Consider the following 72,089-nt stretch of genomic DNA (forward strand, 5'->3'; position numbering starts at 1 on the left):
TCTGGTCCTGCACTGTGCTCACTCAGTGTGTGTGTGAGAGGGGGAGTGGCCTCTGGTCCTGCACTGTGCTCACTCAGTGTGTGTGTGAGAGGGGGAGTGGCCTCTGGTCCTGCACTGTGCTCACTCAGTGTCAGTGTGAGAGGGGGAGTGGCCTCTGGTCCTGCGCTGTGCTCACTCAGTGTCAGTGTGAGAGGGGGAGTGGCCTCTGGTCCTGCACTATGCAAACAAATAATGATATGACCCACTTTTTCTGAATTTTACTAGCCCATTTTATTTGTCTCTCATAAGATCGTATAAATAGCCTACATGACAATAGACTTTTATCTATCATTGGGATACCAAATGTATGTACTTAACAGACATTCAGCATTATAGAAATAAAAAAATCCAATGTAGTCCTAAGTAAACTGCCAAAATAAGATTATCTATGATAATGTCTATAATAGTAAATGTATGAGAAAATAAGGAAAATTAGGCGTGCAGACGGGCAGACGTTCAGACGTTAAGATGGGCAGACGTGCAGACGTAATCCACACGTTAACTTCTAACGTGACGCCGCCTCACGTCTGTAAAGATCAACAGCTACACGTTATTGACGTGTCTACGTGACGGGATATTTGCGTGTACGTCTCCATATAAAACAAATGGAGACGTACACGCACGTATACACGTGTTTTAGGCTATCTGTCGTCCTTGTCAGTCTCGTCGCCGAATGAAACATTTCGAGCGCCATTTTGGCCCCGTTCGCCTTCCATAGTATACACAATCTACAGATAACACAACCTGGCTATTTATACGATCTTATGAGAGACAAATAAAATGGGCTAGTAAAATTCAGAAAAAGTGGGTCATATCATTATTTGTTTGCATAGTGCAGGACCAGAGGCCACTCCCCCTCTCACACACACACTGAGTGAGCACAGCGCAGAACCAGAGGCCACTCCCCCTTTCACACTGACACTGAGTGAGCACAGCGCAGGACCAGAGGCCACTCCCCCTCTCACACTGACACTGAGTGAGCACAGCGCAGGACCAGAGGCCACTCCCCCTCTCACAGTGACACTGAGTGAGCACAGTGCAAGACCAGAGGCCACTCCCCCTCTCACACACACACTGAGTGAGCACAGTGCAAGACCAGAGGCCACTCCCCCTCTCACACACACACTGAGTGAGCACAGCGCAGGACCAGAGGCCACTCCCCCTCTCACACTGACACTGAGTGAGCACAGTGGTAAATTTGGTGTGTTACAGTGAAGTTATTGAATATTTTTCCTAATATAAAATGTGCAAAAGCAGTGTAGTATGACCAGTGGGTCACCATTGATAAACTAAATTGGGTGGCACTACAGTTTGTAACATTGAAGTCAATGACTATTTTTGACTATGAGTTGATGCTGTAGTCGTTTTGGGGTTATATTGCACTTTGGAGACGGTCCCTTTGAACTTGTCTCTCAGCCGCCTGCTCATAGAGATCCATTTAGCCTATATTATAAAAGCTTGTTTTGATGATAATTGGGTTGTAGCTCGTTGTCTAGGTTACTGTGATTGTAGCTCAAGAATAGGGACGTTCGAATAGCCTATGTGAATATTGCCAGCTTCACTGAACTCCTTGAGTTAAGCACTGACCGCATCTTTATATCTGAGTCCAAGTTCAAATACTATGAAACGCTCCATTAACGTACGGAGCTCTGAAACACTGCCAGCGGGACATTAAACAGGAAGTGTCTGTCCAAGCTCAAAACAGGTTTTGCGTGGGAACGCAAATATCTTTGCGAGGGAACGCAAAAGTTTTGCGTGGGAACGCAAATAACTTTGCGAGGGAACGCAAAAGTTTTGCGAGGGAACGCAAAGTTTCTCGGGGAAACGCAAAAGTTTTGCGAGGGAACGCAAAAGATTTGAAAAAAAAAAAAAATTCTCCCAACCTAAAATTTTTTCCACCACCACGTCCCTTTAGGGGCTCCGTATCATCTTGTTTTCACCTGCAGGAAAAACACTTAAACACTTAAAACAAAAATGACATGAAATGACCACTAAAATCAGTAGGTGGCAGCAGAGGGACACTTATTTGCTCATTAGCCATGTCCACTCCTTGATATACTTGTAGGAAGTTTCAGTAAGTCTTGGGTCATTTATTCCTGTACATTAAGGGCTCAATGCATTAACAATTTCTGAAAGGAGCAATGTTCGATATAGTATACATTTGCTTTTGTAAAATATTTTAAGTGCTTTAAATATCTTACAGATTTGTATTGTATGGGGGTTCTGCATCTTTGGAAAAGTTATATTCCACTAACACAAGATAAATAATGAGTGAAATGTATGACTGAATGATTTTTAAAATTTATTTTTATGTCAAAACGAAGAGTTTGTAATGTCATTTGTAGCATCTTTTAATAACAGAATAATAGACTTAAATGGTCAGAGTATGACTGCTTTATTCTATGGTATTGCCTGCATGCTGGTCCTATTCCTGTCTACCTATTTATACATGAGATACCCATACCTTTACTCTGCTCTTAAGCACACACAATAATCATACATGCTATACTAAATCTTTAAATCCTGGGAAATAAAGTTTGTTACATAAATAAGAATTACAGTAAAAAGCATTCACTTAACAATTTCACAGTTAATGAAGTACATGTTATACAATATAACAGTGTTCAGTATTTTCAGATTTAAACTATGGCTACGATTTATATTTATATTCTTTATATCACAATGACATACTGTATATATGTGTGTGTGTGTATATATATATATATATATATATATATATATATATATATATATATATATGTGTGTGTGTGTGTGTGTGTGTATATATATATATATATATATATATATATGTACACACTCACCTAAAGGATTATTAGGAACACCTGTTTAGTTTCTCATTAATACAATTATCTAATCAACCAATCACATGGCAGTTGCTTCAATGCATTTAGGGGTGTGGTCCTGGTCAAGACAATCTCCTGAACTCCAAACTGAATGTCAGAATGGGAAAGAAAGGTGATTTAAGCAATTTTGAGCGTGGCATGGTTGTTGGTGCCAGGCGGGCCGGTCTGAGTATTTCACAATCTGCTCAGTTACTGGGATTTTCACGCACAACCATTTCTAGGGTTTACAAAGAATGGTGTGAAAAGGGAAAAACATCCAGTATGCGGCAGTCCTGTGGGCGGCGAAAATGCCTTGTTGATGCTAGAGGTCAGAGGAGAATGGGCCGACTGATTCAAGCTGATAGAAGAGCAACTTTGACTGAAATAACCACTCGTTACAACCGAGGTATGCAGCAAAGCATTTGTGAAGCCACAACACGCACAACCTTGAGGCGGATGGGCTACAACAGCAGAAGACCCCTCCGGGTACCACTCATCTCCACTACAAATATGAAAAAGAGGCTACAATTTGCACGAGCTCACCAAAATTGGACAGTTGAAGACTGGAAAAATGTTGTCTGGTCTGATGAGTCTCGATTTCTGTTGAGACATTCCGATGGTAGAGTCAGAATTTGGCGTAAACAGAATGAGAACATGGATCCATCATGCCTTCAGGGCCGTGCACAGACATTTTAAGGGGCAGTGGCCTAAACCAAAAAAAGGGGCACTATTTTGTTTTTTTGGGGGGGTTGGCACACTACAAAGTGTCACTCTTATTAACAGAAAATGTAGTTATTTGTATTAGATCTGATCGAGAGTACAATAATTTGATTAGACAAGCAGCTAATTCTAAGAATGTGGATATGTTGTACACAGGACTGGACTGGGGCAAAAAAAAAAAATCGGCCCTGGCATTTTGGCCCAGACTGGTCCACTATATGAGTGAGTATAGGAACGAGTGAGAGTTAACAGATGAAATAAGTAAAAATTTGACATTTATTAATACAGTGATGAAGCCTAAAACAAGCTATAAGCTGCATTGGCATAGCAATACCAGTGTTTCTCACAGGATTTTTGGTAAAACTGTGGTGGGTGGACCTCGGCCCTTCTAGGGGGATTTGGGGGCATGCCTCCCCTTAAGAAAATTTTGTGCATTTTAATGTTAAATTCATCAATCTGGTGCACTTTGAGAGTTAAAAATTAAAAGCTCCAACCCATATTCAGTGTGCAAATTAAACAAAGAAATATTCAAACCTCTTTTAGTAACAGTTTAAAATCTAAAGCTTTTGTAACATTAAACACTACCGTTCAAAAGTTTGGGGTCAGTAAGAATTTGAATTTTATTTTTGGGAAAAAAAAAAGAAAAAAAAAGAAAAAAAATCAATACTTTTATTCATCAAGGATGAGTTAAACTGATTAGTTACAGTAAAGACATGTTTAATGTTAGAAAAGATTCTATTTTAAATAAATGCTGTTCTTTTGAACTTTCTATTCATCAAAGAATTTTGAAAAAAAATTGTACACAACTGTTTTCAACACTGATAATAATGATAAATGTTTCTTGAGCATCAAATCATCATATTAGAGTGATTTCTGAAGGATCATGTGACACTGAAGACTGGAGTAATGATGCTGAAAATTCAGCTTTGATCACAGGAATAAATTACAATTTAAAATATATTAAAATAGAAAACATTTTAAATTGTATATATTTCACACTATTACTGTTTGTTTTTTATCAAATAAATGCAGCCTTTGTGAGCAGAAGATACTTCTTTTAAAAACATTAAAAAATCTTACTGACCCCAAACTTTTGAATGGTAGTGTATATTTTGACACATTTTACAGTGTCTGCTTTAAGGGCCTGTTTCTATTGTTTCACGCTATTTCTCTGCACATTCCTTGCGTTTCTTCTCCATCTTGCTGACTATTTTGACAGATACACACTGACACTGCTGCACGCTCGCTCACTCGTTTAAAGTTGTGATTGGCCCAGCCCAGTGTCAATCAAGAAAGGAACCAATGGGCCGCTGATCTACGTGTTTCATGACTAATTTCGCAAATTCAACCCATTCAACCACTGTCTTACATAGCCTACCTGTTAATGCGGCAGCTTTCGTGAACTGTCGTATACTGTGAGTGATGCTGCGGAGCGAGCGGGAAAACCTGGAGCGGATTAGCGGAATCAGCGGAATGCTTTGAGCGGAGCGGTGGGGGTGGGGAAGAGGGGCACCTCAGTCGATGAGGGCAGAGGGGCAGTGGCTCTAGCCACCGGGCCACCCCCCTGTGCACGGCCCTGCATGCCTTGTTACCACTGTGCAGGCTGGTGGTGGTGGTGTAATGGTGTGGGGGATGTTTTCTTGGCACACTTTAGGCCCCTTAGTGCCAATTGGGCATCGTTTAAATGCCACGGCCTACCTGAGCATTGTTTCTGACCATGTCCATCCCTTTATGACCACCATGTATCCATCCTCTGATGGCTACTTCCAGCAGGATAATGCACCATGTCACAAAGCTCGAATCATTTCAAATTGGTTTCTTGAACATGACAATGAGTTCACTGTACTAAAATGGCCCCCACAGTCACCAAATCTCAACCCAATAGAGCATCTTTGGGATGTGGTGGAACGGGAGCTTCGTCCCCTGGATGTGCATCCCACAAATCTCCATCAACTGCAAGATGCTATCCTATCAATATGGGCCAACATTTCTAAAGAATGCTTTCAGCACCTTGTTGAATCAATGCCACGTAGAATTAAGGCAGTCCTGAAGGCGAAAGGGGGTCAAACATAGTATTAGTATGGTGTTCCTAATAATCCTTTAGGTGAGTGTATATACACACACACACACACACACACACACACACACACACTGTATATGTTTGTGTGTATTTGTGTGTTACATTGTCTCTATAAATTTACTGTATTATGTAAAATGCAAGTGGAGTACGTATACAGTATTACAGTATTGAAAATAATGTCTAACACACCTGTTCTTCTGTCTACAAACGTTTGAATGATTGATGACACTGTTGTTCTCCCAACAATTGGCTTTACCTTTTGACTCATGCACCTCAGTCATTGTAAGGTCATGATTGATAACATTGTCTGCAACAGTGTCCTTATTTCATTAGAAACATGTCCACAATCTTGACCTCTTCCACTGTTTTGCCTCTGTACCCTTCCACCACACATCATTACTCCTCTTCTTCACGGTTGTTGACCCTGTTTGTTTCTGTGTTGTTCTTCCATTATCTAAATGTGTGACACTCAGTTGTGCTCTGTCAATGCTTGTCAAATGAAGCTTCATAAGATGCACCTCTGAGCTATTTTCAGAGACCTGGTTGATTTAATGCTTTACATTCCCCTTCATTAGTGAAATGCAAAATTTATAGCCAAGACAATGTCATTAAAACGTTAAAATGTAGCATGTCATGGGAACCAACAACAGCACATACATTTAGACTATGCCCATATTCCTATTTATAACGCAGCCACTCATAATGTTTCACTTCTGAGTAACAGAAATATATATATATTTTTAAATATAATGAAAATGAATTGCCAACTGAGACAAGCTGAGGAAAAATACAACAAATATTTGTTTGAATGTTTCTGCAATGAGCAGTTTTTAGAAAACCAGAATGCCTGTAAATAAACAATATATTAATGACTGGCATTTCACACAATAGTCAATGAAAATACAGTTCCAAACAGCACCACAGCAGAACAACTGCAATTGTCTAAAAGGAGTAGTTGTGTGGGTGTTAAATATATATTTGTGTTTTTGAAAGAATAGGTTGAACATCAACCAGTTATCTCAATAGAACAGGGCCTTGGCGCCATCTACTGGCAATTTTATATTGATATTTAGTAGTTTAATATTTATTTAGCCTCCTTTCATTTCGGCAACTCGGTTTAAATGAGCTTGCTAGAAGTTCATAGAACGATTTTTTATAACATAGAAATTCAGAATATAATTAAATAATGCATCCACTCTACTATAGAGCTTTTTTTATTATTATTATTGTAGCCTATAGCCTATTTCCTATTCCCATGCATGCTCATGCACAATTGATATTGCAAAAGACATTCAAAGCTTTTTTTACTGTTGAGATTAGTTTTCTTTTATGTATCCAAACCTAAATATAGCCTATTTTCTTAATATTCTTCGAGGATGTTAAAAACTAGGCTTATGTTAAATAGCTATTAATGTGATTTTCTCTGCTGAAAATTACTTCATCTAATTTAATAATGTCACAGTCTTAGGGTGTTGTTCTCCAGGTGTCCACTAGATGTCCTCCTTCCAATTCTCCATTATCATTGTCTCTCCCCTGTATATATATACCCTGTCTGTTTTAGTATGTGTCACGGAGTTCTTGTAATTATCACACCACAAGTCCTGTCTTTAGACCTGTTCGTTGTTCTTTTGTATGTTGGATTGCTACCCTGGTTTTGACCCCTGCCTGGACTGGTTACGATTTTGGATTTCCCTAATAAACATTCTTACTGCATCCTTGGATCTTTCCCTTCTTTCCCGAGTGTGGATCGTGACAGAAGAACTCCGTCATGTCAAGATCCAGCGGTAAGAATGTTCGTGGCTCCTCTCCGACCATCGAGAGGAGGAATTCAGGACCCAAGGAAACACCTCCACGAATCTTCCAGTGTTTCGCGCTATGGGCCCAGCAGACGGAGGAGATCAAGATGGCCAAATCCCTCAAGTTTCGGTCCATCAGGAGGGAACCATCTTATGAGGGAACCCGTCTGGCCAGATTTTCTGGTACCCGTGGTGGCCACAGAAGAGGAGGTTCTAGAGGCGACATCCAGCACCACTCTCCGCCTCGGTCTCTCATTGACCCTGAGCCGGTGATGATCGACCCAGAGCCCTCTTCACCATGGTTCCTGCCCGACCCGGAGCCTGCTCCTCGCCATCAGAAACGGCGGAGGAGGAGGAAGACCTCCAACTGTCCAAAGGACCCGGAGGTGGTCCCAGAGGTCCCCGTGCAGCCTGCTGTTGTCCCGGAGATCCCCGTGCAGCCCGCTGCGGTCCCGGAGGTCCCTGTACAGCCCGCTGTTGTCCCACAGGTCCCCGTACAGCTTGCTGTTGTCCCGGAGGTCCCCGTGCAACCCGCTGTGGTCCCGGAGGTTCCCGTGCAGCCCGCTGTTATCCCGGAGGTCCCCGTACAGCCCGCTGTTGTCCCGGAGGTCCCCGTGCAGTCTGAGGTAGACAGAGCAGCTGAGACTGTTGAATTACTTTGAAAGACTATTCGAGATCCTAGAGTTTCCCAGAACTGTTCACGTCACGTCTGCCGACCCAGAGAATGTTCACGTCACATCTGTCGATCCAGAGACTGTTCACGTCACGTCTGCGGATCCAGAGACTGTTCACGTCACGTCTGCGGATCCAGAAACTGTGCACGTCACGTCTGCCGATCCAGAGACTGTTCACGTCACGTCTGTCGATCCAGAGACTGTTCACGTCACGTCTGCGGATCCAGAAACTGTGCACGTCATGTCTGCCGATCCAGAAACTGCCGATCCAGAAACTGTGCACGTCACGTCTGCCGATCCAGAGACTGTTCACGTCACGTCTGCGGATCCAGAGACTGTTCACGCCACGTCTGCGGATCCAGAAACTGTGCACGTCACGTCTCCCGATCCAGAGACTGTTCACGTCACGTCTGCCGATCCAGAGACTGTCCACGTCACGTCTGTCGATCCAGAGACTCGTCACGTCACGTCTGTCGATCCAGAGACTGTTCACGTCACGTTGGTCGAGCCAGTGTCTCCGGACAAGACGGCCGAGCCAGTGTACCCGGACAAGACGGCCGAACCGGTGTCTCCGGACAAGACGGCCGAACCGGTGTCTCCGGACAAGACGGCCGAACCGGTGTCTCCGGACAAGACGGCCGAACCGGTGTCTTCGGACAAGAAGCGTCTTGTAGTGTCTGGTAGCCGCTCCGTAGAGGGGGGGTTATGTCACAGTGTTAGGGTGTTGTTCTCCGGGTGTCCACTAGATGTCCTCCTTCCTCACGGTGTCATTCACTTTGTGAACTACATTCCCCACAATCCTTGTTATTGCACTCAGCTGTTTCCTATCACTGATCATTGCACCCAGCCAATTCCCCATTATCATTGTCTCTCCCCTGTATACCCTGTCTGTTTTAGTATGTGTCACGAGTTCTTGCAATTATCACACCACAAGTCCTGTCTTTAGACCCGTTCGTTGTTCTTGTGTATGTTGGATTGCTACCCTGGTTTTGACCCCTGCCTGGACTGGTTACGATTTTGGATTTCCCTAATAAACATTCTTACTGCATCCTTGGATCTTTCCCTTCTTTCCCGAGTGTGGATCGTGACAAATAATAGCTTAAATGATCAAATCTTCTAGCCCACACTGTTCGAACAGTGTCTCAAATAAGACAAGTCCATTCAATTCAGTTAAAATTTAGTTGTATAGCGCTTTTCACAATACATATTGTTCAAAGCAGCTTTACAGAAAATGCATTTCAGAAATGTACATATAAATTTAGTTAGTCATTTATTAATCCATCATACAAGTGGCATTGCTTTATTTCGTTTTCAAATACATTTAAGAGAAAAGACTTGTCAAAAAGCTTATTATATTAATGTATTAATATACATAGGCCTAAATACATTAAATTAATCTGTAACTTAAGCTAAACTGGCAGTATAAATTGTTTAAACTTGTAGTTTGGGCAATAAGTTTGTTTTTGGACATTTGTTTTCTTTTTAAATTGATGAAGGTCATTTGACTGTTTAAAACACAATAGATATCATCAATGGCGCTTTTTGGGTAAAACTGCTGTGTATTTTGGCCATGATCAATGCATTGTCACTTTAATTCAGTGTAAGCGGCGCAGCAAAAATAGAGACCGGACTCGAGTCACTAGTATAAAAGTCTTTGCCACTGACTCACTGATAAAGACAGTATTATATTTATAACTTCCCCGATGTCGAAAGTCACACACACTAAACTAAAATATTATTTACTGAACAATAATATTGAAACTTACAAGAAGAACTTAGCCATTATAAAAGTATAATAATTTGTGTATAAGGAACTATCTCATACTGTGTTTAAAAGAAATTATGACACACCATATGAGAAAGTTTCCAATAGGCTACTGTTGTTTTTATTTGAGCTCAATAAGATGGGGCAATCTGTTGCTGTTCATGGGTTTCTAGAGGAAAATCATTTAGTGATTTATTATCAAAGTAGCATTGAAATATGTTTTTGGCTTTAATGATTGTATTGAGTGGTAACCATTTTATAAAAGTCTATGACGACCTTTCGGCCGTGACACAGCCGTTCACAACACAACACAACACAGCACAGCGTCGATCGCAACGTATTGCTTGAGAATCATCATAATGTCTATAAAAGAGCTAGTCTACGCAGCACATCTTGTCGTCGCATTAGTTAAATTTTTTAAGAGCAACGGTCAAAACCCAAAATTATTTAAACGCATTTAAAATTAAAACATTGATATTTTTACCTATCATTGAAAAAACAAACAAACAAAAAACACAGTAAATTGTGTAGTTATCTTTTTTTTTTTTTTTTTATCTTACCTGGCCGTTAATTAGCTTCTTCGGATGACGTCAAAAGTAGCCTAACATTTGAGTTTTTGTTCATGTCGAAATACTGTACGCTTTAACAACCATCCCTGTATTCACTGCTGAAACTCTTTCATCCTAATGAGGAAATAAACTGTGGAGCCTCTAGCTTAAACTGCTGTCTCTAGTGGTTTAAATATCTCAAAATCTTAAGTGTCTCAAAACCTGATCTGCTACCTAACAAAATTATCTTTTTTCCTTTTTAGCCTGTCAATGTTAATCGTTTAGTATTTTATCAAATCCATTTCACTGATCAGTTTTAAGGACATTTTACTTTTGTATACATATATTCAATTGTGTTTTGCCATAAAAATATAAAATCTGGGTCCTTAAGCAAAACCAGGTCAGAACCAGTAGTCTAAAACAAACTATAACAAAGCTGATATAATTTGTGGACCTTTCACTTTTTTAAAAACTCATGTAAAGATTCATGAATGAAACAATACATGACATGTTACAACATGACACACAGACTCTTTGGGCTTAGCAACAAATTTACTACAAAATTAAATGTTACAGTTGAGTAAGTGCAAACAAAAGAAACATCATGTTTGACATAGCACGTGCTTACCTAACAAAAGAGCAAAATAAGCAAGATATGGTCTATTGTACCTCAACCAGTAACTAAGAACCAGGGGTTAAAGCCACTGATCTATATAGAATCAGTCATTATATAGATCAGTGGTTAAAGCAAAAAAAATATATCTTTTGACAGAAAGATTTTCCTCAGCCAAACCCCATTCCACAGCCTGTCACACATCCAGTTTAAGAGCAGTTTTTCTCCTTGTAATTTGGAGGCATGGGTACATGCTTTACCTTCACAAATGAAATACTCAAAGAACATTTGCATTTAAAGAAAGGCCATTTTCAACTGCGTTTCTATTATTTACACATGAAATGTCAATGTTTTCAATCTAATGGCTAACATCAATCTAAAGACTTGACTCTTTGCGATGTAGTCATACAAATAATTAACCATTTGCATAACTTTAACACAAGTTTTTATTTCTCAAATAATAAAAGCCAACAGAGCTTTTGCCGAAAAGTGAGCTAATATCATAAACTAATATAATATCTGTTTTTTAACCTAGCCATTATAAATAAATAATATAGGCTAATGTTATTTTTTAATTGTATCTATGTTGATTAATATGAAAAGTGAACAGCATGCATGAGTATAGCGCAATATATCGGGAGACATATGGAGTGGGTCAGACATGATTTTGACCACTTCATTAAGTTTTGTTTTGTATAAAGCCTTTCTTTAAAGTGAATTTCGTTTTGTAGAAATTGCATGTAAAAAAGCATGTAAAAGTCCTGGCAGAAAGCCAGTATATCCAACTTTTTTTTTTTTTTTTTTTTTTTACGGAGTGTTGTCAACTTAGTGTTAACTAATAATTTTTAACAATTTAAATTTTGTTTACTTAGAATATATATATATTTTTAAAATCAACCCTTTCACGCTAAGTTAAAAATATTTTAACTGACCCCTTGTTTCCATGGCGACGCGTCATGATTGTCACGTGACACACCGCAGCCAACTAACAAACTAACAGATGTATCGCTATTCGTTTTATTTCGTTTTTTCTTTTTTATTAAAAATATTCACAAACTTTCTTACCATGTCATTATTTATAATATTAAATGCATACTTTCAATACATTTGCACAAGAGTAAAATGTATATATGTGAAAGGAGAATGTATGTGTGTAAGAGTACACTGTAAAAAATGTTACTGCTATTTACTTAAAAAAATTATGGTAACAATATTACACATAATATTTTTGAGTAGTTAAAGCTTGATTTCATTCATGGAATCTACCTGAATAAATCATGTAAAACGCCCTAATTTATTTAGTCTATGACACACAATTTTTTAGTGAAAATGTGCTTTTTTATTTGAAGTATTTTTTATTCTCAAAATTGTGTGAAGTTAAGTGAATGGATATGACCTGTTTATATTTAACTTTGAGATATATTGTTATATAAAAAGACCGTGTACTGCTAGAACAGCACAGAATCAAACTTGTTACTGCACTCTGTTATCATTAGCAGAGTTATTGCTACATGTATGTAACAATATGCTTCATAATATTAAATACATGCAGTTATTCACAACCTAACCATAAGCCCTACTCTTCTGCACAATGGTAACGATCAAAACTTTAACATAATAGAAGCTCTTTCAAATGTCAAACATACCTGAACATTAAACATTAACAGATGTTTCCCTTTACTCAAAAACACATGAAATAACACTTAATTTCAAGATTTACTCTCCATTTCCAGCCATGTGCAAAGCATGCTGGGAACAAACAATGGTGTCTCTAAATAAAACCGCATAAATTAGCTAATTCTCTTAAAATAAATAGGTAGCCCCTTTTCCTTAATTTTATGAGGTTTATCAGTTCCTCAATTCAAGCCTTAAAATTGTGTATGTTTCCTTAAAAAAAATAGGAAAATGCATCTCTTGGTGTTATTAGTGAAATGTTCTCAATATTTTCAATAAAACCCTAACCACAATTTTCTTAATAAAATATACATAATATTTTTAATTGTCACGATGTGGTTTTGTGTCCTGTCATGTTTAGTGGTTCCCTGTCTGTCTATTAGTCATCCCAGGTGTTTCCCATTAACCACGCCCCCTTGTTATCCTGTCTAGCTCGTTTACCCCTGTATTTAAGCCCTGTGTTTCAGCCATGTCTTTGTGAGTTCTTGTTTGACAGTCTTTGTGTCAACAGTTATGCTGTCGTTCGGTTGTTCTGTTCCTGTGTTCTTGTCCTAGTTTGTTCAAGTTAGAATCTATTTAATAAAGTGTGCTGCAACTGGATCTTGCTTCATCTGTACCTCAACCGCACTTCGTAACAGAAGAACTCACCAAACCTAGATCCAGCAGCCATGCCTACCTGGAGTCCTGATGTCCAGATCATCCGTCTTCGCCAAGAGAATCGCGCCATCAAGGATTATGTCGCAGAATTCCTCGAGCTGGCACATCTTGCACAAATGAGCACCCAGTGCTTGATGATCTTCTTCCGTGGGGGATTATCGGAACCACTCCGGTCTCTGATGCCCGAACCTGATCCGCACGGGTCTTTAGAAAGGTACGTTGACCTGGCCCTGTCGTGGAGCAGTTCCTTGTTTACTGTGGGCGAGGAGGAGAAGAAGCTCCCTGAACCCGCAATGTCCCCTCAGACCGCGCTTCACGTCTTGCCAGCAATCAAGCCAGCCAACAGATCGGTCTATGGCCGTACAGGACCGATCTCTAGCGTGGCCGATTCCCCGCTGATGTCAGCAAGTGCTGCCACGAAGGCCATCATTCCAGGGTCTCGTCCCGCCGAGCCTGAGCTTCACGTCACGCCTGCCGAGCCTGAGCTTCACGTCACGCCTGCCGAGCCTGAGCTTCACGTCACGCCTGCCGAGCCTGAGCTTCACGTCACGCCTGCCGAGCCTGAGCTTCACGTCACGCCTGCCGAGCCTGAGCTTCACGTCACGCCTGCCGAGCCTGAGCTTCACGTCACGCCTGCCGAGCCTGAGCTTCACGTCACGCCTGCCGAGCCTGAGCTTCACGTCACGCCTGCCGAGCCTGAGCTTCACGTCACGCCTGCCGAGCCTGAGCTTCACGTCACGCCTGCCGAGCCTGAGCTTCACGTCACGCCTGCCGATCCAGAGACTGTGCACGTCACGTCTGCCGATCCAGAGACTGTTCACGTCGCTTCTGCCGATCCAGAGACTGTTCACGTCGCTTCTGCTGATCCAGAGACTGTTCACGTCGCTTCTGCTGATCCAGAGACTGTTCACGTCGCTTCTGCTGATCCAGAGACTGTTCACGTCGCTTCTGCCGATTCAGAGCTTCACCCCAGTCCAGCCGAACCTGCACTTCACGCCAGCCCAGAGTCTTCTTCACCGCTGGTCCCGCCCAGCTCAGAGTCCTCTTCGCCGCTGGTTCTGTCCAGCTTAACGCCCTCTTCATCGCTGGTCCCGTCCAGCACAGAGTCCTCTTCGCCGCTGGTTCTGTCCAGCTTAACGCCCTCTTCATCGCTGGTCCCGTCCAGCACAGAGCCTTCGCCGCTGGTTCCGCCCAGTTCAGAGCCCTCTTCGCCGCTGGTCCTGCCCAGCTCAAAGCCCTCTTCGCCGCTGGTCCTGCCCAGTTCAAAGCCCTCTTCGCCGCTGGTCCTGTCCAACCCAAAGCCCTCTTCATCGCTGGTCCAGGATTCTATACCGGGGAGCCTCCCCAAGAAAATTTTTGGGGGGGGCAATAGGCCTCCAGACCAGCCCGATCCGCCCTGGCCGCCCGAGGGGTCGTCTCCGCCCTGGCCGCCCGAGGGGTCGTCTCCGCCCTGGCCGCCCGAGGGGTCTTCTCCGCCGTGGCCGCCCGGGGGGTCGTCTCCGCCGTGGCCGCCCGAGGGGTCTTCTCCGCCGTGGCCGCCCGAGGGGTCTTCTCCGCCGTGGCCGCCCGAGGGGTCTTCTCCGCCGTGGCCGCCCGAGGGGTCTTCTCCGCCGTGGCCGCCCGAGGGGTCTTCTCCGCCGTGGCCGCCCGAGGGGTCTTCTCCGCCGTGGCCGCCCGAGGGGTCTTCTCCGCCGTGGCCGCCCGAGGGGTCTTCTCCGCCGTGGCCGCCCGAGGGGTCTTCTCCGCCGTGGCCGCCCGAGGGGTCTTCTCCGCCGTGGCCGCCCGAGGGGTCTTCTCCGCCCTGGTCGCCTGCACAGCCTGATCCGCCCTGGTCGCCTGCACAGCCTGATCCGCCCTGGTCGCCTGCACAGCCTGATCCGCCCTGGTCGCCTGCACAGCCTGATCCGCCCTGGTCGCCTGCACAGCCTGATCCGCCCTGGTCGCCTGCACTGCCTGATCTGCCCTGGTCTCCAGTCCTGCTACAGTCTCCAGGCCCTCTGCTGCTCCACGGGCCTGGCCCTCCATCCCGCCCCCGAGACCGCCTCCGCTTCACCACCCTCCTGAACTTTTTGTTGTTTTTATGGGCGTCAGGAGCCGCCCATAGGGGAGGGGCTATGTCACGATGTGGTTTTGTGTCCTGTCATGTTTAGTGGTTCCCTGTCTGTCTATTAGTCATCCCAGGTGTTTCCCATTAACCACGCCCCCTTGTTATCCTGTCTAGCTCGTTTACCCCTGTATTTAAGCCCTGTGTTTCAGCCATGTCTTTGTGAGTTCTTGTTTGACAGTCTTTGTGTCAACAGTTATGCTGTCGTTCGGTTGTTCTGTTCCTGTGTTCTTGTCCTAGTTTGTTCAAGTTAGAATCTATTTAATAAAGTGTGCTGCAACTGGATCTTGCTTCATCTGTACCTCAACCGCACTTCGTAACATTAATGATCACCTCAATTTTTTTCATGAAAATTACAAGACTCATGATTCATTTTTTACAGTGTAGAAATGTATGTGAAAGGAGAGTGTGTGTGAGAGTAGAAATGTATCTATTTCAAAGGAGAATGTGTGTGTGAGAGTAGAATAATTAATTTTGACTTGTTTGGCTCTTCATATGTGAACAAATCACTAGCTTGTGAACTGGATCAAGCTATTATTTGAAAAGATCTGCCTCAAAAGAACAATCCATTTGCAAATCCCAAGTTCACAACTTCCCTAATCTGTCAAAAGTAGACATTTTACAGCCTTATACAATGCCTGCTATAGCTTTACATAAGAGCTTTATAGAACTGATTTCGATAGGATGGAGTGAGATGAAGATTTGTGCTTTTCATTTATCATCAGAACTATTGTAATAAAACAATGAACCTGATGTCTTTTATGAGCTAAATTGTTCACTGAGAACAAAGATTTTCTCTTTTTCCCTGTAATTTAAACTTGGGGGAGGAATTCATGATGTGAAGTAGTTAAATGCTTGACTTGGTTTTCTAAAAGCCTATTCATGGCCAAGTGTTAACAAAAAGCCTGCAAAAAGTTCTGACATTATTTTAATTAAAAGTCTATAGTCTAAACTAGTTCTAACGTTTTTTAACCCTAGGACATGGCCTAGGTTTTGCAGGCTGTACACCTTTGCCAAAATAAAACACCCAGAGTATTTAGGGGCCAAGCTCTGAATTTGGTGTAGCATAAGACTGCAAAAACTGGAAGAACTGGTTGGGGAACGACCACTCCTCGAGTAGACAAAGGACCTTGCTGGAAATTAACATTTGAACTCCCCCTTGTGCACTATCGAGACGAAAGTCTCACCTCCAAGTCATCCTAATCTACATTCCTCCTCCTCATCCCCCACTCCTTCTCTCTCATGCTAGATCACCTGAATTCACCCAAGAATATATAGTTTAATGTGAATGATTGTCATCGAGTATTATACATGTTTAGTGTCATTTGAAATGTCTCAGTGCGACTGGTACAAATGTCTCATTTCCAAATAAGAAAATAAGGTTTTTAAGAGTTTATAGATAACTGGCACACAAGGAAGGTGGTCTCTAGACAAATGGTCTCATACCCCCAAAAGGTGTCAACTCTGAATGTAAATTCCCATTGTTAGCAGATGTTTCCATGTGAAAGAGGTTCTGTCTATATAATGGAATGGAGCAAAGGGCTCTTGGCCATTTTGTAACTCAAGTTGGCCCATGATGTTAAGAGTGACCAAAACTCTTAGCACCATGTATTTTAATGTTAGGTTCGCATCTTTTCTCTTTATTCTAGAGCATTCAATGTTATTGTATTGATTATCTTTTAACTGATTATGAAATTGGCATGATACATTTACCTCACATAATAAATTGTTACATTTGATTATTCTAACTGACTTTGACATTATTTTCATTAAAGAGTTAAAAGGAATAGTCAAACATTCGCTAACATTTAATGACGCACAGATATCATTAAAACCTTTTCATTTATGGAGTCAGATGAAATAACAAGAGAATACATATTCAAATGTATTGCATTTAATCAAAAAATAATTTGCTTATCCTCCACCCAAGAAAGAACAAAATGTAACATTGAGTTGCACAAAACAAAAATCCTCTTATTTTACAATCTCTTATGGTTCTTCTGTGTTGCATAATGAATCCAACCTTCATAGATAAAAAAAATTAAAGTCTGACTTAAGTTTGGCTCAAATAAGTAAAGACAAATCTGTAAGTATTAACTATTGATACTAAATCAATATGAAAAGTACAAGTAATTTGATAAATAACAGCACAGCTGGTTATGACAATGGTGAGGTGCTGCTGAAGTCTATGTAAGAGTAAACTCAAGGGAACTGCTCTGAATGATTCAGTGAGTGAGTGAGTCCTACTTCAGTGGATCTCTGGTGCATAAAACAACAAAGCAAACTAAGAGAATAAAGATACATCTACTCACTTAAAAACAAATAACCCAACATTTTTTACTGTGTATACGAAAAAAAAAAATGCAAATGATATAGCATTTTATAACTATTTGACCTTTGAAGTTGGTATTTGCCTTTTATTAATACAAACATTTCTAGAGAACAGGAGAGTTGTCAAATTAACAAACTTTATCACAAGTCAAAACTTAGCTTATAAAAATAATTTATGTCCTATTTATAATTTGAAAACACACATTAAAGCTTACTTGCAATATCTTATCCTCCACCCAAGAAAGAACAAAATGTAACATTGTGTTGCACAAAACAGACATGCCAATGTTTTTTAAACATTGTTTGGGTGTGTGGTGTGGGAAAAACTAGTGTAAAATTGTTTGAAGAGAAGCATGTTGGTTTGACTCCAGGAAGAATAGCTGTACTTGTTACAGCTAATGGAGATCAAAATAAATACAAATAAATACAAATTGAACAGACACTTCTCTTTAAAAAGACTTGCATGTGGTCCAGAGAATCTTGCGATTCAGATTTGTGATTCATGAAATGAATAATTCAGATGAACCATCTGAATTTGCGAACTGCTTTGATTCAAAAGAACTGAAATGATGGAAAGATTCTATCCTGCTCTACTTTGTTACAGTACAGCACTGTATTAAAACATTCAGAGGTGTAAAGAGCAATCATTTAATGCATAGACTGTGTGCAAGTGAATTCCACTTCATATTACACTTAATTAATATCCTGATAAAATTTGATTTAAAAAGGGAAAGATACAGATTTCTATCTCCATAAGCACTCTCTAATTATTTAAAAGAGAATAAAAACCATAAAGACTACAAGTTCTTCTGCTGAGAAAGGAATCAACCACCATTTTCATTTCCGTTAAAGTGCAATACAATACACCAAATCATTTTCTTGAGAATTGACATGGTAAAACATGGTGTAGAAAAAAAGTTAATTCACTGATTAAAAACAAAATTGATTACATCAATTCCAGCAAGCTATTATGTTTCCCTTTAAAATGAACCACACACCCTGTTCTTTTGTTTACAGGCTTCCCTGAAGAGAGGAATTTGTCTTTCCACAATGCAATTGTGGGTTTTGTATTTCATTCCACATCACAAAAATCATGTTCGGCAGAAATCTGTGGACTAAAAGGATTTCTCTGTAATAGCAAGGGTGAAATTTGTCAACGTTCTCAGCTGGGACATGCAGACCAGCGGTTCTTACACCAAAGTGGGATGTAGGTTTGAGGCCAGCCTTTTCCAAACACATTCCCATGTAAACATCATCAATGGGCAGTAGAATTATAGAGTGAGACATGTTGTAGATTTTTCTGGCCGTGAAGCCTGAGAGAAGAAAGCCTCCTCCACCACAGTAAGGAGGATAGTTCTCAGACTCCTGAACCTGCACCGGGACAAAGTATTTACTTGAAGAGTGTCTAATAGGCCCTACGTTCTGGATGAGGTGCCCGGTAAAGAGATGTTTACTTCCATCATTGTCCTCTTGACCTTGAAGATACTCAACCATTTTAAACGTATTGGCAAAGATGTCATCGTCCCCGTTTAAGAGAAATCTAGCCTGTGGGCACCATCTTTCCATCCACTCTAAGAAAAGGATCTGCTTCAGTGTGAGGTTAAAGAATGAATCATTGAAGTCCCACTGTAAAATGTCCTCGTTCTCATTGTTCTCCAGCTTCAATAGCTTATCCAACCTGCGCTTCTCGAAGCCAGTTTTAGTTGTTCCGATTATGAAGACTCTACGGATCCACACACCTTTGTGCAGTCGTTCCTTAGCCCATGTTTTCCGCAGGACTTCTCGCCGCTCGTAGTTTTCTGGAGAACTCTTGATGACCAGCAGAAGGAACACATCTGCAGAGTTCAGGGGTCCGCCACACTTATTAGGCAGGTCGAGCAGCATGGGAAAATTCCTACAGTGTCTGTAAAGCAGGAAATCTTGGATATGACCTGGCAGTTTAGAAAATCCAGTCACAGTATAAGCCGACATATTCTGCTGACAACGTGAAGACAAAGGCTGGGGAGTTTTGGATCTGGGCAAATAGATTTGATGACGGAGCATCTCATATGTGTCTTTGCTATTTGATGTCATTTCGTCTTCAATGTCATTTTTCTTCATGATAATGAAGAGACACACAACACCTGTGAGAATTAATATTATTGTCTCCATGTATTTCATTTTCATCTTTGCACCTGTTCAAGAACAGAGACACAATTTACTGTATGAACACAAAAGTTCTCTCAACAAGGATTTTCATGCATGTATATATATGTATACTATACCTTTATTTCAGACCAAGTCACAAAATCTTAATTTGAGGTTGTTCGGGAAACTTCTTTTGTGATCTGCAGAAGTCATACAGATTTGAAAATCAACATGAAGATTATCAGAATTTGCATTTACAAGTGCAAAGTGCCCGTGCAAAATCAGTTTTTGTGTGTTTTTAGTAGGCTAATTGTTGATTCGGTGTGTTTGAGTGCTCATTGTTATAATTACACAGCAAAAGTTCAGTGACATTTTTATTTGTGCATGGTAGAAAGCAAATACTGATACTGACATAATGACATACAATAAATATGGAAAATTGAACTACACAATTGAGGGAGCAGGCTACACAGTGAACTCCGAGAAAACGCTATGCTTGAGCAGTTTCTGAATAGGCTACTACAAATGATGGCCGTGAAAGACTGTGAACGCATTGAATAGGATATGTTTAGTTGGTGAATAGCATAGGCTACTACACAGTAGCAATAACGTTAAGCGCACCAGAATAAAATAAAATATTCAGAAATAAACAGTGTAGCTGACTTACAGATTCAATGAACATCCTCAAATGAATAAGCGCGAGTCGCGACGATTCAGGGAGAAGGCTACACAGTGAACTCCGAGAAAACGCTGCTTTCTTCGACCCTCTCTGTCTCTGGTCCTGCACTGTGCTCACTGAGTGTCAGTGTGAGAGGGGGAGTTGCCTCTGGTCCTGCACTGTGCTCACTCAGTGTCAGTGTGAGAGGGGGAGTGGCCAGCGGCTAGAGCAGCAAAAGCCAATAGGTGTGTTCGACATCGGCTGCAGCTGGATGTAACCGATCGGCGAGAGTAGCCGCGTGCAGGCGGGGAGGAGCTGCAAACGGAGACGTGAAGTCGGACACTTTCTGGTTCCCGTAGTGACCGCTCACTTGGTGTTTGCATACTTTACCACAGCTGAAGTGAAATTAATATAATATTTGCCAAATAATACACAGGTGTTTCAGAGACATTTTCATTCAATACTTTATGCTTCATACAGCGTCTGTTTGAACAAGAATAAAGTTCAACATAAGCTACTATCAATGGAGTCTACGTTTTTTAATCAGTTTTTATTTGATACACATGACACAATATAACATCGCAACTACATGAAAAGAGTGTTTACTGTTATAAAAAACTGATTTGAGAGCTTTAGAGGAACTAAAGGTGTTCGAATAAACACGAAACACACGTGATCGTTGTCATGCAGTGAATCCGGCCAATCGTGGAACAGCTGTGTCGTCATCAGCCCTCGTGCAGCCGCTCTTGAGAAGCTGCGCTGGCTGAGTTCTCCGGCTACTCTCGAATCGCTCTCGCGGTACTTTGATGGCATACGTCACAGTCACGTGGTGTCGGCGCTGCATCAAGTCGGACAAAATTTCTAACCGGCATGCACTGCTTTAAGTCAACCTCCGATCGGTCTGCGCAGAGCTGCATGAAGTCAAGCAAACCTAATGTGTGCTTCTTTTACCAATATGCATTTCTAATCCAAACAACGCCAAACTTGGCACTGCACTTACCAGGGACGGACTGGGGCTAAAAAACAGCCCTGGACTTTCTCCCAAATAGGCCCATCATCCGGCCATTCGCCTCTAGCCGTGTGCGACAGACACTATAGCCAGGATGTCCTGATACTATATGCCACAATACTGTAGCCTATCAGACAAGGTATTCACAGCAAGTAACATCTCAAAACAAATGATGATAATTGGGGTTGTGTTTCTTAAAGGGTTACTTCAGGATTTAGCATTAAGCTTTGTATTAGTAGAAAACCTGTAGTATTTTCGAATTACCGTACTTTCCACCCTCATATCCCCCTGAGAGAAGAGATTTATGTATTTTTTGTCTGGAAAAAATCCTCCGATGACGCAAAAATCGTCATTTTGCGTCATCGGAGGATTTTCTGGCCAGAGGCTAAAGACTACAGCCAGTAGATGGCGTTGTTACGCATGTTTTCAGCCCGCCCATAGGAGGTGGGATCTCACTCACAGAATGTACACAGTGTCAGCCGTCTTTCTTTGGAAGCTAAGCTTGCAGGCTCTTGTTCTGTGGAGAAAGCTGAATAGTAGGAGAAAGCTGAGTAAGTAGGGAAAACCATCCTCCTTTTCCCGGACTTGTCCGGCGGGCGAGATCGTTCAAAATGTCCGGGATTCAGCTTTTGCGTTCTGCGGTCGCCATTCATTGTTTACATGCAGCTCACCTTTTGTTTCAATCTAACTGAATTCATTCCGATTGGTGAATCTGAATGTAGTGTTTACATGAACGCTAAACAAGTGATCGTTTGATGTGCGTTTTACCCTTGCTAAGAAAATTCCCGCACCTCCGTGAGAGATGCGAGACCCGGCGCGTCACAGTAATGACGCCACCGGTCTCGCGCCGTTCTCCCGCGGCCGTCAGCCTCGTCCTGCTCGCCACGGTAAACATGATGAATGGCGACTGTAGAACGCAAAAGCCGAATCCCGGACATTTTGGGCGATCTCTAGAGATCCCTGGCAAACTCATCACGTAGGCTAAGCCTTGTTGTTTTCAACTGCGCACTCTTACCGGTAGGCGTGGCCTCCTAAGGCAGCGAAGCAAGTGCATTCTGGGAGTTGTTGTCTTTCATCCACATAAGCCAAAAATACATTTTCTGGCTTTTCTCAGTCTAGAAAGCTCCAAATTCAAAAATTTCTTCACATTTCTTCTACTTAAATGACCTATTTTAAATACACATTCATCTTCCCAGAGGTGAAGTATCCCTTTAATGAAGCCTCAGCCTTCAAATAAAAACAAAAAATGTACAATGCCATAAAATACAAATAATGAAATGTCACTGGCTACAGTAACCCCAAATTACACAAACTTGTAATTATAAAACATATAGGCCTAGTTACTATATAGCAGGGTCCAACCTTTTTGTGTGTGAGGGCTACCTCAAGGGATAAAATAATCTAGAAGGAATTTTTATTTGTTATACTGCAATATTTAGTATACATAACATGGTGAAGCTTTTTTACTTTTCACCATCATATGGGAAATAATAAAATATCTTGATATTCTGGTTCAGACTTACAAGCGTTAGTAAAAAAAAAAACAATTCCTGAAAAATTATGAAAATATTTATTGATTTTTTTGTTGATTTTCTATAAACCTATTGTATGTGTTATCAAAAACAGTAGCCTAGCCCAAACATTTAGTATAAATATAAATGAAAAAAAAAAATGAAAAAATAAACTGCCATAACTTCTAAACAAAACATTAGCCTACTGCATAGGCTACATTTAATACATGACTATATTAATATAACATCATTTTTAATATGAATACAGGCACATTTCTGCCAAAAAAGTTTGTTTTACTAAAGTTAATTCAGTTTTGGTGCGAAATGTATTCTAACTGGTTTGTTCTCTGAACAATGTTTCGCCTGTTTTTTTTTTTTTTTTTTTTTTTTTTTGCGTCAATATGTTGAGAATATCAGCGATGTTTCATCTGGCTTTTAACAAGCTTAAATCATAGTCATTTGTGGGCTATAATAGAGATAGAGAATTCTGCGCTGAATTGAACGGCTTCTCAGTGGATCGCGCAGCTCTGTGTAATAACCTAATGTTCGCGTGATCGAGATCAGCCCGCAGCTGCTTTGTTCGCGATCGCTGTTTTTTGGGCCGAGCTGATAATGCTATGCGCTGCTCAGATCAAACAAGTTTTGTTCCGCTTTTTGAGCGTTTGTCATTTGATGTTTCACATACGCAACTGGGTAATTTTGTAGAGGCAAAAGTTCAAATTGGAATGTTTAGTTGAAAAGGTAGCAAAATTATACCATTTTTCCGAAGTCTGGAACCCCGACGGCAAGTTGGGGCTATTTATAGAATGTGTTTAGCGGGCAACTCACAGGCACCAGGTTGGAGACCACTGCTATTCAAATATAATGTAAGCAAATTTAAAAGTGCAGCCTTATAAAACTAACTTTCTGTCAGTGGCTATAGGCCGACTCTTCTTCCTCAGTTGTTGTTTTTTACACGTAGCATATAAGTGATCGTATTAGTGCCCTGCTGTTGGCGGTTCATATATGGCTTTATTAGACTTTTTTCTTTTCTTTTTTTTTGTCCCGACGGCCCTCGGTTGGACGGCCGTTCTGGACTTTTCCAGAACGCACAGATTGTCAGTCCGTCCCTGGCACTTACTCATGCCCGTAGCAAGACACCTGTCAAGTTTGTAAGACTTGAAAAACTGGAAGAACTGGTTGGGGAACGACCACTCCTCGAGTAGACAAAGGACCTTGCTGGAAATTAACATTTGTGCACTATCAAGACGAAAGTCTCACCTCCGAGGCATCCTAATCTACATTTCATTCCCTCATCCTCTCTCTCTCATGCTATGATCACCTGAATTCATCTAAGAATATATATAGTTTAATGTGAATGATTATCATAGAGTATTATACATGTTTATTATCATTTGAAATGTCTCAGGGCGATTGGTACAAATGTCTCATTTCCAAATAAGGTAATAAGGTTTTTAAGAGTTTATAGATAACTGGCACACAAAGGAAGGTGGTCACTATACAAATGGTCTCCTACCCCCAAAAGGTGTCAACTCTGAATGTGAATTCCCATTGTTAGCAGATGTTTCCATGTGAAAGAAGTTTCTGTCAAAAACAATGGGATTTTTTTTTCAATCACCAATAAATTTAGGGGTTTCAGGATTTTTTTTTAACCAAAATTTGTATAAAGATGATTCTCAACTATGTTATGAAAGATATTTCACGGAATTAATTGATTCACCATTTTACTTTATGCAATATGTGGGTAAAATGGCCATAAATTAATATTCCCATTGCCACGTAGAATTAAAGGAGAACTCCGGTCAATTTTAACATTGAGCTCATTTTTTTGTACATTTGGAGTGCTGTCAATACAGAGAACAACGACAAAAATCGGTGTTGCCTACACCGAGTTATTCTATTTTTAAAATTTGCACCCTGTTGACTTCAATGGGGCAAGTACTAAACCTGCTTTTAGCCTCTTAACATCCTTGATGTGTCATTACAAGTGCACAGAAAATGTGAGTGATTCCTTCTGAGTGAACACGAGTGAGTCTGACTGCAGTAGATGTGAAAGAAATGTATAAAAATGATGTTATTTAAGCCAGCGCAAATACCTTTGTTTACATCCTGTTTTTCGGTTGAAGTCCAAAGTAGTCGATTGCCGAGTTCACACGCATAGGTTTAATACCTATGATCACGCGCGTGAACTCGGCAATCGACTACTTTGGACTTCAACCGAAAAACAGGATGTAAACAAAGGTATTTGCGCTGGCTTAAATAACATCATTTTTATACATTTCTTTCACATCTACTGCAGTCAGACTCACTCGTGTTCACTCAGAAGGAATCACTCACATTTTCTGTGCACTTGTAATGACACATCAAGGATGTTAAGAGGCTAAAAGCAGGTTTAGTACTTGCCCCATTGAAGTCAACAGGGTGCACATTTTAAAAATAGAATAACTCGGTGTAGGCAACACCGATTTTTGTCGTTGTTCTCTGTATTGACAGCACTCCAAATGTACAAAAAAATGAGCTCAATGTTAAAATTGACCGGAGTTCTCCTTTAAGGCAGTCCTGAAGGCGAAAGGGGGTCAAACACAGTATTAGTATGGTGTTCCTAATAATCCTTTAGGTGAGTGTATATTTATATACACATACACACACACTGTATATGTTTGTGTGTGTGTGTTTGTGTGTTACATTGTCTCTATAAATGTACTGTATTATGTAAAATGCAAGTGGAGTACGTATACATTACAGTACTGAAAATAATGTCTGACACACCTGTTCTTCTGTCTATAAACGTTTGAATGATTGAAGACACTGTTGTTCTCCCAACATTCGGCTTTACCTTTTGACTCATGCACCTCAGTCATTGTAAGGTCATGACTGATAACATTGTCTGCAACAGTGTCCTTATTTCATTAGAAACATGTCCACAATCTTGACCTCTTCTACTGTTTTGCCTCTATACTATGGAATGCCAAAGCTGTCAATATTAAAAATAAATAAATACATAAATAAATATAAAAATAAATGTAAAAAAGAAAAAATAAATAAATATATATAAATAAATATACATAGAAAAGCAAAAAACCGAAAATAAATAATTATTTATACATTTATTTCCTTATTTATGTATTTATTTATTTTTTTCCATATTTATTTATTTATTCTTTTATTTATTTATACATTTATTCATTTATACATTTATTTATTTATACATTTATTTATTTTTACATTTATTTATTTATACATTTATGTATTTATACATTTATTTATTTATTCATTTATTTCTTCCTACATTTCTTCCTGCGTAGGGTAATGAGCAATGAGGAGGGGGTGGTTTACCTCAGACATAGCAATCGAGCTCAGAGTAAGCGAAGGCGAAGGGTTGAGGCCACAGTGACACCCTGTGGGCTGTGGCGAAATACAATAAGTATAGCTCACTGACGTTGATGCTGTCTGTGACTGCGAGGTATATGGTCAAAATCCTAAATCTTACTGTGTGACATGGATAGGCTACTCTTTATTCCGGACATGGCCGTTGAACATCGTTTGTCTGGATTTGTAAATTTTTAATAATTAAAAATAATTATTTTTTTTGCCTTTCCAAAACCCAAGACCCAAGCGGAAAGATGCCGACAATGGATTAAGCAGTGTGGGAGACCTCACTCACAGCTAAATGCCTCGAAGATTAATAAGCATACATATGTCAGCGTATATAATATATAAGCGTCAGTCACGCCCGTTTCACATATACTCCGTAGTCCGTTTACAGTGCGTTTGCAGTGCGTATTTTTTTCCCGCACCCATGTTAACAGGTAACTTAAAGCTTTCACACTGCACGCGGATGCTGCAATCGTTTCCGCACCGAGTCTATTTTTGCTGTGCTGCACGCGCTGAATTAAAGTGACAGCGCATGGTTCTTGGTCAAAACGAACACAGATTGACACGAAAATATAATAATCTCACCATAAATGCATTTAATAAAATAAAATGTAGTAAACTCACCATAGCCAAACGTTAAATGTATTTTTGGACTTGCAGACTTGGAGGAGTTCCGTTTGCACACAAGCACACACACACACACACACACACACACACACGACTTGTTTAAATACATTTATATTGTTAATAAATAACAATAAATTGTTGTTGTACCAGCAATATCTTCAAGTTTTGTTTTTCACTGTATTAATCTCAAATGTCATGATTTGCCAATGCAAGAGAGTAACAGTTAGCCTACCAGCACCTTTTCCGAGAAGCCTCTCGCTGCAACCTGCGGTGGACATCCAACCCGGCCCACATCCAAGTGTGACGTCAGAAGCCATTAGGCCGGCACGCCCATGCCCAAATTGGACACATTCTCATTAACGAAGAAGCATCGAGAAGAGAAGACAAGAAGACGAAGGTAACTGCGAAACAAAATGCACAAAACACGCGGTTTTAGTATAAACACTGTTCAACATTATACGAATGAGTTGTATGAGAATGAAATGTTACCTGTTGAAAGCAGCTCTTATTACTTTAATAATAGTTTATGAGGTCAGTGCACGTGCGACTGATCACTTGACTAGCATGCCTGCTCCGCAATTAGCGCGAAAGTCCGCGATATGTAATAAATTGTCAAAATATGGATGTAATTCGAATGAATAAGATTTGATGATGTTGTTTTAGAACTATGAATTATCTTCAACTTACATATTTGGTCATTTAACTCTCCTGTGATGTCTCTTAACTGAGTTGTGTGTTACATTGGCTGAGTGTATTTCGAATCGGCAAGTTAACGTTAACTAACGTTAAGGGTAGATATGAAAATTATATTATTTCAGTGCTTATGTGTGACATTACATTCTGTAAATCTTATTCTGCTTCTAGAGAATTTGAGAATTGATTGTCACTCTGTCAGTTGTAACTGCATATTGAAAAATTTGAAGTTGTTCAGTCATTGCTATGTAAATAATCTATGTTCAGTCATTGCTATGTAAGTGTATTGCTTATGTAAATAAGCAATACACGTTTAGATAATGTAATGTGATGATAAACTGTTGTAATATGCATAAGTTTTATTAATGATTCATAGTAAATACAGTGACAGCAAGCCAGCCATCACATCAGCAGTCTTTTAACTATATTATACTTCTTCTTTCAGGAGTACTACAATTTTGAAAGCAAGTGATTGTTTGTCATGTCGGTAAGTAAAAATAAACTTTGGGGTTTGTATCCTAAGTTTGTGTACTGTTAACTGTCGGGACAAAGGTTAGTCTGAAATGGAATTAACAATTTAACGATAGCTAGGTTAAAACGTTTGGTCTGATCACTTATCACTTACAACCCTTGCAAAGTAACTTGATAGAGCAACTGAATCATTTCACTACATCTTACTTGATAACTGTGTGCGTGTGGCAAATGATCTGTGTATTCTTCTATCTATTCTAGATTAATGGAAAGATCACATAATTACTGTCATTGCCATGTTTTACAGCATCCTACACATTTTCAGTTCAAGCCTGATGCAGATCAATACTGCCTGCATGGGGGGTTTGAATGTCCATGCTGCAGTTTTATGACTAAAGAGAAATTCTCATTTTCTATTCATCTTGAGAACCATATAAGTCATGCAGTGAAGCATGGAGGTATGGTGGAGCATTTCTCTAGATATTGATACATTTGTGCGGTTTTAAATCACAAATATGTCTGTATAATCTAAATATGTTCTTGCATCTCAAAACAAAGACAAACAAGATGAGCTGTAGTTTCTTGAAGTAGAAACACTGAAGTAGGGCAGGTCTTTTATGGCAAAAAACTAAAATCTTGATTTTTCCTGTTCAGAATTATTGACCGATTCGATTTCTTAATGTTTAACTAGTCAACGTAAAAATCACATAGCCCTACACTGAAGCCCTACAATGTTGTTACGTTTATTTATCTATTTCTGTGTTTTGTTAAACTTACTGTGTACACTCTGCACTGTTGATAACATAGTTGCTATAATTTTGCAGGTTACTTCATCTCAAAATGCAACAAACTATGCAGGACCACAGCCCATTTTCACTGTCTGTACTGCAGCCAGACAGTAATACGGAAGGAACAATTCATAAGCCATGTCTCCAAATGCTCTAAGACAGAAGTATTTTCAGCACCTACCCTATCTCCAGCTCTTTCTGTAGCTGCATGCCCGACACCCTGTCCCCCAGCTACATTAGTTACCAAGGCTCCAGTCTCTACCCCCCTTTCCTCTGATCCTTGCTTTGTACCATTCCCACCCCCACAAATACAAAGAAAGAGAAAGATGTCTTTAGTTTCTAACTCCCTTACCTCTGATCCTGGCTCCTTTGCACCACCCCCACCAAAAATTGAAAAGAAGACAAACACAGTCATGTGTCCTCATTGTGGACTGTTACTTAACAGACGTAATGTAAGGCTACACATTCTGAGACGACATACACCAATAAAAACGGACATTAGCGCTCTGAACCACCTTACATCACAGTGTGTGGATTATAGAAATGGTGTCTATGCAGTAGCCAAAGCATTTTCAGCACCCAACACTCCAATACACATAATCAGAAAGACGTGGGGCTCAGAACAAAGAACAGCATGTGAACTTGATATCTGCAGAATTAATAAAGAATTTGCAGAAAGATCAAACATCCGTTCCTATGAGTGCCATCACCTTCGATCACTTGCATACTGCCCACCCGCCGGAAGGGAGATTTCCTTACTGACAGAGCAAGGTTTACAGGCCATGGTTGATGATAGGTGGTTTGGAAAGGACAAGAAGAAGAAATGTTTGGCACGCCAGAGAGAGGCAATTGACGCAGGAGTCCCTCTCTCCTGCCTAGTGACCGTTTGTGGGCCCAGCCATAAAAAATACATTTCTGTGTTCGAGCCCACCATTTCCTACTACAGCAGGCTTGGTCGAGTCATGGTTTCCTATGATGCCAAAACAATTTCTTGGCATTGTCCTTGTGCTAAACCAAGGCAGTCATGCCTTCACAAAAATGTTGCAAAGTGGCACCTATTTGAAGTGGACAGGGCACTCTTCCGGAAAACCAGAAGTGTGGAGGAGGATAGCATTGCACAACAATTTCCCACCAATGTAGAAGGTTTTGAGGCAGAGGACGGAGCCCAGTACCCACCCGAAGGCCAGAATCTGTCTCGGATGGTTAGGTACATCTTTGATAAAAAGAAACTACCTGCAGTCATCCCCTCAGATGTGTTAAACTCTTGTAATTTTCCTCTGAGCTTCACACCATCTGAAGCCTTTTGCACAGAATGTTCTGAGGTAATTCCACTGAGTGAACCATTGATCATCACATCAAAAGCCAAAATCCTGACGATGACCAGTGTCATAGAAGGTTTGTTATGTTTTATTTAAATTTATCATTAATTTAACATTTAATTCCTATTTACATGTACTGTTAAGTGTTGATGACCATGATTGTCAGGGTCTCCCTCTCCACTTGTAGGCTTAATAGCATCTCCATGCACTCATTTTAGTGTTTAATGTATTAGGGTTGTACGGTAAATCAGTGACAAAAAAATTGGTAACCTCTTTATTGGCACTTGCTTTTGGTAGGAATATCAATGTACAGGAAACAGTGCTATAGATGTGGCATGGTATATCGATATCAGGAGTGGTGCGATGGTATCTATAATTTTGACGACCACATACTTCTGTCGATACACTTGTGCCATTTTCTGCGCAACAGTCTCCAGGTAAAGAACCTTGTTGTATTGAATTTGTGGTATAAAACAACAACAAAGAATTTTGCATGAATATGTATTGTAAAGTTTACATAATGTGACCTCTATTTGGCAGACTCACCAGGCTGTAGGAAGTGCAATTGAGGTCTTAGAGAGAACCTCGGGTAAAGTCTTTCCTTCAAAAACAAGGATCCTGCATGCCTACTTGAGTTTTGAGGCACTATCCGACCACACCTACACTTTTGCATGCGTAACATGTGGTTACCATCCAGTGTCTGTCGTAATGGACCTTCATAAGAAGGGTGTTTTTAGTATGCCTGGTAAGTCCACACATTTATTTATTTTTTTACTCGTTTGTTATGTCATGTACATTGCATGTCCAACTTAGGTAAGACTTGTGTTTAGTAAAGTCTTGCTTTTTAGTGAGCAGCATTGAGGAACCACCAGAGGATTTTGATGGAAAGGTGAATGCTGAAGATTTCTGGGAACATGTTTCTCTGGAAATGATCAGCCGTGGCTTGGTTCCAAGTGAGTATGATTCCCTGATACAGCTGGTATCACATATTAGTGTTTGCTTTCTTTACTATGGAATTATGATGGAATATTCTATTAACAATTTCTTATTCAAAGACAATAAGGCAAACCCCTTTGTGGTTCGTCCGAGCTACCATAACTGGGCTCCATGGATTGGTCCTCACACAAGAAGCGGGAATACTCTTCTCAATACAGAATATCAGAAGGTGCATTCTCCTTATAGTGTAAAGGAGGAATCCGAGTTTACCCTCACAGAGGACCGGCTAACAGATGAGCTTCTAAAACTCAAGGTATTTGAGTCATTAAATCATTTACTGTGAGCTATGTCAGTTAATATATGTGTATTACTGAATCATACTATGTGTTAATTATTCAAATATGCTAATGTTCACTATAGATAGAGGCAGTGCGTTCCTTATGTAGGGAGTGTGGCATCGACCCCAAGGGCTCGCGAATGGACTTGGTTGGACGACTGCAGCAAGAAATGAAAAACAGAGCCAGTTACGACAAGGTGTTTTCACAGATCTGGGGAGCATCTGGTATGTTATGTTGTATAACAGAAAAAACTTTTCACACTTTACAAGCAGTTCTTTGTTTACGGTTCTTTCAAACGGGCCTGTGATTTGTGTTTTCCTTCAACAGGTGGATGGGCTGTGGTCACCTGTCCTTGTGCTGTGGTCTATGGGGTAAAATTTAACATCAGAGCTGAGAGCCCACGGGACTTCACAGACCTTTTGTTTTCAATGAAACATTTTCCAAATATTTCATTGTATGATTTTGCCAGAGGGTTGGCAACACACACTAACATTAGAAAACCCGAAACCTTCCATCCTCATGGGGGCAGGCTGCTAGAGCCTACAGAGGAAAACATTCAGCTTGCAAATTCTGGGCAGATTAAAGTGAACTTACCGTGGCTACTCACAGAAAAGTCAGTGCCAGATGTAAATGGCCACCCTATAACAGGATCATCTGATCATTATGACCTATATGATCGTTTCCATGAGGCTAATTCTAAGGACGCCAGGGATACCTTGCGTAAGGTGGAACTGGTCCCGGAGTTGTGTGGTTGGCTCAATAGCCAGTGTGCCGAACAGCTCTTCTCTGGAATGAGAAAAAATAACCATTTTCTTAATATGATGACTCCCTCCTCACACATCTTTCTGATGCGGAACATCTTGCATCACCACAACATCTACAAAAACTCCAGAACCATAGAGAACATGAAGACTAGACTGGGCATGGGAGTGGACATAGCGTTAAATTCCAATGGTCAGACAGTGTTGGGTATGTATTCCACCCTCATTATTAAGTCTTAGTGGTAATGATATTATTGTGAATATTATATATTTATATATGCGTCTGTTTTATTAAGGTGAGGATGTTTGTTTATGTGTGTTTTAGGTGCAGCCATGGCTGTGAATTCTCAATCCTCCTCTGTTGATACTGCAGCATGCAGTCAAATTCCAGGTACGAAGGTGCAGTTGTTGTGGTCGGAAGATCAATCATCTTTGATTGTGAATATTATATATTTATTTATGTATTTTTTTTTATAAGAGTGAGGATGTTTGTTTGTGTTTTAGGTGCAACCATGGCTGTGAATTCTCAATCCTCCTCTTTTGATACTGCGGCAACTGGTGAGTAATGAGGGACTCATTCTGCTTTTCTTTTGTCAAGCTTTTCATTTTGTTTTTCTGTATGACAGAATGCTTATTTTATGGGTTTATAGGAACCCTTACAGTCATTTTCTGTTTTAGTTACAGCAGAGTCAGTGCCCAAGCCATCGTCCCTCGCTGCGCCCAGTCCAGCGTCCCTCGCTGCGCCCAGTCCAGCGTCCCTCGCTGCGCCCAGTCCAGCGTCCCTCGCTGCGCCCAGTCCAGCGTCCCTCGCTGCGCCCAGTCCAGCTTCCCTCGGCTTCTCAGGACTGAGTAAACCCTGGGAAAAAGAATTGAATCCTATCCAGGACAAATTGGTAAGCTAATTATTAAAATGTGATATGTGTAGTGGTGCAACGGATCATCATTGATCCGTGATCCGTTTGGATCAATATCTTCGGTTCTGCACAGTTATGGGTGTAACCGATATTTGATCTATGATCTCTACAGGTTACACCCCAGATTGTTCATGTTACCCACTCTATAATTGATGTTAAGAAAGAAAAAAAATCCTCTGGCCTTAATAACTTTAGAAGCTTTTAACAAAAAATGCCATGTATTTTGCTCTTGTACTAATAATAGTCATTTTCAGCTCAGCTATGTTCTGGACACGAGACGGCCTGGAGCGGAAATTATTATAAAAGAAGGGCCCATATGTGTTACCCGTGAAGAGTTTTGGAGCCTAGGGCTACAAAGATACATGGATTCCCAGGTGAATAGTGGGAAGTTTGTTCAAAATAGGAGGGGGGAAAGCCCTGTTTGTATTAGTTTTTTAATGATTACTGATATTTGGAGACAATTAATGATAGTCTTATATTTTATTTGGTTGTTTGTTTGTAGATTGGGAATGCCTGCTTTAAATTGATCCATGAAGCAGCTCAGCAACACGTATGTAACTTCTATATATGTATTATATATACACTAGACCAAAGCCTAAATTCAACATAATTTATCAGTTACTATATTCTTTCATTTTATTGTCTACTCTCAAAGTAGTTATAAACTTTTTACTTAGAAATATATTTACTTTTTTTTTGTACTTTAGGGAAAAGACATATATATAGAGAACATGTACGTAGTTCCTACATGGAAGCGTACACCAAATAATGTGGTTGTCAACTTTCCAGTAAGTATGCAAAAAGTACAATGTGTATGTTGTTCCAAAAATTTAGATCTGCATAATTACAAGACATTTGATTAATGTTAGGAGGATGTTGACATGAAAGACTTGTTGGTGTTTCCGGCATGGACAGACTCAATTGGGCCAGATCACTTCGTTCTCTGTGTAAGGGATTGGTACTGTTCTAAGATATTAGATTGTACATGTGGCGGTTAGTGTTAAATCATGTAAATTGAAATTGTGAATTCCATAATTTTTTTTCTAACGACTTGTACAATGTTGTGTATCTTTATCTTTTACCAAATACCACATTATAGGTCATGAAGCCACTCATGAGAGAGATGTTATTTTTAGACTCCCATTACACATTGCATGAGTCTGGATTTGGTGATGCTGAATACAGAGCCATTTTTAGGTTCACAAATGAGGCATACTGTTTGACATGTTCATATAGCAATTTATATTTCGGCTATGTTCTTATAGCCTGTACTGATATATTTCGGCTACGTTCTTATAGCCTGTACTGATATATTTCGGCTACGTTCTTATAGCCTGTACATACATATTTGGCTACGTTCTTATAGCCTGTACTGATATATTTTGGCTACGTTCTTATAGCCTGTACATACATATTTGGCTACGTTCTTATAGCCTGTACTGATATATTTCGGCTACGTTCTTATAGCCTGTACATACATATTTGGCTACGTTCTTATAGCCTGTACTGATATATTTCGGCTACGTTCTTATAGCCTGTACATACATATTTGGCTACGTTCTTATAGCCTGTACTGATATATTTTGGCTACGTTCTTATAGCCTGTATTAATATATTTCGGCTACGTTCTAATAGCCTGTACATACATATTTGGCTACGTTCTTATAGCCTGTACTGATATATTTCGGCTACGTTCTTATAGCCTGTACTGATATATTTCGGCTACGTTCTTATCCTTTTTTTCTTTTTTTTTGTAGAAATCTTGCACAAAAAATTGATCCTGGGAGCTGGACTGAAAAAACTGGACATGATATTGTGGTGATTAATAAATGCATATTTAGCTACAAATATTATTAATTTCCATAATCTGCATATCATAGATGTCATAATGTAACCGAGATGGTAATGCTTTCATCTATTTGACATGTATGTTACCTTTTTTTGTTGCTTTTTAGGGATTGCCACACCAGATCTGTGGAAATGACTGTGGGGTTTTCATGCTTATGGTAAGGTCAGTTTATTTGGCAAGTCTGTACAAGTTTCTGTCAACACTGTGAATAAAATGTTTTCTGTCTTTTATATTTCAGTATACCCTTTGCATTGTGACAGGTGTGGGGTTTGACTTCGAGGAGGTTAGTTGATTTTAAAAAAAATGCAAAAGGAAATTTCTCACTTTACATGTTGTCTGAGTGCACACTCTTCATCATGAAGAAAATGGATACATTATGAACTAAAGATTCTCCTCGTCACTGTCACACATCTTTCAGATGGACATGTCTTCCATTCGAAAGTGGTGGTGTCTCATTCTGATGGAGCGCTTCAAAATAGAAGGGTATGACGCCACTAAACAATGTGTATATTCATTTCTGTAACTTTTTCTGGTTTTAATACCTTGTGCTGTTTTTTATTACATTTATGTTTCCATTTGCAGTCTATTGTTCATTTTGTGCCTTGGCTCATTTATTCAAATCGATATAAATCTGTTCACTAGATATGAATAATGACTATCATCCATTTAGCTACATGTAACTTAAGTAAGGTGAATGGGTAATGTTTACAATAGTTTCCTCACTCTGTATGCAGCTGCAACTATATGGTACCATTAGTGATGTAGGACCGGACTCGAGACCAATTTCTGCTTTCTCGGGCTCGTTCCTTCAAAGACTCGGTCTTGACTCGGTCTCGGACCACAGTCGTAATTTCGGATCGAGTCCTTGAGATTTTTTTTCCAACGCATTTTTTTATGTTCAAATAAATAAACACACAACACTTAACAGTAATAAATAAATGCAATGTTGACAGGCAATCATCACTCAATGACGGTCTCGTCCCCATCACTAGGTACCATGGTCACAATTGTTTATAGGTATTGTATTAATTTTGGTGAACAAACAGACTGGAACTATCTGTAGTTTAAACAGTTTTAAACCACACCTTCCACTTAATCAGACATTTTGTGTATGCTTTTGCCTATGCAGTGCTTTAGATTTACCTTCTTAATGTTTGAAAGGCATGGTCAGCGGTTTGCCTTCTGGACTGATGAGGCCAGAAGCTTGTTACAAGGAACTCTTCAGCCTGTCTACAGAGTGCCAAGACAGAAAGCTATCTCTGAGAAAGTCCCAGCCCACATTGAAGCTGTCAATGTCCGCACAGCTGAAGAAAAGAAACTAGTGGACTTTATTGTGAAGTTACAGGGATCCGAGGAACACTTGGTGGTACTTTAACAATGTTCACATTTATTCATCTTTAAAGACTAACTCCTAGTAAAGATTCTCCAAGGGCCAATGTTTTAATTAGTGACTATGCAACTATGCTGCAAATTATTGTATCTTTATCTTAAATGTATTAATTCCTTAAATAATTGTTTTTGCACCATGGTTTGACCCTAGGGTATACTCAACGGGAAGCCATCTAAGTGGTTACGTAAGGTAACTTCTTCCCGGGTGCCTGTCTACCTCGACAGTGAGGAACAGCAGGACATCTTGTTTTCATATCTGAGAGGATTGCTGGATAGGATACCAACACAATTGAGCGTTAAAGATGAAGTGCAGTTCATCTGTGGTGTTCTTTTTCCAGAGGTATGCTGAACCATGTAATGTGTTTGTGTGTCCTGCTCCTGTGCATATAAAATGTACTGTATAAACTGTATGCTAGCACTACTATATAATGGCTGTTTAATACTGATATTATTGTATATTTATATTAATGTTTTTCATAGGCCATCATAAATGCCCTGGCTGTCCTCCGGGATATCTCCTTACAGGAGGCTGAGCAGGTCTTCCTTTCTGGTCCGAATTATCATTGCAGGTCAGAGTAGATTATTAATTTTTTTTGCACAATGCCCAGTGCTCCCTTTTGCTACTGATATTTCTGTTAACACAACAGTGACTGTTCTCTGATAACTATTTCAGTGAAGTGGAAGATTTTAACAGACAAATAGACAAACAATTGAGGAAAGAAGGGAGACCATTCAATTGGTGGGTATTGCTCGTTACATTTACACAAATTAGGCGTCAGTAACATTAATATTCTATTTGACTTTCTCTCTCTACAACTCCCAACGTTCCATAAGTGTTAGATCAGAGAAATATATTTCAGTTGAACATGTTAAACAAATTTCTATTTCTTCTCTCTCTCACTCTCACAGAGTTGAAGCCTACAGCCATTCTTGCAGCAACTGAAAGGGGGATCTTTTTGGTGCTTTTGTTGTAGCACAATATTTTGTTCTTCCACAAATAATTTTTTCATATAATATAAATAAATGCATGTATATATAAATAAATTCATTCTTGAATCATTCTCGAGTTTTTCCTTCTTATATCTGGCCATATCATTTAGTGACTGCATATGATGATTGCATCATCATTTTACCTGATAATGAGCAAATTAGTTAAACTTAAGGAGGTTAATCATTACAATTCAATAAACTAAGACTCACTCCAATTTTTCAGTTGTTTAAAGATTGATATACATTTTTTAATTGTTTTGTGTAAATTAAAATTTACCCATGTGTGTAAACTTGATGTATTAACACAAAATATTAATTTGTGACCAAGATATTTTAAACTGATGGTATTTTGATATGTTAAAGTAGCTTACGGGATTAACTGGTTTTTATGTGTTAGAAAATTGTGCAAAAGTTCCTTTATTTTAGTAATTCAACATAGCTGTAAGCCATAATAATCAAATTTAGAACACATAAAGGCTTGAAATATCTCACTTTGCATGTAATGAATCTATATTATATATTAGTATCAGCTTTTAGTTGAATTACTGAAATGAACTTGCACAATATTTTTTTTCAAGTTTCACCATATTGTTTTTTCAAAACCATGATTATTGATTACCATTTGTGTAACAGAAATACAAAAATATTGTTTTAACGTACATTGTTTACTTGTATTACCATGTCATTGACTTACAAAACCAGTGAGCAATGCAGATGGGCCTACCATTTTTATTATAAACCAATAACTATGATAACCGTAAACATTTCCTACAGGAAGTGCAGCGCCATTTTGCGCATGCGAGTCACGTGCCGTATTTGGATATGGGCGTGTCTTCTGACGTCACACTTGGATGTGGGCCGGGTTGGATATCCCCCGCGGGAAATGAGTCACGTGCCGTATTTGGATATGGGCGTGTCTTCTGACGTCACACTTGGATGTGGGCCGGGTTGGATATCCCCCGCGGGAAATGAGTCACGTGCCGTATTTGGACATGGGCGTATCTTCTGACGTCACACTTGGATGTGGGCCGGGTTGGATGTCCACCGCACGATGCAGCGAGCTGTACTTGCCTTTTCCCCCCACTTCAAGCACTGGCCTCGATTGTTGTAATATTCCCGTCTTTGCTTATTTTAACATTTTGAACATATCCCTCCACTGCATATTGCAGCCATTTCTGTCGTGCCCTGGAGGATATGTCTGCTGCATTACTCCAAAACCAATCACTTATACCGGTATGGAGCTCAACCCAGCCATGTGTCTGTTTCTCAATTGTTTGACGGGCGTAGTAACAATAACTAGGGGGCGTGGCTTTTGCGAACGGTCAATTAGCTTCTTCAGATGACGTCAAAAGTAGCCTAACATTTGAGTTTTTGTTCATGTCGAAATACTGTACGCTTTAACAACCATCCCTGTATTCACTGCTGAAACTCTTTCATCCTAATGAGGAAATAAACTGTGGAGCCTCTATCTTAAACTGCTGTCTCTAGGAATGTGGTTTAAATATAAGGCAGTGTCTCAAAACCTGATCTGCTACTCTAAAAAAATGCTGGGTTAAAAACAACCCAATTTGGGTTATTTTGGCAACCCAGCGCTGGGTCAAAAAGGGACGTACCCAGCGCTGGGTTGTTTTAACCCAACTATTTGGGTTAAATGTTTGACCCAGCATGCTGGGTTGAACATTAAACCCAATTATGGGTTAAAAATTACTACAGTGCTGGGTTAATGTAACCCAAAATGGGTTGGAAATTTAAACTAGAAATTTTAGTAATCAAAATGACTAAAATAACACATCTACAGCAATACAGACTTCAGTAATCAAAATATGAAAATTTATTTTTGTTTTATCAAGTAAAATTGTCCATTTGTGAATACATTTTTTTTTAATTTCCCTGAAAATGCATTAAAACCACATCAGAAAGACTTGAAATAACTTCTTGAAAATATGAAGTGAAATCTAAAAACATTTCACAACATTTACATCAAGATCTTGAGCATAAGATATCATGTGAGAGAAATACTCAGTAAGAATCAATTGTAGTGTAATTGTACTGTAGAAGAAAAGTACATGTATTTAGAAGTAATAGTAGTAAATATAAAAAGAACAGCATAAAAGAGGCAAGGTCACAGACAGTAATAACAAAAACTACTGTTTGTCAGCAAAAATGAATGCTCGCAAAACTCTCATTGTTGGTGTTTCATCCCCAGAAAGTCCATACACCACAGTCTGTAAAAACTGCCACACTGTGGAACATTGTTTCAGGTAGTCTATGTCAAATATGTAGAACGCCTTAAAGCAAACATCAACTGCAGCAAGCAATGTATTTTGCTCGAGTGCCTCTCCGTTTATAATGGCAAAGGCTTGAAAGCACTGGTTGTCTCCAAGCATGAGAACATGTGGAAATTCAGAGTCTTTTGAGCGCAGGTACTCAGCCATTATTGGTCCCAATCTGACAACCCAAAAAAAAAAAAAAAAAGAAAAAAAAAAAAAGAATTAGCATCAATTTAGAACGCAAAAATTTAAAACTAATGTAAATACCTTTAGGAACAGTAAAGGCTATGACACACCAAGCCAACCATCGGTCAATGTTAGCACTAGTCGGACCCCAGTTGGCAGGGATTGACCATAGCCTTTGCAGTGTTCCAACTTTTTGGCCCAGATGCAAATGACTCATGGCAACAACACAGTTACCGTTTGATGTCACTAGTTTTTTTTTATGTCGGCTTGGTGTGTCATGGCCTTAAAGGATTAGTTCACCCAAAAATAAATACTTAAATTAAATTAAATCTGTTCATCATATAACGCGATCAAGTCTCTTCAGACAATTTGGAATACATGAGATTCATATGAATTAGTTTTACAATCTTTTTATTAACTTTTTGTAGCATCAAAGTGGTAATTGCATAGACTGTCAATAGTGGGACAGAAAGCTCTCATATTTCATTAGAAATATTGTCATTCCATTCCGAAGATGAACAAAAGTCTTAAAGGTTTGGAACGACAGGAAGGTTTGTAATTGATGACAGAATTTTCATTTTTGGGTGACACTACTCAATGTATTTTTTCACTCAAAAATTTAATTAAAAACATTACTAGATTTGTGATGTTGATAATTGTTAAAATGTGTCAGTCTGTGAAAAGGGTCCATACAATACAATATATTGTAAATACTTAAATCATGTAGTTTTAGCAATGGCTGTTAACTTACCGGCTGTATGTCTATGAAGGCCTTCCGGGTTTCAATGGAAGTTGGTTTAAACGTTTTCCTTCCAATCTTGTACACTGATGTTGGAAGGACTACAGGAAGTACTTGCAAGGCGACATCACTCTGCGTCTCTTTAGAATACAATGAAAAAATGTTCACAAAAATCACTCAAAATTAAAAAAAAAAGTCTTCATAAAACTGCAATAAAATTTGACTGCAATAAATCTGGATGTATGACATTCATTTATTAAATTGTGTTACAAAGAAATAGTTAACAAAATGAAAATGGAAATGGTCCTGACTAACAGTAATTGTAAAAAGGGAAAATCTCTCCTTTTTTAGAATGACATGAGAGATAGTAATTAATTTTTAGACTGAATTATTCATTTGTAACAGTGTTCTTAATACCCATTACCTGCTGACATCAATTCTACACTGGAAAGTAGATCAAGACATTGTTTCTCTCTGTCTGCTGGCAAACTGCAGAATCTTATCCTTAAACACAGGTACCCAATTTTTGGTGAGTTTTGAAGCGGAGTCTGGATTCAAAATTAAGAAATCCTGGGATATCTAAAAAATACAAAACAAAGGCCAACATGGCAAACAAAGTTGTAAAACAAAAAAGAAAATACTGAGCCAATGTTTTATTTCTTAAATTTAAACCCACCATGCCTGGTGTGTCGAGGAGACGTGGATACTCCTTGAATATTTCCATGATTGTCTTGGTTCCATTGTCACGAATCCATTTGGCCCAATGGATAGACGTCTCCTTCATGTATTTCTCAACCTGACTTAGTGGCCAGATATTATTTTTAAGCCACTCTGTCATTTGAGTAGCTCTTTCTGAATCTACATTTGACTCTGTTGAGAGCAGAAATGTAAATCACAAACAGGAATTTTGAATGGGAAAATATGTTAAGCTGAGGTACACACAGACACACATATATATATATATAAAATTCCGTCAACTATCCCACGCATCTTTCACGCTGACCCTGGCTAATCAGGCAGTCCTTATTAGCTATGGTGTTACCACTGTGTTGAGGTATTTTGAAGTATTGCATCAGAAACGAGTGATGGAAACACCAAAATTAGAAACAAAATTCCTTAATTCACAAAGAGGTTTTATACTCGCTTGAGGTGGTTTTTGACTAGAACGAAAACAAGTTAATGCAAATAATGGGAGATGGAAACGCACTTGCCGAATAAATTCTGATGTTGCCAACATTAAACCCAAGTGAGGGCTCTTTTTATAGAACCAAATAATTTGGCTCAGCTCAGTAATAAGAGTCGTTTATATATATTAGACACAGACATGCGTACATACCTGGCAAAATAAATCTACTGCTATCTCTTGGGTTATCTGAAGAAACTCGATTTTCTCTTCCTTTTCTGACCCTTTTGCGCATGTTCCAAAGACGCTCCTCCAGGAAGCCAGTAGCAGGTCTGTGGTATCGACCTGGACTGAACCATGCTTCCTTGTGTTTAAAGAAAAAGAAAACGGTATTAAAAAGTGCAACACTGGCCCCAAAATCACATCCCTGTGTTAGACACTGTACTCACATAGCCTTTACCCTGGCAATCCTTAAGGCATGGAAACTGTTCAACTACTGATGAAGCCAGGGTGACTTTTGTACCTGCACTTGGGCTAGAAGAAAAAATTTCATATTTTGAATTTTAACAATAGTACAAATGTACACACCAAGACATTTAATATATCAAAACATATTTTAGCATTAAAATGTTTTACTTTAATTTGTATTGAAAATGTGTACTCACTTTTCTCCAAAGCGTTCAATAAGATGTGACACCAAGATCCGAACCATGGCTTGTCTCTCTTTAAGTGAAATGCAGTGCTTGTTTTCAATAGTATCTACAATACCTCTGCCATTGGGTGTTGCAAGAAGGATGTCTCTTACGTTCTAAAAAAAAAATAGTTTTGTTTAAAAAAAAAACATCCTACAAATGTCTTTAATTTAATGCAAAAAAAAAAGACAAGGCCTTTTCTAGCAACAGTCTGGTCCCAAAACAAGAAATCAATAAACACAAACTTACAAATGCTGCTACTTGCTCCACAGATATCCTGTGCTGCTGCTCCCTTGATATAGTAGGTGTAATTGCAAGCTCTTCAATTGATTCCTTTAATAGAAAAAATTAATGGTAATGCACATGTATGCATTTTTACAGTATGTTAGGTCTGCACAATATATTGTTTCATGATGTGCACATTCATATTACTGTTAATTCGACTAAACCATTATTTTCAATGAAACTTACAAGATTTATATGATGTCATCAAATTGAGAATAATTAATCTTTAATAATAGTGAAATCAGGGTCGATGATATCAAATATACAAGGCTTAACAGAGTTGAAATTAGAAGTGGGAAAATGAGACAGAACACTTAGCTGGATTTAACACTTTTCTGCGTCAAAGCAGCATTTGGCAAAAAAATTATAATATTTATGAAATAAACAACATAATTTAACAAGTACAACAGTAACAAAAAAGTATTAGGCTACTGTTTTGCATTTATTTTTCAATGTCCTTCGATGCACTTTCCAGTCATTTCAGAAAGATCACAGTGCTTGCTGCCTTTACATTCTCTAAAACAAAAATTAATGTCAGTCAAAAGGCATTTTATTATCACAGAAAACTTGAGAAAAGCTCTTATCTCCACATTATCCCGGGAGTGGCACGGACAAAATGGCGGTCGAGGTAACGTAAATAAAAAATTAAAAAGGTAAAAATGTAAGTATAGTTAATAGTATGCTCATATTAAATTAATAATATCTACTGTTACTATTGTACAGTTAAACGAAAGCAGAGCGGACAATTTGTGAAGTATGTTCTTACAGAAGACCTAACGTCGTTAGTAAGTTAAACTTCACCGAATCAAACCCGTAGCTAATACAGCAAATCATATATAATAAAGTAAAGTTAACATATTCAGAAGCAAAAATTAACAATTAACTTTTAAAAATGGACTTACAACTTTTCCCTTCCTTCCTAAGGCCAGCGTCGCGATGACAGTGTGGCGCACTTTCTTCCTAATGTAGTCCACTGAGCAGAGCGTATGAGGCGCAGCGCGGCTGTCATTCGGCCGTGAGGAGCTGAGCCGTTTAAAATCTTTAGAGAAATATTGAATATGTAAGGGATAATGTATAGCGAGGCGGTTGTTATAGCGAATAACAACCCCGACAGCCTGAACGGGACAAAATATTGATTTAAAAAGAAGTTTATTGATTAAAAAACGATTATATTGCTTCCGCTAAAGAAAATAGTCCGTTCCGTGTCCATAGCAACGCTCTGTTTTTCATGGCAACGGTGTCGTCGGTGTGTTATACTTCGCAGCGGTCTGTTATCAAGAAATAACAGACCGTATTCTACATTGGAATTCAACCAAGCCATGTAATAAATGTTGATAACAGATTCTATTAACAGAATTTTTGGAAATAAGACATAAGAAAACCAATAAAAAGCGGCAGTTAAGACTTGAGGCAAAAACCGCGAATATTTTCATATAAGCTATTTTCTGACTTTCCCACCTTCCCACGAAATCTCAAAATACTCTTGGATAAAAAACAATTGATAACTAATTGAAATTTGTATATTTACTCACCGTGCATACACGTCTTTTCTTTGCTTCCACCTGAAGGCGCTAAGAAAATGGCGGCTTCTCTGGCTGGTGTCGTCCGTGTTGTTGCGTGACGTGCGTGCTCTCTTTCACGTCCGCGTTCCCAACCCAGCACCGCTGGGTTATATTAAGAACGATTTTCAACCCAAATTGGGTTACATCAACCCAGCATCCTTACCCAACAGTCTCAACCCAGCGTTTGGGTTGAAAAAAACAACCCAGCATTTTTTAGAGTGTAGATGGGATGTACCCAAAAAGTGAAAGTGAGGAGGATTTATGGGTACAAGTTGGGAACCGGCCTACTTTACATATTTCAAGGGTGCTGAATCCAAAAAAACTGGTTCCCAAGCAGAATTTTGAGTTTTTGACCTTCTAATTTGCATATCAAAATGGCCGCCAAATTGCCTATCTTGCTCAGTCGTTGGACCATTTTCAGAGAATGTCTAATAGGAAGAGAATTGGCACTCTCTGCTTACTTCCGGGTTCTGGATTGGTTGCAGTAACACGTCTCTGTCCATGCGGGGGCGCTCGCGAGCGAGTGCAGAATGAATGGAGGTCTATGGCGAAATACCCCTCAAAACCCACTTTTCTCAGGATATAATTTTTTGTCTAGTAATTTGAATGTTGTATTCGAAAGGAGATGCAAAGAAATTACACATTGCTAGGTGTTAGATTTTTTTAGAGTCACTTATTTGGTTTAAAAAGTCTTTTAAAATGTCAATGACGTCAGAATGCTGACGTCATTAGCAGAATGCTAGCGTGTTATGGGCAACAACAACTCAACCTGTAAGAAATAGAAAAGAAATAAGTACTCGTTCATTCAACTTTCGACCTATAACCCATGTTGAACTTGCAAAACCTACAATAAAATCTGAGATTTCTCAACGGCATTTGGGTGAAAGAGACATTTAGCCGTCTAGCCCCATAGACTCCCATTCAGTCTGCACTCGCCCGCGATCACCTCCAGTGGAATTCTAATGGAACTGCAACCAAAATCAATACAATGGGGCTGAATAGGGAGTGCCAAGGCTCTCCGTAGACGGGCTCTGCCATTTTCCCCTAGTTTTTTTGTAAGTAGGTAATCAAGATGAGGAAATTAAGTTTCTAGATCGATAGTCAAGGGTCAGAGTAAAGATATAATGGAGGCTCACTGCCTTTTTTATGTATATATATATGCAAAATACCAACTTTTAAGGTGAAATTAAGCATTATTTGTGTCATTTTTTAAGGCCGACATACATATTCAATCAATATCACTCTTAAATGTTCCCAGTCTAGCCCTGTATTCCATATTATATAATAACTAAGAAAAACACCATTGCAAGTTGTCTGAGATTTCATTTTTTATGCAAATTAAGGCGAGACACTACAGGTGAATAGGGTAAAATTTTTAACTAGCAGATATCACCATGAAACTTTCACAGTTGATTTAAATATGCAAATTAGGCAATATCTAATCAAATGTGCACTAATTTTCATATATTTAAAAAAACGAAATCTGAGTATTGGATAAAGCCAGGTTAAAAATTATTTTTTCATTGTGTTCACATGATGGGAAAAAAATTACAGAGGGATTTATGGATATCTACTTTTGTTATCCTGTAAATCAGAAAATACTGTCAATAGCCTTAAAAAAATGATTTTCGCCATGTTTTTTGGAATAAAATGTTATATAAATCAGGCTAGGAATAATATATTTACAAATCCCTCTGTAAATGTCTTCATAATATAACTAAGGTACAAGACTGGAAAGTTTGGTGTATAGGTGCTACTGAAGTGGAGCGTCATCCATGTGGTTTCCTTAGTCTGCTTCCGAAGCATTTACCGGCCCCAAGCAGGAGGACGGCACCGCCCGTCTCCGCCCCTTAGCCCGCCAAAACGCCAGGCTAAGCAGCACTCCTGAGATGGGCAGCTTGGAGTTAGGGATCAGTTCTTCTCAGGAGCTGGTAGCAGGACCACTCCTTCCCCCGGTGGAGGGCCGGGGGAGAATCTTTTTTCTAAGAACTGATGCCCCTTCCTCCGAGCCCCAAGAGGCCATGGATGGCAGTGTGCGACGCTCTGCCTCGCCACTCTTGTCCCCCTCTGTCGCCAGACCTCTGTCAGAGCAGGCCCCCCGTGGAACACTGGTCCTTCCCTGGCCTCCTCTGTCAGGATGCGGCAATGACCGTGCCCCCACACCGGGTCACTACGCCGCCCACGTCCGGACCGTTCATTCCACTTCGCTGCCCTACCGAGGGTACGTCTGTGGTTCCCATGACCCCGCTGGTTCAGTTCTTGGGAGCCTGGCTAGAGCTTCCCAACCTGTCCCGCTGGGTTGAGAGAACCACCAGGCTTGGCTATGCGATTCAGTTCGCATGATCTCCTCCCCGCCTCCGGGGAGTCCGTTACACTATGGTGGGTGGCAATGCCCCTGTCATGCGTACGGAGGTCGCTACCTTACTGGCGAAAGGTGCAGTCGAGATTGTCCCTCCAGCCGAAATGAAGTCCGGGCTCTACAGCCCTTACTTCATTGTACCGAAGAAAACCGGTGGGTTACGGCCAATCCTGGACCTGCACGTCTTGAACCGATCCCTTCACAGGCTTCCGTTCAAGATGCTCACGTGCTCTCATGGCTTCAGCCTCTCCCTGGAGAATGGACACTCCATCCAAAGACGGTTCAGCTGATTTGGGATCAGTTCGGGGACGCACAGGTAGACCTGTTTGCCTCCCACAACTCGTCCCATTGCGACCTGTTTTACTCCCTTACTGAGGGCACGCTCGGCACGGACGCACTGGTGCACAGCTGGCCGCGGGGCCTTTGCAAGTATGCGTTTCCCCCAGTGAGCCTTCTTGCACAGACCCTGTGCAAGCTCAGGGAGGACAGGGAGAAGGTCATTTTGGTTGCCCCTCATTGACACAACCGGACCTGGTTCTCCAAACTAGTCCTCCTCGCGACAGCACCTCCCTGGCCAATCCCTCTGAGGAACGACCTCCTTTCTCAGGGACGGTGCACCCTATGGCACCCTCATCCCGATCTTTGGAACCTCCACGTGTGGCTCCTGGACGGGACGAGGCAGGTTTGAGTACCCAACCACCAGCGGTAGTGGCTACCATCACTTCCGCTAGAGCATCGTCCACGAGACATGCCTACGCGTTGAAGTGGAACCTCTTCGTCACCTGGTGCTCTTCTCGCAGAGAAGACCCCAGAAAATGCCCGATCAGTGTCGTGCTTTCCTTCCTGCAAGAAAGGTTGGACCGAAGGCAGTCTCCCTCCACCCTGAAAATACGTTGCCGCTCCTCTGAGAAGAAACATATCTGCATGTTGCCAGCATACTTCCTTATATACCCATGAGGTAAGGCGGAGTTACACAATGCAAATTCCGCAGACCCATGGCATTTCTTTGCCATTGGCTCGTTTTATTTCTCAAAGATGAGAGGCTTTCTAAGCGAAACCCCATTCGTCGTCATGATGTAACGTCTCCGTTCCCTACTCAGGGAACGAGGGTTACATATGTAACCGAGACGTTTTACGCCCCCCTCTCAGAAGCCTTTGACATTTGGGACAATGTGTCAAAAAATATTTTCTCTAACCTCAAACCCTTTCTCCCACATTGTATGTAGTAGCAGCAACCATGTGTGGCCCACTATAGTCTTCTATCAAATAGCAGTATTCATTGGTTCCATGAGAGTGGGGCCAGCCCATAAAAATATCTTAAATTTTAACGTCTAGTCGGTCCACAGTCTAATTCTGCTCTTTTTGGTTTTCAGCTATTGTTTTTGTCTGACTTTTATTATGAAGTTTTGTCTGTGGGTCATAATTTGTCATTTACTTTGCAGTTTCGTCTGAGATGCATCTGAAATCGGTCACAAGTTCACTTGTTCATTATAGTGAATGGCACATGTACTTTATGGAGAAAAGAGAAATGAAATTGAGTGAGCGGCTTAAGATGACGGAATTTGTGTGTGCCAGAGAGTAGAAATAACTATTTTACACCTTAAAAAATAATGACGATAATAACTTTATATAACTTTATATGGTATAATGAAAATAAATAACTTGTTCACTTGTTCTCATATTCATGTCATATTTAATAGATAGTTCATTCATTTTAATAGAATAATAATACAAAAACTACAAAAAAGAATTAACACAATGATATAATTTTATTATTTTTACTTATAAATTTGCCATAAAAAGCAATAAATAGAGCACATGATACATGAAAGCTGTATTCCTTTCAGGGTTATCTGGTTTTGTTTATTTTTAGTTTTCTCCACATGGACTCTGTTTGTGTTTTCACCTTGGTTAGCTTGTCTTCATGGTTGTTAATTTGATTCATTACTCAGTTCAGGTGTGTGTTGTGTTCAGGTGTTCATGTCTCATTATCCTCTAACTACTTAAGTTCAGATCAGTTTGTGTTTCGTGTTGGGTCTCGTCTATGTGTAGTTGTGTTTGGATGTACCTCTTTGGATTACTCTGTTGGAGCATTAAAGCCTAACTTTCGTCGTCGATTCTTTGGTGTTTTTGTTTTCCGTCTTGTTTAATTTTTTTTTTGGTTCATCATGGTAAATGGTAAATGGACTGCATTTATATAGCGCTTTCACAGACCTATGGCCACCAAAGCGGTGTACATATAGCCTCACATTCACCCATTCACTCACTCATTCATACACCGACGGCGGTGTCAGCCATGCAAGGCGCCATCCAGCTCGTCGGGAGCAGCTGGGGTTAGGTGTCTTGCTCATGGACACCTCGACACTTGGTCAGGTGGAACCGGGGATTGAACCACCACCAACCTTTCGGTTTGTAGGCAACATGAACCACTGAGCCACTGCCGCCCCAATCATGGACTTCCCTGCTGTCAAGCTGCTTTGCCTTGAGCAGGGAGACAGCTCCCTCGAGGAACGGGCAGTGCCGTCCTCCTGCTTGGGGCCGGTAAAGGCTTCGGAAGCAGACTAAGGAAACCACATGGATGACGCTCCACTTCAGTAGCACCTATACACCAAACTTTCCAGTCTGGTACCTAGTTATATTATGAAGACATTTACAGAGGGATTTGTAAATATATTATTCCTAGCCTGATTTATATAACATTTTCTTCCAAAAAACATGGTGAAAATCATTTGACAGTATTTTCTGATTTACAGGATAACAAAAGTAGATATCCATAAATCCCTCTGTAATTTTTTTTCCCATCTAATATGTGAACACAATGAAAAAATAATTTTTAAACTGGCTTTATCCAATACTCTGATTTCGTTTTTTTAAATCTATGCAAATTAGTGCATATTTGATTAGATATTGCCTAATTTGCATATTTAAACATTAAATTACAGAAAACTTGTAATACATTTTGTTTCTCATCTTAATGTAGGAAAGTGAAAGTTTCATGGTGATATCTGCTAGTTAAAAATTTTACCCTATTCACCTGTAGTGTCTCGCCTTAATTTGCATAAAAAAATGAAATCTCAGACAACTTGCAATGGTGTTTTTCTTAGTTATTATATAATATGGAATACATCACATATCATATATACACTGGGAACATTTAAGAGTGATATTGATTGAATATGTATGTCGGCCTTAAAAAAATGACACAAATAATGCTTAATTTCACCTTAAAAGTTGGTATTTTGCATATATATATACATAAAAAAAAGGCAGTGAGCCTCCATTATATCTTTGCTCTGACCCTTGACTATCGATCTAGAAACTTAATTTCCTCAACTAGATTGCCTACTTAAAAAAAAAAACTAGGGGAAAATGGTGCAACGACTGATCAAGATAGGCAATTTGGCGGCCATTTTGATATGCAAATTAGAAGGTAAAAAACTCACAATTTCGCTTGGGAACCAGTTTTTTTGGATTCAGCACCCTTGAAATATGTAAGGTAGGGCGGTTCCTGACTTGTACCCATAAATGCTCCTCACTTCTTATAGAAGGCCATTTTTCTGAAATCCGTCTAGTCTATCTCTTCATTACCAATGAAAAGATGTTGATACAATTAGAATGCATAACACATCAAACAAAAATAGGGAAATTATGATAATATTATTAAATATTTACTTTACCAAACAAAACAGAGAATCAAGTAGGTAATTATGAGGAATTCATGTTTAGTTTTGTTGATGTTATAAATTTTATATGTATTCATTAGTGTTAGCTATCATGAAATCAGTAACACTTTACAATAAGGTTTCATTAGTTAAGTTTGTTAACATGAACTAATAATGAACTGCACTTCTACACCATTTATTAATCTTAGTTAATATTAATTTCAGCATTTACTAAAACATTATTAAAATCAAAAGTTGTATTCTTATTAACTAAGATTAACAAATAGGCCTATAGCCTAACAAATGTTTTGCTCATTAATGTTAGTTAATATGAATAATAAACTAATGAACATTATTGTAAAGTGTACTATGAAATCAAATATATAAATTTCTTACAATTTAGAGCTGGACATGGACTTAAAATTTCCTTTCACTAGATGTAGGCTATTTCCCCGAGCTAATGGTAAAATCGAATGACATTGTCAGACTCAGAATGCGGCTGAAATTGAGTTATACTTTTATGATTGTTAAGCATAACTCACATGCTGCCGCAACTTTTACAGTAGCATAGTAGGATAAATGTAACTTTTCCATATTAGCTTAATGTTACCTGCTGCCCGTGCAGTTTGAAGACTCGCGGCGAACTGCTGTGTACATAGCAGCGCTGCAAAGGAAACTCCGCCTACCACTTCACCTCCGCCAAATGCTTCCTCCAAAAAAAAAAAAAAAAAAAAAAAAATATATATATATAGCCTATATATATTTTTTTTTTTGTATTATTATTATTGTTAGTGGCAATGGTGTATAATTGTATTGTTATTTATTATAATATTTATTTTAATAATTATTATTATTTACATTTATCAGAGAGGGGCACAATACATTTTGAGACAAAAGGGCAGGGGCTTGAGCACATTTTTTTCGCGGCTGGCTTGACCGTGTATTTTCCATAGACAGTAAAAGAAATGGACACAGCGAAACCATTGGATTCAACGGAGAAAAGTGAAGTCAATTAGAAGCACTCACTTCCTGATGGCTGAGCGTACTGTGCAGACTCAAAATGAGCTTGACGACGTAGATGTGATGTGAGCAACCCGTCTGTCTTCTAGTAGCTATGCCAAGAGAAATCTGAATCATTCCCTTCCGAAACTTGCAGAGACGGAGAGTGTGAGTAGGAGCTGTCCATGAGCTAGGAGCAGGAGAAACTTTTGCTAAGTATTCTGATTAATTATTTTGTCATTTTGCCTCCACATCCCCCCGATTACCCGCGAGCTTCTCCGTCTATACGGTAATTTCTCTACTGTGCGACAGAGAGGTGGTTATGACGCAATCGTTAGCCTATTTTTACAAAAACTGCTTCTACGGGGCCATAACGTAAGATACAAGAGCCGTTTCTCAATATGCGAACTTGTCTGTACTTGTGTTCTTGTGGACTTGTGAAACGTCATCAGTCGCTGCCCTAGTACTGTTCCAATTCAAAGTTCACATCTAGCCAAGTCCAGTTCAAATCCCCGGATGTGTTCTTGATCCGCCCCTTTTACCGAGGATGCATCGAGAGGTGACTTGTGCGGACTTCAGACAGCCAGGTATCCCAGAATGCATCTCACACCAACCAGCAAGCGTCAATAGCAGAGGAGAAATCCCCGCGTAATTTAAAAATACTGCTATAATTGTGTCACAAAATGTAGTTTTAAGAGTATTTCAGGCGAGAATGTAGTTGTTAAAAGCTCAAATCTTTGGTTTATTTGTAAAGATAGCGCCTATTTGAAAATTTGATCTGACGTTTTCGGAGTTTTGAGAACCAGGCAACCGGACGCTCGGCGCTCGTACCCCGCCGAGAACAGCCTCTCTCGGCTAGTGCTGCTGACTTGCCGGTGGCTCGGATGTCTAGTCTAGTGGTTTAACTAACATGAGATATAAATCGTCTTGTGTATATCCAACAGGCGATTTATTTATTTTATTTGTCTCATTAATGTATAATTTGTTCCCTGGCAAAACGTTTTAGCTGAGAGCAAAGTGAAGTTTCATAGCTTTATTTAACGTTAGTCTATTTAAATTTAACGTTTTAGCGAGAGCTGACTTATGTTTGACTGAATCGTTGGCTTTTTATTGTTGTATAGCTTCTTATACCTTTTAGGCTACTTATACTTTTAGAATGGGTATTATTGATCATTAAAACTGACATTTAACAAAAAAGGTTATGTCATTTTATTTTATATATTTAAAACATAGCCTATACAATATTTTATTATAGTCTGCATGTTGCCTATTCTCTTCACTGTATATACATATATGACACAACCCTGTCTCTTTTTGCTAAATATTCGTTTTAATGATCAATATTATAATGTTTTTTTATTCATCATATTTTTAAAATGAAAACAAAAAGAGTCAGGGTTGTGCTTTATATTTTGTGTTGTTGTAAATATGCAGTGAAGATAATCAATTGCGTTTCCTGAACCACATTTGTGTGGCCATTATGTTAAAGATTTTTTTTTAAATGAAAATGAAAAGAGGCAAAGTGGTGGTTTATAACATATTTCGTTTTATTTGTAGCCTAAAGAGATAACCGGAGTAGCCAGAGCGAGCTGCATGAGTGACGCTATCAAGTACGCCGCTGTTCCATTTGCAGAATTATCGGACTTGTGTCCTCCCGTCCTCGGGAGTTCGTTCTCCTGAGTCGAACTTGTCAGTCCGAACTACCAAGGACTCAAGTCCGAACTTTGCGTACTTGGTATTGAGAAACGGCTAAGGTAATGGAGCCTTTTATACATTTTCGTGTTTCGTGTTTCTTTAGAAATAAATAATGGTCGGCGCCAATGGCCTCGTGGTCAGTGAGCCGACATGTAGCGCCTTTGCGCTCAGACGGCCGAGTTCGAGTCCCGGCTCGTGGACCTTTCCCGATCCCATCCCCCCGTCTCTCTCCCACCTTGTTTCCTGTCATCTCTCTACTGTCCTGTCACAATAAAAGGAAAATCACCAAAAAACAATATAAAAAAAAGAAAAAAAAAGAAGAAATAAATAATGGACAAATGGAGAGTCATTGGAATGCTATCAGGTGATGGTCTGCTAATCAATGGCGGCCCCCGGGGAAGCTTCAGTTTTTTCGGAAACATTACCCCCTTGGTATTTTCAAACCGCGGCTGGCTTGACCGCAGTCCGGTGACCCCGATCGCGCCAGACCTGCCTTCCGTTTCCACTATACTCTCTCTCTCTCTCACTCACTACATACATTATTCTCTTACACATATTTTTTTCAGACATACATACATTTTCTTCTTACATACATTTATTATTTATAATATTAAATGCATACTTTCAATACATTTGCACAAGAGTAAAATGTATGTGAAAGGAGAATGTATGTGTGTGTAAGAGTAGAAATGTATCTATTTCAAAGGAGAATGTATGTGTGTGTGAGAGTAGAATAATTAATTTTGACTTGTTTGGCTCTTCATATGTGAACAAATCACTAGCTTGTGAACTGGATCAAGCTATTATTTGAAAAGATCTGCCTCAAAAGAACAATCCATTTGCAAATCCCAAGTTCACAACTTCCCTAATCTGTCAAAAGTAGACATTTTACATACAATGCCTGCTATAGCTTTACATAAGAGCTTTATAGAACTGATTTCGATAGGATGGAGTGAGATGAAGATTTGTGCTTTTCATTTATCATCCGAACTATTGTAATAAAACAATAAACATGATGTCTTTTATGAGCTAAATTGTTCACTGAGAACAAAGATTTTCTCTTTTTTCCTGTAACTTAAACTTGGGGGAGGAATTCATGATGTGAAGTAGTTAAATGCTTGACTTGGTTTTCTAAAAGCCTATTCATGGCCAAGTGTTAACAAAAAGCCTGCAAAAAGTTCTGACATTAATTGAAAGTCTGACATAATTAAAAGTCTATAGTCTAAACTAGTTCTAACCTTTTTTAACCCTAGGACCTAGGGCCAAGGTTTTGCAGGCTGTACACCTTTGCCAAAATAAAACACCCAGAGTATTTAGGGGCCAAGCTCTGAATTTGGTGTAGCCTAAAAGACTGCAAAAACTGGAAGAACTGGTTGGGGAACGACCACTCCTCAAGTAGACAAAGGACCTTGCTGGAAATTAACATTTGAACTCCCCCTTGTGCACTATCGAGACGAAAGTCTCACCTCCAAGTCATCCTAATCTACATTCCTTCTCCTCATCCCCCACTCCTTCTCTCTCATGCTAAGATCACCTGAATTCACCCAAGAATATATATAGTTTAATGTGAATGATTATCACCGAGTATTATACATGTTTGGTATCATTTGAAATGTCTCAGTGCGACTGGTACAAATGTCTCATTTCCAAATAAGGAAATAAGGTTTTTAAGAGTTTATAGATAACTGGCACACAAAGGAAGGTGGTCTCTAGACAAATGGTCTCATACCCCCAAAAGGTGTCAACTCTGAATGTAAATTCCCATTGTTAGCAGATGTTTCCATGTGAAAGAGGTTCTGTCTATATAATGAAATGGAGCAAAGGGCTCTTGGCCATTTTGTAACTCAAGTTGGCCCATGATGTTAAGAGTGACCAAAACTCTTAGCACCATGTATTTTAATGTTAGGTTCGCATCTTTTCTCTTTATTCTAGAGCATTCAATGTTATTGTATTGATTATCTTTTAACTGATTATGAAATTGGCATGATACATTTACCTCACATAATAAATTGTTACATTTGATTATTCTAACTGACTTTGACATTATTTTCATTAAAGAGTTAAAAGGAATAGTCAAACATTCGCTCACATTTAATGACGCACAGATATCATTAAAACCTTTTCATTTATGGAGTCAGATGAAATAACGAGAGAATACATATTCAAATGTATTGCATTTAATCAAAAAATACTTTGCCACGAGAAAAGACAGTAGCACGTAAAGACCTTCCCCGCTGGTCGGATGCCGGATTTGGGCCGATCTTCTTTATTATTATTTCTCTCGAATGGGAGTCTATGGCATCCCTATGAACCCTAAGGAGGAAAATTATGAAAATGATGGTAATGAATAGTAATCTGACAAAATTTGGGGTCTCTAGGACCAACTCCATAGTGCCACCACCAGTTCAAAATTCATAATTTAAACATACCTTTTGAACTCTTTGTTCTAAAAAAAAAATGAAACTTATACACCTGATTCCTCTCATCATGCTGATCACATTCAACATCTTACATAAGACTCCACCCATTATAGTAATTGCCAGTTTGAAAAGTACAGTATTCAGTTTTTTTGCTATAATCCTTCAAATTTTGTCTAATCCTTACAAAAATAGGCTCAGATGATCTTTGGGCCGAGCTGACTTAACAGAAATTTTGTATTCATATTTTTTCTAATGTTAAAATGTTGTGAACTTAGGGAACACTAAGTGGTGCTAAGTTCAGACTTCTCAGGTACCTTCAGGACATGTTGTTGAGAATGATCCCTGTCTAATTTTGTGCCGATATGTCAAATCGTTTAAAAGATATTGCAATTTATGACAAATTAAATGACAGTCCAATGGTATACGACCCTGGCAAAATTGATTGATCAAAGTTCTGCCAAGATCGGATGAACCACTGGTCTGTCATTTAATTTGTCATAAATTGCAATATCTTATCCTCCACCCAAGAAAGAACAAAATGTAACATGTGTTGCACAAAACAAAAATCCTCATATTTTATAATCTCTGATGGTTCTTCCGTGTTGCATAATGTATCCAACCTTCATAGATATAAAAATAAAGATACATTGATGGAGTCTGACTTAAGTTTGGCTCAAATAAGTAAAGACAAATATGTACAGTTGTGTTCAAAATAATAGCAGTCCAACATCACTAACCAGATCAATCACTATTTTTGGTAGAATTTATATTTCTACATGGCAAATAATTTACTATAGGTGTAGTGGAGTAATAGAAAAACAACAGACCCAACAGTCATGACATGTATGCTGCTAATTCTGTATAATTGAATCATTAATTGAAAGGGGTGTGTTCAAAATAATAGCAGTGTGGAGTTCAATTAGTAAGGTTAATCATTTTGTGAAAAAAATAGTGTCAATAAGTGGCCCTTATTTAAGGACGAAGGCAGTACTGGACTGGACATGGTGATTATAGTGCATTTCTCTCTAAAGATCTGAATAAAATGGGCTGTTCCAAACATTGTTCAGAAGAACAGCGTACTTTGATTAAAAAGTTGATTGGAGAGGGGAAAACTTATAAAGAAGTGCAGAAAATGATAGGCTGCTCAGCTAAAATGATATCAAATGCTTTAAAATGGCAACCAAAACCAGAAAGACGTGGAAGAAAACGGAAAACTACCATTCGAATGGATCGAAGAATAGCCAAAATGGCAAAGACTCAGCCAATGATCAGCTCCAGGGTGATCAAAGAAGATCTCAAGTTACCCGTGAGTACTGCAACAATTAGAAGACGCCTATGTGAAGCTAAGCTATCGGCAAGAAGCCCCCGCAAAGTCCCATTGTTGAAAAAAAGACGTGCTAAAGAGGATACAATTTGCCAAAGAACACATTGACTGGCCTAAAGAGAAATGGCGCAATATTTTGTGGACTGATGAAAGCAAGATTGTTCTTTTTGGGTCTAGGGGCCGCAGACAGTTTGTCAGATGACCCCCAAACACTGAATTCAAGCCACAGTACACTGTGAAGACTGTGAAGCATGGTGGCACAAGCATCATGAAATGGGGATGTTTCTCATACCACGGTGTTGGGCCTATTTATCGTATACCACGGATCATGGATCAGTTTGAGTACATCAAAATACTTAAAGAGGTCATGTTGCCTTATGCCGAAGAGGAAATGCCCTTGAAATGGGTGTTTCAACAAGACAACGACCCGAAGCACACCAGTAAGCGAGCAGCATCTTGGTTCCAGACCAACAAGATTAACGTTATGGAGTGGCCAGCCCAATCCCTGGACCTTAATCCAATAGAAAACCTGTGGGGTGACAACAAAAATGCTGTTTTTGAGGCAAAACCAAGAAATGCAGAGGAACTGGTCTGTAGTGCGATCGTCCTGGGCTGGAATACCTGTTCACAGGTGCCAGAAGTTGGTCGACTCCATGCAACACAGATGTGAAACAGTTCTCAGAAACCGTGGTTGTACAACTAAATATTAATTAAGTGATTCACAAGAAAGCTAAATCTTTAAGCATTTTTCAGTTTATACAGTAAATGTTTGACTTTGTAAAGAAAAATGCAGACACTGCTATTTTTTTGAACAGCCTAATATTCCCTTTTCTTCACTTTCTATAAAGTAATAACAAATTTGATCCATTTTTCTTCATGTTTTGATCTTGAATAGAATGTGCAGTGTTCCCAATGCATTTTTGTGTATTGAAATAAAAGTTATTATTAGGATTTTGAGCTTTACTCACTTTTTTTAAACGCACTGCTATTATTTTGAACACAACTGTAAGTATTAACTAACTGATACTAAATCAATATGAAAAGTACAAGTAATTTGATAAATAACAGCACAGCTGGTTATGACAATGGTGAGGTGCTGCTGAAGTGTAAGAGTAAACTCAAGGGAACTGCTCTGAATGATTCAGTGAGTGAGTGAGTCCTACTTCAGTGGATCTCTGGTGCATAAAACAACAAAGCAAACTACTGTAAGAGAATAAAGATACATCTACTCACTTAAAAATGTTGGGTTAAACAAATAACCCAACGTTTTTTACTGTGTACACACAAAAAAAAAAAAAAATGCAAATGATACAGCATTTTATAACTATTTGACCTTTGAAGTTGGTATTTGCCTTTTATTAATACAAACATTTCTAGAGAACAGGAGAGTTGTCAAATTAACAAACTTTATCACAAGTCAAAACTTAGCCTATAAAAATAATTTATGTCCTATTTATAATTTGAAAACACACATTAAAGCTTACTTGAACAGACACTTCTCTTTAAAAAGACTTGCATGTGGTCCAGAGAATCTTGCGATTCAGATTCGTGATTCGTGAAATGAATAATTCAGATGAACCATCTGAATTTGCGAACTGCTTTGATTCAAAAGAACTGAAATGATGGAAAGATTCTATCCTGCTCTACTTTGTTACAGTACAGCACTGTATTAAAACATTCAGAGGTGTAAAAACCTTAATTTGCTTTTGCAGCAATCATTTAATGCATAGACTGTGTGCAAGTGAATTCCACTTCATATTACACTTAATTAACTATCCTGATAAAATTTGATTTAAAAAGGGAAAGATACAGATTTCTATCTCCATAAGCACTCTCTAATTATTTAAAAGAGAATAAAAACCATAAAGACTACAAGTTCTTCTGCTGAGAAAGGAATAAACCACCCTTTTCATTTCCGTTAAATTGCAATACAATACACCAAATAATTTTCTTGAGAATTGACATGGTAAAACATGGTGTAGAAAAAAAGTTAATTCATTGATTAAAAACAAAATTGATTACATCAATTCCAGCAAGCTATTATGTTTCCCTTTAAAATGAACCACACACCCTGTTCTTTTGTTTACAGGCTTCCCTGAAGAGAGGAATTTGTCTTTCCACATTGCAAATGTGGGTTTTGTATTTCATCCCACATCACAAAAATCATGTTCGGCAGAAATCTGTGGACTAAAAGGATTTCTCTGTAATAGCAAGGGTGAAATTTGTCAACGTTCTCAGCTGGGACATGCAGACCAGCGGTTCTTACACCAAAGTGGGATGTAGGTTTGAGGCCAGCCTTTTCCAAACACATTCCCATGTAAACATCATCAATGGGCAGTAGAATTATAGAGTGAGACATGTTGTAGATTGTTCTGGCCGTGAAGCCTGAGAGAAGAAAGCCTCCTCCACCACAGTAAGGAGGATAGCTCTCAGACTCCTGAACCTGCACCGGGACAAAGTATTTACTTGAAGAGTGTCTAATAGGCCCTACGTTCTGGATGAGGTGCCCGGTAAAGAGATGTTTACTTCCATCATTGTCCTCTTGACCTTGAAGATACTCAACCATGTTAAACGTATTGGCAAAAATGTCATCGTCCCCGTTTAAGAGAAATCTAGCCTGTGGGCACCATCTTTCCATCCACTCTAAGAAAAGGATCTGCTTCAGTGTGAGGTTAAAGAATGAATCATTGAAGTCCCACTGTAAAATATCCTCGTTCTCACTGTTCTCCAGCTTCAATAGCTTATTCAACCTGCGCTTCTCGAAGCCAGTTTTAGTTGTTCCGATTATGAAGACTCTACGGATCCACACACCTTTGTGCAGTCGTTCCTTAGCCCATGTTTTCCGCAGGACTTCTCGCCGCTCGTAGTTTTCTGGAGAACTCTTGATGACCAGCAGAAGGAAGACATCTGCAGAGTTCAGGGGTCCGCCACACTTATTAGGCAGGTCGAGCAGCATGGGAAAATTCCTACAGTGTCTGTAAAGCAGGAAATCTTGGATATGACCTGGCAGAGTAGAAAATCCAGTCACAGTATAAGCCGACATATTCTGCTGACAACGTGAAGACAAAGGCTGGGGAGTTTTGGATCTGGGCAAATGGATTTGATGACGGAGCATCTCATATGTGTCTTTGCTATTTGATATCACGTCGTCTTCAGTGTCGTTTTTGTTCATAATAATGAAGAGACACACAACACCTGTGAGAATTAATGCTATTGTTTCTGTGTTTTTCTTTCTCATCTTCGCACCTGTTTAGGAAAAAAAGACAATTCACAGTATGAACACAAAAGTTCTTTCAACAAGGATTTTTCAGACCTAATTACAAAATATTAATTCGAGGCTGTCCATGAAACTGAATTAATGAAAGGGATAGTTCAGCTAAAAATTCTGTAATTTACTCAGAAGATATTTTATTGGGGGGTTGTGTATGTATATATATATATATATATATATATATATATATATATATATATATATATATATATATATATATATACATATATACATTATTACTATGATTATATAATTTGTAATATTTTTTTGCTTGTTGTTTGGAATAATATATTGTGTTCTACTGAAGGGGGTTGGATTAACATTCCCATTTTTATTATATCATGAATTGAAAATCATTACAGTTACAAGTTATATTCTGTAGAAAGAGATTTTTTATTTTGAACTTTATTCTTATTCATTTTATTCTGCTCTTCTCATGACAGCTGTATGAGACATGTAAAAGACAACTGTGTCTAATGTCAACAACGCATATGCATACTTGTTGTTGTTGTTGTTGTTGTTTTTGGTATTTGTAGCACAATTTGTCACAGTGTAGAAGTTGTATCAGTGGTCTGTGCCCTATGTGGATGTAGTTTTTATGTTCTGTTGCAGTGAAGTCCTGACAAAAAATCAGCCTCAATGTGTCAAAGATAATGACTTTAAATGAACTAATTTGCCGAAAGAACAGAATACCATGGTCGGATACAATTTTCTGTACTGTTAACATATTCAAAACTTGTGGGAAAGGCATCAACTGATTATCCATATGACTATAAATACTATGTTTCTCTATCCTAAGCTCTAGTTCAAGGCTGGATCCTCTTACTCATTTTTCTAGGCCTATATGGAAGTGTTGAGAACTTTGTTTTCAGTAAACTCTCTGTCAACTGATTGAACTTCAACTTTGACTCTAACTGTAATTCGAGTTCAAGTCAGGTTTAAAACAACATGAGAGTTTTTTTCAGATCACACATCAATGTCCTTAAATTCTTGGCAACAAAATTGCTGGAGTTGATCATGTGTCTCATATTCAATTGCATGCAGACCTTTGGTTTGAGGAATGTTGAAAAACTCAACAATAAAAATGCACTGCACTACACAAGGAAACAATAGCACACAGGAGAACCTCAGCATTTCCAGTTTACAACATTAAAAGTTTATATTAAAAGATAACTTCATAAAACTCGTAGGAAACCGGTGGCAGGCTTCAGCTCATCCACGTATTTTAGTCTGCGTTATTCAGCGTGTTCTTCGATCCGCATGCAGCAGCATCAGAAGCAAAGGACAACATGTGTGGTGTGCATTTATTGATAGATTGTTGACATCTACATCTGTGGAGTTCTTTGTTATAAATGCAGTTTACATAATATCATGCGGGAGCAATTCAAGATGGTTTCCTATCCACTGTGAAATCTGGGCTTATTTATTTATTTATTTATTTGTTTTATGAAACTTTTATCTAAATGGCCTGAGACTTTGTGACTTTTTCTACTCTTGCTATACTTTATACTTCAGTGCAATAAATTTGCAAAAATATGTTATAATAGTAATTTTATAATAAATCCAAAAGCAAAACACGCGAAAAGAACTATAAAAGGGAGTGGAAACGGCAAATGAGCTAATGAGTGGTCCTTTGCAGTCATCTACTGGTTATAGTGGTAAAGTCACATCATGTTCATGTTAAAAGTGTTTATTTTCTACAGAAATCCTCCACTAAAGCATGGCAGATTTTCCATGTTATCTTAATAAATGAAAATAATAAATGTAGACCTTCTTTAAAATTTTAGTGCAGAAATGTAGTTAAAAAATATTAGCGTTTAAAACAATTTTTTAAAATATTTAAATATTTGAAAAATATGTAATATAAATATAAAAAATATATTTTACCCACATATTACCAATCTAGACAATTTTGTAAGTTCTTTGTTATTTAAAATAATTAGAAATTAATTAAATATTCAAGGATTGACTTGATGTGTACTTAGTATAGAACCTACTGTATTGTCCATGCCTATACCTAGTATACAAACAATAACTATTAAATTATTATTATTTTTTATAATAAGTGGCTGACCACCCCTCCCCCTCCCCCTCCCCCTAATATTGAAATCCTAGAATCGCCCCTGCGATATTAAGACAGGCTTAACATTGTGGCTCTGTTTATGCAACTGGTCATATTGACAACAGATAAACACGGAAGGTTAATTGGGTTTAAATTTATGTTTTTTTTTTTAAAAGGTATAAATCATTTCTATCGATCTGAAAATCAGAATAACGCATTCCAGAGAGCTGTGTAAGTGTGGAAAATCCACCATTCTCCTTCTGTTTAACTACACTATTTTGGCGAAAAGTCTACATTTAAATAACATCTTCATTTTTAGGTAGCCTATTTGAATTACGAACTTAATCAATCATTTGCACGGAAATGCATTTTTAAAGTAAACTCCCATCTTCCAGCTAACTGTAAATAATGATTAAAGAAAGCTTTCCAGAATTATCATTTTAGGGTAGATCAATTATTTAACTGTAGGCTATACAACACATAGCCTAATCAGCATTACAGCATTAATGTAGAGTAGTTTGAAAAGCAATGGATTGCAGAGGTAAAATCGTAAAGGAGGAAGTTTAAAAAAAAAACAAAGTTGTTGCACTTCAGTGTCCAGATTCTATTAAAACGTTATTAGTATTCTTTTTTGGTCTATTAATGTCAATATAAAGGCAACCGTAGTTTTTTCCTCTCATTTACAAAACTGTTTCGTTCAATTAGACACACACAATAGCCTACATACGAGAATCATACCGTAAAATTAAGAATAGCCTTCATACATTTTCTAACGGCAACGATCCAAACAAAGGGGGAGTAAATAGTTTAATCACCTAAACGAAGCAGATAGAAACCATATGTATCTTACCTGATCGTTAACTTCTTCGGAAACCGTCTAAACAAGTAGGCTAAGCCTATTTGTTCATTTCAAAAAACATCCCCACCCTGTAGCTCAAACTCTCTCCTCCTAACGAGGAAATAAACAGGAGCCTCTGTGGGACTGCTGTCTCTAGAGGAAAGTGTCTCAAAACCTGGTGTGCTGGCTACCAAGACAGCATGATGCCCACCAACACCATCAAGGAAGCCATCTCAGTGGTTAATCATTTGTAAAAAAAAAAATATATATATATAATAATAATGATAATAATAATAATAATAATAATAATAATATGTATATGTATATTTAAATTTAATTGCAAAACGGTTTCTTTCCATTTAACATATAGGCTACATGCAAGAATCATACCATAATATAAACAGTTTTGTTATTAAATTTTTTTTTTTTTTTTTTTTTTTTTACAAATTATTTGATTTCTTCTGAGACTAACAAAGCAGCACACATTTCGGACAGTTTTTGCAAATATTATTTATATTATTAGCCTATTATAGGCCGATATAATATAATATAAACTATGTTGTTATTCCAAGAAACATAGACATAAACACACGCGCACAAACAGACACACACACACACACACACACACACACACACACACACACACACACACACACACACACACACTTTTTAGCGCAATTTTCCTACGGACAAAATTGCGATTGTTAACTCATGATTTCTGTTCTGTCTGTGCGCACCAATCTTGCACTTCTATCTCCTCCTCAACCAGACCACCTAGAGACTTCGGGTTTTCGGCATTATGTTAAGGAAGGTCTAATCTCGGGAACGCACACACAAAAAAAAAAAAAAAAAAAAAAAAAAAAAAAACATAAAAAGATTTACTATCTCTTAGTGTTGTGATCCCATGACGTCAGAAAATTGCGCTAAAACACTCACTGAGTTTTTATTACTCGTTTAATTTCTGTGCATCGTGTACTAACGTGTAATAAAATACTTTGAAAAAGTATAATAAAATATATATGTATTAGCTCAAGGACAGTAAAACAAACTCCAATAAAGTTATTTCAGTAAATTCAGCATGTAATATTGGTCCTGGAACAACAATCCTGTTGATTCAGGAACATGTGGAACTTGGGAAAATCTGAATATATTAAACTGAATGCAAGTTAAGTTACACAAAGAGGATGTGCATTAAGATTTGAGCAATAGACTTCCTTAAAGGGCCCTAAAAGTGAGACAGTAAATTGAAAATCAAACAGGAGATGCTTCAGTAGACTTGATGAGCTGCCTTTGTATGGGAACAGCTCATTACGTAATAAATTGCCTGCCTGTCTGCTAATCTTTAACATGTTTGCATCACATACTCATTTTGGAGTGGCTATAGGCTATGTAAACTGTGAAAATGAGACTTCTCTCTGATGACGTATGCTAGATTTCTCCAATCATTTGGTCCAATTAAACCCTTCCCTGCAAACTTGCATTCATCTGCCTTTATTTGTGAGTGCAACTTCCACATCTTAAAATTTAATACACAACCGATGCAGAGCCAAATCTCCACCCCACATGTTTTTCTTTTTTGATAATCTGTTAAACTCATATTCATGTCACAACACAGAAGAAAAGATCTATCTCTCTACTTTGATTTCATCGTGACTTTACAGTGATTCAGAGCACATTCCACAATGTTCAGACTGATAACAATTTAAATAGCATATATATATATATATATATATATATATATATATATATATGTAAACAAAGTATGGTATATGCCATACTGGCATTTTCCCTACTGCATTCAAGCAGGCTCGGGTAACTCCACTGCTTAAAAAAACAACATTAAACACATCACTTGTAGAGAATTACAGACCTGTCTCTCTACTACCATTGCGAAACATTTGAACGAGTTGCTTTCAACCAGCTGGATGTCAGCCAATCTGGCTTTAAGAAAGGGACTTCAACTGAGACTGCATTACTGTCGGTTACAGAAGCCCTACGGACCACAAAAGCTGCTTCCAATTCTTCAGTTCTCATTCTCCTGGATCTGTCTGCTGCCTTCGACACTGTGAATCATCAGATCCTTCTGTCCACCCTCTCATCTCTGGGCATCACAGGTACTCCTCTCCACTGGTTCAAGTCTTCTCACAGGTGATCCTTCAAGGTCGCATGGAGAGGCAAGGTATCCAAAGCACAACAACTGACCACAGGGGTTCCTCAGGGTTCAGTTCTTGGACCCCTCCTCTTCTCCATTTACACCACATCACTGGGACACATCATACAGCCACATGGTTTCTTTTACCATTGCTATGCTGATGACACACAGCTCTTCCTCTCATTTCAACCAGATGATCCAACAGTAGCTGCATGGATCTCAAGCTGTCTGGCGGACATCTCAGCATGGATGAAGGAACATCACCTGCCGCTCAACCTGGCAAAGACTGAGCTTCTCGTCCTCCCTGCCAATCCGTCTCTACAGCACGACTTCACCATCCAGCTAGATTCATCATCAATCACCCCATCAAGGTCGGTCAGAAATCTTGGAGTAATATTTGATGACCAGCTGACCTTCACAGACCACATTTCAAAGACAACTCGATCATGCAGGTTTGCACTGCACAACATCAGGAAGATCAGGCCTTTCCTAACTGAGCATGCAACACAACTTCTCGTCCAGGCCCTGGTAATATCTAGGCTTGACTACTCCAATGCTCTTCTGGCTGGACTTCCATCATGTGCAACTAAACCTCTACAAATGATTCAGAACGCTGCTGCTCGTCTCGTCTTCAGCGAGCCCAAAAGGGCCCATGCACGTCACTCCTCTGTTCATCTCTGCACTGGCTACCACTCGCTGTTCGCATCAAGTTCAAGGCATTGACGCTTGCTTACAGATCTACCACAGGCTCAGCTCCCTCCAACTTTCACTCGCTCCTACGAGTCTACATCCCTACCAGAAGCCTACGATCATTCAATGAGCGACGTCTCGTGATACCATCATAGAGAGTAAAAAAAAAATCACTCTCCAGAACATTCTCATTCACGGTTCCATGCTGGTGGAATGATCTCCCCACCCTCATCCGAATGCAGAATCCCTGACAACATTCAAAAGACAGCTGAAAACTCATCTCTTCTGTGAGCACTTAACCTCTTAAAAAAAAAAAAAAAAAAAGGTCCTTTTCCTTTAATCCTCCCTTGTCTGGCTTATGCTACTACTCTGAGCAATGCCTGCACTTTGTATTTTGAACACTTCTTGCATTGTTTTTGCCTCTTCACGATGACTCGCTTATTTTAGTCCTAATTTGTAAGTCGCTTTGGATAAAAGCGTCTGTTAAATGACTAAATGTAAATGTTATATATATATATATATATAATATTATATTATATATATCATATATATATTATATATTATATAATATATATGACAGCAGGAGGTGATCATATATATATGATCTAAAACAACTATGTCAATTTTAGAGAAACATTTTTTTTTTAAATGTTAACCCTCTATGGTACGGTGTTGCCTCCAGGCAACATAGTCTATTTTAGCTTTTTTATAATAAAAACGTAATAAAATTTAATTGATCAATGCTCTCTAAGGGGAGGGGAACTCAAATACTAACCGATGAAAATGCAAAAGAGTGGCCACATGACCCACAGGGGTCCATTTTGGTCCATCTTTCAGCACACGTGCACATGTCACATGGCTCCATATTTTCTCCACTGAAACGGGCATTTTTCACTAATTTATGTCCAGATAATCAGTTACAAAAAATCTGAGTCACCTTCATTGGTAAGTAAAGAAGTATTTTCAAAAACTTTACATTATATATCATCAAATGTTTCATAGGAAATTACATAAAACTGCATGTTGCCTCGAGGCAACATTGTACCATAATGGAATCATATAAAGCCATACCAGGCACTAGGTTTGAATACTTGAAAGTATATTTTATTTGTAAGGAAAGAAGTTTGAATTATCTAAATGTATTTGCATTTTTGCAAACTGAAAACTCAGCATGGTTCGACAGGACATTTGGCCACTATAGTGGGAAATCGGACAAATAGTGGGTTTGTGGGACGAGGGCGTGGCTTGTGAGTGGTCGGCGGGGGCCGACTAGTCATTTGGCCACTATAGTGGGTAATCGGACAAATAGTGGGTTCGTGGGACGGGGGCATGGCTTGGGACCGGTCAGAGGGGTCAACGGGCCATTTGGCCACTATAGTGGGCAATCGGACAAAGTTGTTTCGTGGGATGGGGGCGTGGCTTGTGAGTGGTCAGCGGGGGTCGAGGGGACATTTGGCCACTATAGTGGGTAATCGGACAAATATTTGGTTCGTGGGATGGGGGCATGGCTTGGGACCGGTCAGGGGGGTCAACGGGACATTTGGCCACTATAGTGGGTAATCGGACAAATAGTTGGTTCGTGGGACGAGGGCGTGGCTTGTGAGTGGTCAGCGGGGGTCGAGGGGACATTTGGCCACTATAGTGGGTAATCGGACAAATAGTGGGTCCGTGGGACGGGGGCATGGCTTGGGACCGGTCAGGGGGGTCAACGGGACATTTGGCCACTATAGTGGATAATCGGACAAATAGTGGGTTCGTGGGACGGGGGGCGTGGCTTGTGATTGGTCAGCGGGGGTCGATGGGACATTTGGCCACTATAGTGGGCAATCGGACAAATAGTGGGTTAGTGGGACAGGGGCGAGTGGCGCCAAACTGAGGATGAAGACGGCACTACTTCTGGGGGTCTTGGATAATCGTAATAAAAAACGTAATAAAATTTAATTGATCAATGCTCTCTAAGGGGTCGAGGGGACATTTGGCCACTATAGTGGGTAATCGGACAAATATTTGGTTCGTGGGATGGGGGCATGGCTTGGGACCGGTCAGGGGGGTCAACGGGACATTTGGCCACTATAGTGGGTAATCGCGACACCACGCGGGTCATTAGGTCGGCCAGGGAGGTCTTCCATATGTTTGATCTTGCTGTTGTTGAGGCCTGGCTCCTCTACTGGAGAGACAGCAGAGTTTGGATGAGGTTCATATTAGGATAAGGTTATGGTGATTGTTAATGTTTTACCTTGAAACAACACAGATTGTAATGTTTTGATATGATAACTTGATGATATGATGGTTTGTAGTACTTGTGTTCCACGATGGTACAATGTTGCCTGAGGGCAACAGCTGGATAATAAATGTTACTTTTTATTAAATATGAAATGTGTAATTCATTAAAAACTTGATAAATATGTTTGTTCAAGTGTTTAGTTAAAGAAATTGATGTTTTTAATAAATATATACATTTTTTCTTCATGAAAATGTCAAATGTTTAAATTTGTCCATTGTGGTACAATGTTGCCTTGAGGCAACAAACTTTTAATTAATAAATAAATAAAAAAAATTATGATAATGTTTATTGATATTGTTATAGTGTCCATTTTTAAGCAGGAAAAACATAACAAACAATTTTTTCCTCACTGATATCATATTGTGTACCATAGAGGGTTAAGTTTTCTGGCTTTATCGTTCCCAACTGCTTCGTAGATCCCACTATGCCTCTGTGTATGTGTGTCTATTTTGTGTGTCTATCTTACATGACTTTGACATAGTCTTTCCATTTACCGGCTTTAAATGCATATTGCCCGTCATGCACAGTTGCCCTAAACTAAAGCCACTGGGGTGGCTTGATCACAGTCTCCAACTGAGCAAAGATTGTGACAACAAATCTGGCAAATATTACCTCTTTAATTCAAACTTATTTCAACCATCTCTGTATGGTCTTTTTATGCAATGTTAGGTAAAAACAAACCTGAAAACGTAACAAATGTTTTGTTTAAATTAAGTAACTGCTCATGGACTGGACCCCCAGGAACACATGACCATAAAAAGCTTAACAACCGTAAAAAGACCATAAAAAGCTTAACAAGCTTATTAAAGGGCGTGTGAAGGGATTCAACAATCTTTCACAGTCACCCTGTATTTCTGCAAGAATTGCCATTTGAAATTTGCCCTCGATGATGGCAAATCTATTTGAATGATTTACGAAGATCCAGGTTGACCACTTTCTCCAATACACAGCTGAGATTACCGCCATCTCATTTAAAAAAGAAGAAAAAAAAAAAGAAAATAGGTTACAGGTTAAAAAAAATATTGCAAAAGTACAATTTCCAGCCCATATAATTTATTTCACCAAGCCCAACATATGACGATACCATGGGTCATTAAAAGCATTCAAACCACTTTTTTTCAAACTTTACTATATATATATATATATATAATCAGAAGAACTAAACCTCTTTTTAACACTAACTAAAAAGAAAACAGGAAGTGAGCCAAACCAAAAAATAAATAGAAAAAAAAAAAAAAAATGTTTTCCTCCTCGCATAATAAATATAACAACTATAATCTAAGGCATTTCCGGCATCAGTGAATTTTAAAATAAAATCTTTTCCTAACTGATTTTGTCTCTATGCGCACATGACAAAGGCAAGACAGAGATTGTCAACCTAAATGGTGAATGGAGATTATTCCCTTCACAAATTACAGCAGTATACACTAAACAGAACATCTTAAAACAAGTTCAAAACTAATAAACGTCACGTAATAACTCACAGATCTGTTGTGTCACTACATGATCAGTTAATTACTGACATGGAGCTCCGAAAACTCTCACCGTCATATTTTGCAGTGATACACACATAAGTTAAAGGACTAAAAAGTCTGATACAGTGAAGATAGTGTATTTTTATACATTACACTGAGTTCAAATTCAGTTTGACTGGTGTTCTATATGATTATCAATCACAAATAGACATTTGGAAAAGATGTAAGAGCATTTTGGGGTCACCAAGCAGAATGTTATCATGGAATCCAACTTCCTGCCTGGGCGCTGTGATCTCTACCACAGGAAGTGTGCGGTTTCCATTACAGGAAAATACTGTCATCATGTTGAACCGTTCTGTGTGCCATCCTGAACACACAAGCAACATGTTATCTATGCAGATAAGCAAAATTTGAACAGGAAATATACAAAACAGTGCACACATCATTTAGCAGCTGCTATTTGAAATAATCATGTTATAAAGAACACAACAGAAACAAAATAACTGAATCATTGGGAGACAATAGACATCAAAATTAAATAACTTGTTTCCTTAATGCATTCACTGATGAAGTATTATAATTAGGGTTGGGCGATATGGCCAAAAATATCACAATATTTTTTCCATATCATACTATATCAATATTTATCATGATATCCATTTACCATTAATTGTGTTTTATGATTTAATACAAATACAATTTTATCAAGCTTTTAAAATGTTATCAAATGACAATATAATAATTTACAAAACATTGCATTTTTATTTTTTGTCACAATCAGAATTGTATAAATTAAAGACATGGATAAAAAAATATGATATTCCTTAAATAACTATTATTACTTTGAGAAGTACATTTTAGTATACAGTAGAGATACATTTCCGTCATAATTTCTTAAAGTTAAACCAAACTTTTAATTTGATGGTAGTTGTGAAGATCTTTCCGTTTTAGTTTTAGTTTCAGAGTGTATTTGACAGTAGTATTTCTCAAATGAAAGGGCGAAAAGTTTGCGAAGTGACTCGCAAAGCAACTCAGGAAAAGAAGTTCATATCCTCATATATTGAGTGAGTGTCACATGTGTGAGTTTGGAGAGGCAGCTCACTGCAGAGCAAATGGGTGGAGCTTAAGTCTAGCTAGACATCCAGTGAGGAGGAGCGAATGTAATTCGGGCCTTATGGGTGGAACTGCAATATCCAACTACACCCTAACCCTACACAACTCTATCCCTCCACAGAGAGGTGGAGCTGGACGTCATTTGACTCTGCAGTGAGCACCACTTTGAGTTTGTGTATTAGACAAAACCATGTGCCGTTCATTCACGGATAGACACGCAGAAATCACTTATTAGCAACATGCACTGACTAGCTGTTGTCGCGTTTATTTCTGCTGTGTGATAGGCTGTCAGATTATTAATCCATATTGAGAAAAAAATGTCTAGAGCTTATCATCGTTATCGACATACATTTTATTGATATTGCTTATCGCCCGGCCCTTTAATTGCAATACATTCATTTCAATTCATGGTCATTCCATTTTGAATGAATTCTTTTTTTTGTTTCTAATTGTTTCTAATTGTGGCTCTTACTTTATGCTCGTGTACCACAGGTAGCTTGGATAACAGAAGAGGATCCTGGGATTCTTTAAGAGTCACATCTCCAAGAAGAGAAAGAGAACGAGAGGCACAGAATTCAGACCGCTGCCACCATAGCACCACCCCCACCAACAGCAAACTGATGATGACTAACAGACAAAGAACAAATAAAGGTTATCAAGGGAACATCAGTCCAGACATTTCTCAAAAAAAATCATGAATGCATTAAAGGGGTCCTCTTATGCTTTTTCACTTTTTTAGTTAGTGTGTAATGTTGCTGTTTGAGCATAAAAATGATCTGTAAGGTTACAAGGCTCAAAGTCCACTTCAGAAGGAAGACAGAATCCAGAATTTTATTTAACAGAATCCACTTTCCAAGAACTACAATGTGGGTTTTCCGGGCTTTATGAAGTTACTCAGTTACTCAAGTTAAATGTTACTCTTTTAAATAATCCCTGCCCATGGAATAAGCAAAAAAAAAAAAGGTGACGAGGCCTGGTTGAGCTGTAGTCCAGGCAAAGTTGCGTTTAACGACAGACCAATTTTAAAATAATTTTTTGCAGCTTAGATCATTTCTATGAGGTGTCCAGAACAACATACTAAAAGTCCTAAGAAATCCTAGTTGAGGAAATATGTTAAATTCTCATCAATCCGAGATGTGTGCCAATAAGGCCAGGCAACAATACACCCCAATGGGGCTATTTTTCCTTTACACCTATCAAAATGAAACTTTACGCAATGAAAGTACCCATGAAAAGTAACATTTTTTGTATTACAAGTTTCTTTGAAAATGAATTTTAATATGCAAATG

General features: G+C 38.9%; 5 protein-coding genes and 1 long non-coding RNA gene across 7 annotated transcripts in view; 3 read left to right on the forward strand and 3 right to left on the reverse strand.

Annotated features, from left to right (window-relative positions):
- Positions 1-18,855: 18,855 nt before the first annotated feature.
- On the reverse strand, positions 18,856-19,917 carry LOC307174401 (N-acetyllactosaminide beta-1,3-N-acetylglucosaminyltransferase 3-like; the record flags this gene model as incomplete). The annotated part of the gene is made up of 1 exon (XM_079898182.1): positions 18,856-19,917. The coding sequence occupies one exon, from the start codon at positions 19,915-19,917 to the stop codon at positions 18,856-18,858; it is 1,062 nt and encodes a 353-aa protein (XP_079754308.1).
- Positions 19,918-32,517: 12,600 nt separating this feature from the next.
- LOC307174403 (uncharacterized protein) lies at positions 32,518-33,359 on the forward strand (the record flags this gene model as incomplete). Its single annotated transcript, XM_079898186.1, has 4 exons — positions 32,518-32,665; positions 32,783-32,848; positions 32,962-33,015; positions 33,136-33,359. 4 exons carry the CDS (start codon positions 32,518-32,520, stop codon positions 33,357-33,359), a joined length of 492 nt encoding a protein of 163 aa, XP_079754312.1.
- Positions 33,314-36,595, forward strand: LOC307174404 (uncharacterized protein; the record flags this gene model as incomplete). The annotated part of the gene is made up of 9 exons (XM_079898187.1): positions 33,314-33,350; positions 33,626-33,745; positions 33,874-33,921; positions 34,079-34,159; positions 35,129-35,189; positions 35,327-35,377; positions 35,459-35,503; positions 35,639-35,703; positions 36,382-36,595. The coding sequence occupies exons 4-9, from the start codon at positions 34,140-34,142 to the stop codon at positions 36,593-36,595; spliced, it is 456 nt and encodes a 151-aa protein (XP_079754313.1). The 5' UTR covers positions 33,314-33,350; positions 33,626-33,745; positions 33,874-33,921; positions 34,079-34,139.
- Positions 36,596-36,812: 217 nt separating this feature from the next.
- Positions 36,813-37,637, forward strand: LOC307174255. The gene is made up of 4 exons (XR_013823972.1): positions 36,813-36,949; positions 37,090-37,178; positions 37,283-37,348; positions 37,519-37,637. It is a non-coding gene; the product is annotated as an uncharacterized lncRNA (long non-coding RNA).
- Positions 37,638-58,151: 20,514 nt separating this feature from the next.
- b3gnt3.4 (UDP-GlcNAc:betaGal beta-1,3-N-acetylglucosaminyltransferase 3, tandem duplicate 4) lies at positions 58,152-70,033 on the reverse strand. Of its 2 annotated transcripts, none has more exons than XM_079897337.1 (2): positions 69,932-70,033; positions 58,152-60,161 (listed from the first exon to the last, which is right to left on the reverse strand). In XM_079897337.1, exons 1-2 carry the CDS (start codon positions 70,029-70,031, stop codon positions 58,999-59,001), a joined length of 1,263 nt encoding a protein of 420 aa, XP_079753463.1. In that variant the 5' UTR covers positions 70,032-70,033; the 3' UTR covers positions 58,152-58,998. The 2 variants fall into 2 exon arrangements, with proteins under 2 accessions (XP_079753463.1, XP_079753464.1); XM_079897338.1 differs by lacking the exon at positions 69,932-70,033 and adding an exon at positions 63,099-63,218.
- Positions 69,914-72,089, reverse strand: part of LOC307173824 (low-density lipoprotein receptor-related protein 8-like) — a 23,619-nt gene continuing 21,443 nt past the window's right edge. Inside the window, exons 12-13 of the mRNA XM_079897308.1 lie at positions 71,273-71,427; positions 69,914-70,054 (exon numbers count right to left, since the gene is read on the reverse strand). Coding sequence (XP_079753434.1) covers positions 70,028-70,054; positions 71,273-71,427 — 182 coding nt within the window. The 3' untranslated portion in view covers positions 69,914-70,027. The remainder of the gene's footprint in view (positions 70,055-71,272; positions 71,428-72,089) is intronic.

This window comes from Squalius cephalus (assembly GCF_949319135.1).
Source record: "Squalius cephalus genome assembly, chromosome: 16".
NCBI classification, from domain to species: domain Eukaryota; kingdom Metazoa; phylum Chordata; class Actinopteri; order Cypriniformes; family Leuciscidae; genus Squalius; species Squalius cephalus.

Coding starts and splice junctions, on each gene's coding strand:
- b3gnt3.4 (XM_079897337.1), bottom strand. CDS start 70,031: ATGATGACAGTATTTTCCTGTAATGGAAACCGCACACTTCCTGTGGTA. Junction 60,162..69,931: donor CCATGATAACATTCTGCTTG/GTGACCCCAAAA, acceptor TTTCCTAAACAG/GTGCGAAGATGAGAAAGAAA.